General features: G+C 39.5%; 2 protein-coding genes across 4 annotated transcripts; both read right to left on the reverse strand.

Annotated features, from left to right (window-relative positions):
- Positions 1 to 13,352: 13,352 nt before the first annotated feature.
- DEPDC1B (DEP domain containing 1B) lies at positions 13,353 to 36,115 on the reverse strand. 2 transcript variants are annotated; one of them, XM_033085895.1, is made up of 11 exons: positions 36,057 to 36,115; positions 35,358 to 35,623; positions 31,365 to 31,500; positions 28,245 to 28,372; positions 24,816 to 24,946; positions 22,931 to 22,978; positions 22,347 to 22,487; positions 17,303 to 17,469; positions 14,907 to 15,083; positions 14,057 to 14,242; positions 13,353 to 13,742 (listed from the first exon to the last, which is right to left on the reverse strand). In XM_033085895.1, exons 1-11 carry the CDS (start codon positions 36,102 to 36,104, stop codon positions 13,581 to 13,583), a joined length of 1,590 nt encoding a protein of 529 aa, XP_032941786.1. In that variant the 5' UTR covers positions 36,105 to 36,115; the 3' UTR covers positions 13,353 to 13,580. The 2 variants fall into 2 exon arrangements, with proteins under 2 accessions (XP_032941786.1, XP_032941787.1); XM_033085896.1 differs by lacking the exon at positions 14,057 to 14,242 and having other exon boundaries at positions 13,363 to 13,742.
- A 2,729-nt stretch (positions 36,116 to 38,844) lies between these two features.
- Positions 38,845 to 70,945, reverse strand: ELOVL7 (ELOVL fatty acid elongase 7). Of its 2 annotated transcripts, none has more exons than XM_033086233.2 (8): positions 70,888 to 70,945; positions 51,510 to 51,598; positions 49,357 to 49,547; positions 47,053 to 47,133; positions 46,462 to 46,518; positions 44,678 to 44,783; positions 41,745 to 41,881; positions 38,845 to 40,520 (listed from the first exon to the last, which is right to left on the reverse strand). In XM_033086233.2, exons 2-8 carry the CDS (start codon positions 51,571 to 51,573, stop codon positions 40,317 to 40,319), a joined length of 840 nt encoding a protein of 279 aa, XP_032942124.1. In that variant the 5' UTR covers positions 51,574 to 51,598; positions 70,888 to 70,945; the 3' UTR covers positions 38,845 to 40,316. The 2 variants fall into 2 exon arrangements, with proteins under 2 accessions (XP_032942124.1, XP_032942123.1); XM_033086232.2 differs by lacking the exon at positions 70,888 to 70,945 and adding an exon at positions 70,789 to 70,879.
- Positions 70,946 to 72,089: the final 1,144 nt, after the last annotated feature.

Raw genomic sequence — 72,089 nt, forward strand, 5'->3', positions numbered from 1 at the left:
ACGAACAGTGCCAGAGAATTCCCACATAACAGACATCTTGACAGCTAGAAAAGGCTCTGCTCCTTCCATTTAATATTACTTCACTCATTTGATCCAAACAATATCTATTTTCATGCCTCACCTTTCTACACGCATCTGCTTTCCCACTATCCCATCTTTGCATTAACCTCAACAATTTCACTTATTTTTCCAAACTTGCATAACTGCAGAATAATTAATGATGGAAAAGATCTCCAAAACCATTGAGTGCAACCTTTGGCCCAAACACCACATTGTCAGCTAAAACACAGCACTAAGTACCAAGATCAGTCATTTCTTGAACACTTTCACGAATGGTGACTCCATCACTTCCCTGAGCACCTTATTCTAGTACTTGACCACCCTTCCAAGGAAGAAATTCTTCTTCATGTCCAGTCTGAACATATCCTGGCAGAGCTTGAGGCTGTGCCCTCCCATTCTGGCAGTTGTTGCCTGGGAAAAGAGCCAGACCTCACCTGGCCACAATCCCCTTTCAGGCGTGAGCCTCCTTTACTCTGGGTACACACCCCCAGCTCCCTCAGCTGCTTCTCACAGGACTCACTTTCTAGACCCTTCTCCAGCTGTTGACTTATGGTTTCAAGCTAACACAAGGTCTTGCTACTCTGGTAGGCAATCAAATCCAATCACAGATTCATACTTAGAGAACTTGATTAATGAGAAACAAGTTAGGAATTGGAATTGCAGAGTTCATACAGAGTCTGGTCCTTATAAGAGAACATATCTGAGTGTTCAATATATTAGCATCAGAAAAAAATGTGAATGCTATGCAATTAAACTCTGCAATACTATGGTTAGGCAATTTCCAATTTCTTAAAGCCTGCAGTGACAGTTTTTTAGTAGAAGTTTGTGGTTACAAGAAAAAGACATTGTTCCCCAAGCAAAGACAGTCACATATATTGAAGAACCCTTCCCACTAAAAGTATACACCTTAGAGAATATATGCTAAAAAAAAAAAATCATCCAAAGCTCTTCCTTAAGTTCATAAAAAGGGATGATTCACAGTCTGTGTCTTTGTCCTCTATGTGGAACATGTGGAGGGCCTTCAGCCTCCTTTGCCCAGTACTAGTCTCAAGACAGCTTCTGCCATGTGTAAGCCTTTAGATTGATATCAGCAGTGCTGGTTAAACCCACTTTTGTCTTGCTGCTAAGACAGCCTACCAGCCCCAATGCCCTGAAGTACCCCTTGCATACTGCAGCACCACTTTCAAGATACTTCACACACAAGCATTTGGGTAATTCCTTTGTCCAGACTGGATGACAGCAGACAATATCCTTCTCTATTTTCAAAACAAAAATAAAAGTAAAGAATGATGAAATTAGTCAGGTAACACAGCAGAGACAATGCAAAACAGAGAAACCCACATGCTCTCTGTGTTTAGCACTCAATGACATCACAAACCTGTCCCTCCTACATGAACACTGGAGTCCCTTCAAGCACTACTTTTGGCTGCACTTACACGTCAATGAAGTACTCCAAGAGACAAGGCTTCAAGGGAAAAATTTTGATTATATACTTTGAACTACTCTCTATATAGTTTTCACTTTCTTATCAATCCATGTCCATGTAGGGCAAAAAAAAATTAAATTCTTACTATGTCACTGTCCACTCAGGGTAATTACCCATGTCTCTGCTTTGACCTTCAGTTTGTCAGAAATAATAAACAAAGGGAAAAAAAACCTCTGCTGTATGTTAGAAATCAATCAAAATTTTTGAGGACAGTGTCTCTTCTGCCTCCATGTCTCCTACTTAAAGATCTTGAGTTGTTATATAAGTTTGTTTGGTGTTTTTTAAACTTCTGTTCAGTTATTTGATTGCCGGTACCCTTCTTATTCTTTCTGTGTCAGGTTGATTTTTCCCTAACTGGAACAAAATCTTTTTCTGCATATATGTCAAAGCACTTCTTGAACAGATAAATTCTGAGAATCAGAGAGAATTTCAGAATACAATACTTATTTTCAGATATTTCATTTTTATTCTAGGTGTATTTATAAGTTTGCAACTCATTATAATACTCTTTCAGAGATGGTAGAAACTTGATCTCATAAGTCATGTACAATTACCACTTCCTTTACTCAAATGTGTTTGTGTGAAATTTTTAGTAAGTTTTTTGCAAGTTAAATATACAAGTAAGGTCATCCAAATTACACCTAAGATAATAATTTGTAAATTTATATTCAAATTAATGGGTTCAGCAAAAATTTCTGGTCAGATACTCTCTGAAATTTCCTCTTTTCTAAACACATATTTCATATACTTATGATGAGGAGACAGTCCCATACTTGCATATAGTGATTCCCAGCTTCAATAAGAATAATTAGCCCACCAAGATTTCTCAGTAATTCCAACTTATACACTTAGTTTTCGGACAATAGTTTTCCCATTAACAGGAATCTGAAAAAAAATTAACAGTCAGGTGAAAAGTACAAAAGAGGATTGCAATACTTTACCCTGAGAGTGTAAGCTTGACTTCCGACTGGATTTAAAAGTAGCAAGGGAAAAAAATTATATTTTACACCAATATTACAAAACTGATATCATATATAAGAGTATTTTATTTCAATATGGAATCAGGTATCTAAACAAAGATATTTTCTTAATAGAAGTCCAGTAACAATAGTCTTTCAATACTGCAATGTTTTTCAAAACAAATTTGGAATAAACTTGAATTTGATTAAATAGAGCTTTATAGAAAGAGAACTTCTGATGTTGTTAACCAAATCTATTTTGGCCTTTGCTTACACAGTTGACGTTGAAATATGAAAACTCTTTTCTTCCTTTGGTTCAATTTCCTGACAAGAAAGGAACTAAAACCTGCCAAAATTTTTATATATGCTTTTAAATACTTGTAAAATAAGCATACAGGAAGTCTAGAATAAATAATTAGTCATTTTATATTAGTTAATATTTTGCAATATGAGTATAATCAAAAACAAGCAAATATGCAGAAAAGTTTGGGAAATCAGGAAATAAAATAGGATGCCTGGCTCAAACCTTGACTTCCTCCTTTTCCTTTCCTAGGAAAGTGAGAGCACTGTAAGAAAGTGAGCACTACCATGGTAAGCAGCTGCACATCATCACAAATTAGCTGGCTACAGATAAAACACAACCCAGAACGAAGCTGAAGCTCCTGGAGGACCCCACTCTAGAGCCTAGAGGATATGAATGGGAAACCCATACTGGAGTAGGCTCCTGGCAGGACCTGTGGCCCTGCAGAGAGAGGAGCCCACTCCGCAGCAGGACTTGTGGATGAGCCATGCTGAAGTAGGCTGCTCCTGCAGAACTGCACCCTGTGGGAGGGACACACTAGAGCAGCTTGTGGGGTGCTGTATCCCCACAGGAGAAACCCACACTGGAGAAGTTTATGGGTGACTGTTTCCTACGGCTGGAACCCCATGATGGAGTGAGAAGAGGAAGGAGTGTCAGAGATTATGTGATCAACTGAGTGCAACTCCCATTGCCCATCCCCTTGCACCACTGGAAAAGAGTGGGTAGAAAATTAAGGAGTAACATTGAGTCTGGAAAAAAGCTCCCTTTTTGGGATGGGAGCAAGGTGTTTTAAGGTTTGCATTTTATTTTTCTCACTATCCTACTTTGGTAATAAATTAAATTAATTTTCTTTTGTTAAGACCCTTTTACAGTAATTTGTGAGTTATCTGTCCCTAGCCTTATCTTGATCTATGAGCCTTCTGTTATCAGTCCTTTGCCCTGCCCAGTAGAGAAAACAGAGACAAGAGCAGCTGTGGTGGGCACCTGCCAGCCAGGCAGGGTCAACCAATCACACTCTCCTCCTGTCACAAAGTAGGAAAGAAGAAACTGGATTTTGCCAGAAAAATAGTTTTTTTGTTTATCTGCCTCACAAATCTACCATGCTCTGTTGCTAAGAACAGAAATGGGTTGATGTTTTCTCTGTTCAATTCTATGAGTGGAAATTCAGAAATGCATACTGGATAAAAGCATTTCGATCTTTTGAAGATTTAGGATGTGCTCGGTTGATAGCCTCCCAAAAGAACCTAAGAATAGCTGTGTATTTCCATTCACACAAATTTCTTGTTTGAATTAAATGTATGGATGAGGTAAGTTGTGCAGCCTTTCTGGACGCAGACTGAAGAGGTTGCTAGCTGAGGCTTACACACTGGTGTGACACCTTGAGAAGCAGGCCTCTCATTCCAAAAAATGCAGGCACTTCTTCATTGTATTCTGCAAAGGTGTGGAGGGTAGCATGGTCCGAATGTCTCAGTGCTCTCCTGTTTATACAGAAACTCTGCTGAGTTCAATTGTGTTAATTTTAGTTCACCTGGACCCAAGCTAAGTCAGTTCAGAGCACCTGCTCCTGTACATACTTCTGTTTCTTTTTGCTAAAGGAAGGCTTAATAAATTGCAGAGCTTCTCACAAACCTGAGAGTTCTATATAACAACAAAAGTACTCGGCAACAGTCATTGTGCCCTGGACAAAAACACGACTTGTTAAGCTACTAGAGCCAAGAGTTAGGAAGAACATAAAATGATAATTATTAATTTAAAATTATTTCACAAAAACCTTTCTTTTGCTCACAAAAGCACATACTGTTAAGTGCACAGGCTGCTCAAAGCATTCAACACTATTTTAATTTCAACAGAGTGGACAGGCAGAAGAACATCACTTTTGCTGATTAACATTAAATAGGATGCTTTGTCTTAATACTGTGGTTTTCTAATCTCCAGCAGATAGCACATTCAAAAAGAACACATTCCAGTATTCTGGTTGCAGAGAATTAATAAAATCTTTTGTTTGAAAAGTCTTATTTTCTCTAATTCTGCAAGATAATACTCTGAGTGACAGTTTTTGGGTAGTTTGTAACCAGCTTTTGGAGAAGATAAACATAGTAGCTGCTTTTGCTCCAAGCTGACCTTGACTCCCTGATGGCAAATTAAAAAAACAAAACAAAACAACACAACAAAACACCAGAGAAGAGTGGAAGAGGTTTCTAAAGAATAGCAAGCATTAAAAAGTAGAGTGTTTATTGCTGAGACTGATTTTCACATATCAACTAGCTGCTGCAACAGACACATAATATGTTATCAGCCACTCCAAAGCCTCACAATATTGTTCTCATCACAGGGTTTCTAATGTCTGGAAACCAACTTCAGAGTATACAAAAAATGTAGGAACAATAAAGGAGTAAAGCATCTTTGAGCAGTTCAGAAAGTGAATGGGCTAAACAAAAGGCAACAACATGTTTTCCCAGTTCCCAATGTCATGCTCAAGTCATTTAATCATCTTCTGTTGCAGAAGACTCAGCTGCAGCCTTGAAAATAGTGTTATTGCATGTTCAGTTCTACTGTTTACCTGGATAAAACTACTTTGGTTTCAGTTCAAGGTACAGAGATTATGCTCATGCAGAGCAATGAGCAATTAAATCAGGCACTCCTGAGACTGCCAATTGAAACTGAACTTACAAACCAGTAATCCAATTTAAGACAGGACAGCCACTGTTCTTAAGGAGGATTATGATCTGAGTCATCAAGTTTATAAAAAATTAGACCTTTATTAGTATTAAAGAAACCGCCACTGATCATTGAGCTACAAAATGGGAATAGCATTTTACAGTGTAAACAAATCATTGGTGCTTTTGAGCTGGAGGGTATGTAGGGTATGAGCACTGCTTTCCCTCAACTCCTTAACTTCCAATTTTTGAAGCAAAAGAAAAAAGGCTGTTTTTGTAGGTATTTCAGAATTCCAAAAGGGCAAACATTTGAAACTATTTTTAACAATTTAATAAAACTATTAATATCTGTATTACATAAATAGGTTTTTCTTTGAGATGTTTAAATCATACATCTAGCTACACAGAAATATCGTATCAACTCTGATTTGCAGAATGCATTTTATAAAACAAAATTCCAAAGACATGTTGTAATAAGAACTTTGGCTCTAATTTATTTCTTTGAGCATATGTTTTGAAAAATGCCACAAGGCTGACCTCTGCTGGGTCATAAATTATCAAGCATCTGAAGTGGCACACAACTACTAAAATTTTATTGAGCATGAGAGAAAGCAGCAAATTTTTAGCATCCTAAAATATTTTTCATAGATCTCAACAAAATAAGGCATATTATTCTCCACAGTTGAGGAAGTTATATTACAGGAAGTTAATATGCTGCAAGTCATTGTAATAAACAATATACTAATGATCCCACTATTTATTTGCTGACTAGTATTTGAATATAAAATCAGCTAAAGGACTCGGAATTACTGTTTTTTATAAAATTAAGTTTAAAAGTTAGCACTGCAAATATAATTTGAAGTCATACAAGTTTTAGTCACTCACAAGGCCAGATCTTCACAAGTGTTCAGGTAGAAAAAAAAAAGGGGGGGGAAAATACATTGCATTGTGCCTTTATTCACCTTTGGAGTCTGCCTAGAAGCATCAAGGTCAGTTCTTCCTCTATTCAGCAGGAAAGCTCATGAATGGTTGCCAGAAACTTCTCTCTCTTTAGTCACTACTAAAGTTTCAAAGAATCTATAAGTGATTCCAAATCACAGTTATAAGGTGTAAAAAATTCACAGAAAGATGCAGCAGTACACAGCCTTAGACAGCCTTAAATTAGCACCTGTGTTCCTGTACCAGCCATCAGATAACGCTTCTATGTATCTTACCCTCTGTCTCAACCCCAGGCAAAGCAACTGCAGCATACCAGAGACATACCTTACCATCCTTGACCAGACTACTAGGCAGAGCAGAGATGATTTCCATTATCCTTAGAAGCAGCTATGACATGGCAAAACAAAATGTGACCCCCTACTTGCCATAAACACTGAGATTTGACTGAAGAAAAAATAGTAACTAATCTTATTTTCTTTAGTTGTCTCAAAAATCAAAAAGAGAGGAATGAAAAATCAACTGTTTCCCATCACTCCCTAAATATCAAGCCACTGACTGAAGCTAGTAAATGCAAATAGGTGTGTGACTTGCATATGAAAATCCACAGCATGCAAACTGAGGAGTCATGAGATTTTGTCCAGTCTTCTACAAATGATGAGTCGTTATACTTACCCTTTTCTCACTATGTCTTTAGCTCAGTGACTTGGTTTTCTGTAAATATCTACCAAGAAATGTCTTCTGAAGATACAAGATACAAGGAAGAGTTAAAACTCACCATAGTCCATCAGTAGCCTGAACATGAAAAAAACCCAAAACACATCCAGCTCCATCTTCTACCCAAAGAGTATTATACCCCCTTCTCAAATCAACTGCTTATCAAGCACTGCTTTATTGCAATATACCCCAGATAATCAAGTGAACTTCTGAACAAGCTTGACAGAGTTCAAGAAATGTTCTGTGATTCTGTGGGTTTTTTTCTGATAAATGGGAAAAACTGGTGTAATGCAAATTCTCAGTTGAAGGAAATAATTTCAAATACTCACCTTGTATAGTCTACGGTTTTATAAAAGCTGCAAAAAATGCATTTCTCTAATGTCAGACAATACTGAGTGTCGAGGTCACATGAGATGAGTCATCTGATTTTATGTAACAATCTCCAATTTAGACTGTCAAAAACCACATTAGCTCCTTTGCCTCAGCATTATGTCAGGAAGCCTTGTTGACTATTAAAAAATGTTTTACAGACCTGTGATTTTTCCAGAACACAGTCTTTCATTCCTATTTTTCCTTTCTTACATCATCTATGTATCTTTTTGTCAGATATTTAAGCCAGAAGTAACCATGTTAGAATTTATTTTAAACCTGCACTGTTCCTATTAATGCCTCTGTTGTTACTGAACTGTTACAACAGTCTGAAAACACTGATAAGATCAGCTAACAATGCCAACAGATTTTTATTTTCAGATCCTCAATGAGAACCAACTGATAGGAAAATATATTGATTTCATGCAAAAACCCATAGGGCATCTCTCTAACACGATCCCTTATCTGTGTGTTTAGGCAGTTCTTAATCATTAAACACTGACATTACTCAGGAAAAATTTTAGCAGATGCTACTAAATGAAATGCTTAATGCTTATTGTATCTACGATATTTGGCCATATCCTTGGCTCCATCAGTTCTTCCAAGGAATCCATAAAAAACCAATAAGAGCTAAGTCTATTGTTAATTTATCTTCCATATAAATAACCCACTTAAATTTTCAGAAAACCCAATAAAACTTACAATATAAAAGTGTAACCTGCATCACTAAGGCAAGCAAGTTTGCAATGAAAAATTACATTCTCTATAAAGAATTAAAACAGTGCATTTAGAAGACTTTAACTCTACTAGCGTGCCTTAAATTTTCCCACTAAAATTCTGAATTTTTTTTTTCCATTTTGCCTAGCTTTGCCATCAGACTCATCTGACCTTAATTTGGATCATTCTCAATTAATCCTCTTGAAAAATGGTGGATTTGACACTGTTCTATTATTATTTTGCCTTTTTCAGGACGATCAAGAGATTTTTTTTCAGCTTTAGATACCAAAAGATTTTTAAAAAGTAATGAAATTGAAAATTACTATTTGGAACCAAAACTGTTTAAATATCCTGCCTCTTTTGATTACTTTTAAAAAGACTTCACCAACATGTACCATATTATTTAATTAGCTTGGCAATATTAAATGTGAGTTAAACACACAAACAAGAACTCATGAAAAGGAAGTTACACCATATCATTTTACATATTTAATAAATCTGTCAATTCTTTTTAGTTAGTAGAATACAACACTCACTTACTTCTAAAACATGATTTATATAGAAAGAAAAGGTGTCCTAGTTGCACAACTATTTTTTAATCTGAGATTCTGCAGAAAGAAAAATATCAAACTCCAAAACTGACATCTAATACAGGAGGAGATGTTGATTAAAAAAAATCGTACTGCAAATCCTTGGAAATAGATCTGCAATAAAACTCATTTTATAGGCTTTCCTCTTCTGAAAAGCTTCTCTCCTCCCACTTCTGCTTCAAGACTAGTGAATTTATGAAAATAATGTTAATGTATGACAGCTATTATAAAGTACACCAGAAGTTTCAAAGTAATAAAATACCTACAGAGTTTTATCTCTGAGTTTATGGATTTTAAATCTAAGACATATGAGGTTATGTAGAACTAGAATCCTAGGCTCTCAGGCAATAGGAAACTTAAAACTGTGATCAAGAAATAAAGCTGGTTATTTGAGTTTCAGTCTCTGTGAAAGAAAGAGATGATCTTACAATGTAAAACATCTTCTTATAAAAGAGGGCAAAAAAAGCTATGACATACCACCACAATAAATTTAAAAGTGTGATATGTTAACACACTTCACTTTAGTTTCTGTTTCCATCTAGTAGAATATGGAGGCAAGATCATACAGACTTTGCCTAAGCTTCCTCTGATAGCTGAAAATAATTTCAGAAAATAACATTAGTCATCAATCATTCTCTGTATTCTTGTGTGTAAACAGCTTATATCACAATCCTGGCGAACCAATCAGTTGTTAAAAAGAGATCTCTCACAAAATACGAGCAATTAAATAATCTTTACATATTAGCAAATAAGAATAGCAACTATCACTTAACTGAAAGCACAGGACTAGACTAAACGGTTTTGCAGATGACTGATTGTTAATTTGGAACAAGATGTATTTGTGAAACGAAAAAGAGCTAGGTTGAGCAAAGACTCGGCTCCCCTCTCAATAAAGGAAGATAAATACTATTATTTCCTCTTTGAGGAAGTGCTGGAGCAAAATTGTCACAGATGTGTCACTAATAACCAGTAGGTCAGAAGAGATGTTATGCTCAAGGTGGAGTAAAGGGTGATGGAAAATAGATTGCTCTGCAGAGAACAAAGAACACAGCAAAAAAACCAAACCAAAATCAAAACCAAACCAAGCAAACTCCAAACCCCCCAAAAAATGAGACAAAACAAACAAGAAAAACCAAAACAAAATCACAAACAAAAAACCCTTCCCAAACAATATTTCTGCTCAAAGACCTTGCTCAAAAAGTCTAATGCTACCTTGACAACAAATGGCATTACACTAGAAGCTTCACTACTACAAAGTTAAATATTAATCAAATTTAACAAGAATTAGCTCCTACTTACATGCAAGATTACACCAGATGCTCCACTTGGATGACAAACATAGGTTTAACCAGACCAAAAAAGCAGCAACATCTTCTGCCTTTATTGCGTCTTCCTCCTGATCTGCTTTAAAACAATGTCAGCTAGCCCTCCATTTAGTGAGGGTCTTCAAAACAGTCACTAGGATAAGCATAACAAAGTTTGGCTTGTGGGCCTCATGGTTCAAGGCAAATAAATCCAGGGCAGGCTAGGATGTTCAGTCTTGGCAATATCAAGACAACACAGGGCTTTAACACAGAAATAAACGTTAAATTCCTGAGAAAGTTAACATCAAAAGTGAAGTTTCTATTGCCTACAGCTTGGGGTTAGAGAATCTCTGCTTTTTCTGAGACATTTTACCAAGCTTACAGTCTTCTCTGAATTAGATTTCCAGCTTAGCTTTTCTAAACTGCACCCTGAAAGGAATAGGCAAATTTACCTAGCTAACCTTACTTTTGTGCTCCTACCTTATTCATCTTGCATATTTGCACTTGGTTCAGATGTAAGAAAGAGTCATACTCACATAACTTCTGTTATTGAAATAAGCTTTTCTAAAGTGTCTCCCAGGACAGGAGTACGCTTAAAATTCAGTCTGTGAGATTATGAACTCAAATAAAGTTCCCTCCCTACAGTTCTTACAAATTTTTCAAAGATATTTTGTATTTTTCACAGCCTTGGGAATTGTGAGCAAATGGACCTTTTTGGGTTTTTTTTTTACCACGGTCATGGAACTAGATCTCTGAAACTAAAGAACAATCAATTCATAGAAACATACGGCTTATCTTCAACTTCTCATCATGAAAACTAATTAGTAAACTTTAATTGCTATTTAAAATAGACTCAGGAAGGCTGCATTTTTTAAGTAACAATAGGGAAAAATTCAACAGGACAGCAGAAGGTGTACTGGCAGACAGTAAGATTGTTTCAAAGGACAGATAGATTGGCTTCAACTTCTCTGTAATTTAAGAAGTGATGACAGAGATCACTTAGGATGGGTTTCCACTTTTATGCTAAACTTCCTTCCAGCTAGCCTTACTCGTTATTATACTTCATGGATTAGTGAAGTAACAAAATATATATGAGTAGTCTAGTTATAGTCAAAGTTTGACAGCATGTAAACATACACATCTATGACACATCTAAGATTTTCTCACCCTTGAAGATTTAGCACAAAAGGTTAGAAACGGCCTCAGACCATTTCTAAAAGAAATCTTTATATTTTCTTAATATTTGAAAAGCATACCTTTCTGTATCAAATTTGCCTGAGAAAAAGATTATTGATATGAAGTCCAAGTATTTTTGTGAGAACAGATCATGAAAACACATACTGTTCAATATCACACTGCCCAAGAAATAGCCCAATCTATTAAAGCAACCACCTTGTAATGTACATAATGACACTTATTGACTAGTTAGGAAGTTAGCAAGGTACAAATGTTGTCAATACTGCATTACATTTTCTACTAAAATGTCAGAAATTTGTTGAGATGTCAGCTGTCTTCTCTCCAGCATAGACTACCCTGACATTCAATAAGCTATGAAATGCTGTTCTTCAAATCTCTAATGGATAGCATGAAATCACGACTCTAGGTACATACAGGAAAAGGGCAACGTTTTAATAGATAAAAAAGTGCTCTCAGAATCAACTATGCAATATGTACAATCAGGTTATAGGTACACTAGATTTCATAATGCAAAACTAATTAAATCAATAAAAGCATGTATGCTACAACGTCACTTGAATATTTGAATTCCATTTTTAGAGGAACCTCAAGGCTTTAAAAATTTTCTGATAAAATATATTCTATTGTCAAGCACCAAGCTTTGTACATCAATATGCAGTAAGAAAATAGGGGGAAAAGACTGTATCGCCTATCAGAATAGGCCAGCATTACATTAAGTTAATGGAATTTTAAAGGACGTTAACTCAAGCTGTAACGCACCATATGAATCAGAAAACTGAGAATTAGTTTTCAAATATAAATCTGCCACAATAGGGTCAGCAATGTTACAACCTGCCCCTGAGGCATGTTAACTGAGGTTCTTGCTAATAGATCCCTCAGAGCAGACTAGAGTGGCACAACACTGAACGAATGGTGGGGTTTCTATAGATAGACATTTAGATAGACATATCAGGATGATTTTGGAATAATTTTGATAAAATTGAAAGAAAGTACATAGTAGATTGGGTTATCTATAGAAATATAGCAATATAAAAGTACAATGATCACACTTGAGAAAATATATAATAAAAAAAATAAAAAGTATAAGAGTAGATAGTGGTGAGGAAATATATCACCACTCTATGAGACCTGATTGCTGCAATTTAGATGTCCAGTGGTTGAAGTAAGGGTTATAATTTTGATCCATCTGGAGTAGCGGAAATCTCTGAAACACTTTCAGGTGGGAATGCCCATCTACTTCTCCTCAGGGAGGAGTTTACAATGTCTCTTGTAACACTGTGGATCACGTGCAGTCCTCCCGTGGCAGGCCCAAAAAACGAGTATGGGGGCAAAGACACGACCCCTGTTTGTCATACCAGCATAGTTGAACCAGATCTGCTTTAATAAAAGTCATCATCCATCAGGCCTATGTGTGAATGCCCTTTTCTGTCTCTGGAGAGAATTTTCTACCCCAGCCAGCATAAGGGAGGAAATTGGCATGATAAAAAACCAGTGTCCCACATTGCAGAATCTGCTTCTTGGAGGTGTTTTCCCTTATCTCTCTCAAACCCAAGCTTGCTGCTACACAAAGGCAGGTTTGTTATGGTCATTCTCTGACAATGGGTGCTCATCATCTCTGCACCCAGACAGTTGTTATGCAGGTTAGAGGTTTCATAACCACATATCCAAAAACACTCCCTCCCCTTCCCCTGTGGTTGGGGGCTGCAAACAAAGCACCTGCCGCTTTTGCTTGGTTGCATCATTAACTTTTAATATAACAGTTTCTCACAAAAAGCAAAGCAAAATCCAGTGTTTCATACTCAAGCATGTACAGTAAGTTAATTCCTCACACTATATGTGTACAAATACAGCCTAGTTTATGCAAGACACTCCTTTTCAGGGAGGAAAAAAAGCTGTTGACTAGTTACAAAGAATACATTACATACAAATGTATTTAGACCTTAAAATGATAGTCAAACCAAACCACAGCAAGTGTACATTATCACCCATATATAGAATAATCCCCTTGAGTGTGTGGTGGGTTTGTTTGTTTAGGTTTTTTGTTACTGTTTTTGTTGCTTTTTTAAAGTAACAGACATTTAAAAAAATAATGCTTTACAAAATACTGATAATGGTTCACATTACTACAACCTCAATACTCACTCTACTCTTCTTTCAACATTTTCTATGATTTTAGCAGTATCCCCAGTAGTTTTTTTGAGTAACCACATGCTGCTCAGGCTCCTTTTGCATGTGATCCATTGACAATATATTGTCTCTGCTTGTTTGCTGATATATTTCAAACCATTTACATCCGAAAGCTTCTGGTTCTGTGAAATGGTTGAAAAGGCTTTTTTAAGGCCCACATCAGTATTGGTGGTTTCTGTTTAGTTTTTTCAGGAAAGAGCATCGCTTCGGTTTCAGGGTTAGGAAATCGTACTCTGTACACTTCAGGGTAAGATTTCTGAAACTAGAAAAGTATATTAATTCAAATTAAGAATTTGTTAAAACACATACAATTACTATTAAAATGAAGCTTGCATTTCTGAAGCAGGAAAATTATTTGTCTAGTGGACTTTCTACATCTCTATATATAAAACTAGGCAATATTTCTAATTCGGGTTGATTCATCTCAGTATACTTGTTCTAAATTATTATAAATCTTGAAATCCCCAAGTGTAGCCAGTATTTTCAATTTCAGTATTTCTCTAGAAGAATATATGTCTAAGACTTGATAAATCTTTTTAAGTTGAAATTAGAAACTGTGGAGAAATTCTTATTTACTTGCTTAAGCTTCTTCTTTTTATCTTTCACAGACATTTCTTTATTCATTACAATTTCTTCCAACAAAGCTGCCAGTGGTTCTTGAGAGCCAGTTGCCCTTTGGTATTCAAATTCACCTGTAGTGATTTGGTGACAAAATGATGGAGGAGGAAGTGTTGCATCACTATCAGCCCCAGCATATTTTATCTGAAGATATAGAAAAAAAAAAAAAGAGTAGCTATATTTTCTGCAAAACACTTGCATAAATTGGCTTAATCATTTGACCACCCCAAGACATTAAGCAGAGGAAATACTGAATAGAGACCCTAAACTGTAATTATCATCTCAGCCCTAACTGAGTTCCAGTAAGTCAAAAAACATGACACAAAGGAAGCCTGTTCAGCTCTTGAAACAAGTTCAAAGTTACTTTTCCAGTAGAAAATAGATAAAAGAACTAAAAATCATCATTGAACAAGAACAAAATATGGCATCAGGAAACAGAAAGATGAAAAAACTGAGCAAGTAAGGATGGTTCTAAACAAAAAAAAAAGTTAGAATATTAATGGAAACATTTTATAATCATTCAGTTTTCTTCACCACCACAAACATAGCTTGCCCCTGCCACAGGAAGATAGCGCTGACAAACAGGAAAACATATTCAAGAGTTCTTGTCTCTAAACAAATTCAAGATTTGTTTAGCTTCATTTAAACACAAAGATATGGTTGAATACCAGTAGTCAAAATTAATTAGGTCTTCAAAAGGTAACAGAGACAGAACAAAGTCTTTTAAGAACTGTTGATCTTCAGAGAACAAAGAATAAATTCAATCTAGAAACAGAGAAACATAAGAGGTTTTTCACTGGATACTTACTTGAACTCTCTGGAGATGTACAACATGATCCTCTATGGAAGACTTTAAAGCAGAAGGAACACTTAAGATGTCTTGATAATTATCCATGAGAAAAGATACTAGTTTAGCAGCAAGAAGTTCATCCAAGTCTATCTCATCCTTTGAGCAGAGAATACAACGGGAAAACACCTGAACCATCTGAGGAAAAAAAAAACCACACCATTGTCATATATTTTGCTGTTTGGGACTGAGGAGTAGAGAATCAGGCTACATTTAAAAAGTAGTCTTTTAGAACAAATATTTTAACATCACAATATTACTATACATAAAGCATACCAATATTTTTAAAAAATATATTGTGTACGGCGACATTATGTGAGTGCACTGAAGATTGCTCCTGCCTCATACAGATAATCCAATCCTGACTTTAGATATAGAATGAATGAATTCCATTTTAATCTCAAGACTTTGTCAAACAGCCACTTCACGTGTCTATTTAAAGAGGGCATATATATATTTAGAGATTTTTTTTAATAACATTGAAATTTAATAGAAATTAGGTACCAACTTAATCCAACTATTCTGAAATCATCAAACCAAGTTTCAGGCCCAGTTAACTTCATGTAGCCTTGTGCTCAAGCATCCAGTTACAAGAGCTTTCACTTGTGCATCAGTCACTTGTAACATTAAAATCACAGAAGGTGATAAAGACTTCTGTCATGTACCATATACCACATTGCTGAATTAAAACTTACAGTAATTTCACGAATACAAGCTGCACCAATTTGACTAAGATTTTGCTCCTAAACCAGAAATGTGGCTAATACTCAGGAGCAGCTAATATGTGAATAATTTTCTGACATTTACAACCTCAGAAGTGCCAGCCAGAGTGCCGAGCCGAGCAGTTGCAAAGTCGCCATTTTGCGATTGTTACAAATTGCTACTCTGTTGCACCGCGGGTGGAGCCTGGCTGCCTGCAGGCAGCACGGGGGGCGGGGAGAGAGGCGGGAGAGAGCTTTTCTTCCCTCCTCTACCACAGCCTGGGGAAGAGACGGGGGGGCTCTGCGCCACAACCGCCGCGGCTCTGGGGAGGTGGCAGGGGACCCGGGTTGCCACTGCCGCGGTTCGGGGAGGCGGTGGGGGGCTCCGTCCCCGCCCGCCGCCGCAGGAGCGGGGGAGCTCCGTCCCTGCCTGCCACCACAGGGCAGCACCGGGCCGGGGTGACCGAGCCCAGTGGCAGCAGCGGCTGGCCCCCAGTGGCCCTGCCGAGCGGCAGCGCCGGGCTGGGCTACCTGGCCCCGTCAGCAGCCCCGAGCGGGCCGAGCCTGCACAGCCTTAGCTGAGCCAGTGAACCCCGCCCTGCCGCCGTTCTGTTACTATTTTGGCGGGTCCTCGCTGCAAACGACAGAGCGGCTTATATTCAGGTGCGGCTTATTTATTGACAAAAACCGACACCCAGAGATGCAGCTTATGCTCAGCGCGGCTTGTATTCGTTAATCTACTGTAGTACAAAATACTCAGACTTTAAGGATTCACTTCTAAAAACATTTCAATTACAACAATAATTTTAATGAAAGACTATCTACAGGTAATTATAACTTTGGTAGTAAAAAAATTTAATTATTTTAATCAAATACTATTCAGAGTTCACTAAAAACTTAATTGCTGTGGAGCGTGTTTAGATTTGTGCATGCTACTATAGGATTTTTACAGAATGGCTCTGCAGCTTAGTTTTTCATTGCACTTAATTTTCAAAGACTTTTAAATTAACCAAAATAAATACATGTTGTTAGCTAGATGGAATTGTTAAGTTATGCCTAATAACTTTGTAATAAGATGTTGCAAACATCAGTGTAGTGATAAAGTGATATCACATATCACTATGGTCCTACAGAAGGAGCATTAGCAAAAGCTGGAGCTTACTTTAAGAGACATGTGTGTGGTGAAAAAAACCACAATTACTGAAATAAACGGTTTGGATTTCAATTTTTTTGAATGGCTGAAAACAGGCAAATCAGAACATTCAACTCCATATTTCTAGTTATGACTGAAACAGGCAGTTTTTTTCATTCACACTGTTTGCAGTGATAAAGAACAGAGACCTCATCTGCCTTTTTTTTGTTGATTTTGCTTTATTTTTGGGAGTTGCTTGTTTGTGCTTTTTGTCTACTCAGTAGGGAAATCACTGATGATTTAACTTTGAAAGGTAAGGAAAACTCTAAATTCTGAACAAGTTGTGTGCTCACAAATTACCATGAAATTCCACTTCATTCAAATTCAGATTAGCTTTCCAAATAGGTGGGATAGACAAACTAGTTCCTTTAACAAGCAAACTGTATTTTGTTCATACCCTCCAGTAAGAATAAATAACCTGTAATGCTCCAAAAGCCTATCCAGACCTTTTACCTTATACTTACCAAAGTTCTGGTCCTCACTGATTCAGAAAGAGGTGGCAAATCCTGGTTTAAGCTAATTCTTGCCATCATTCTCACCAATAGCTGTAGTCTTTTTCTATTTTCTGGTGGCAGTAGGAGACAAGATATCTGAAGAGCTTCTACAGCCTTGTTGGGTTTTTGCAGCAGTCCTGGTTTATATGAGATCAGAAGGTTGGCGAACATTTCTCAGTTACATATTTCCATAACATTTAACATAATATTTCTAAATCTAACTCCAAAAGTTCCTTTCTTACTCATTCAAGATTGCCTTAGAACTCCATTCCCCAAGGAGACTAGAAAGACATCACTAGAACTGGACTACTAGGTCTTGTTTAAGGTTTTAGAAGATTTTCTTCTGAGGCACTGGAAGACATTGATAGTCATAACCAACACCTCTAGATATTAGAATACATGAAAAATTACAATGCTTTGTTTCATCCTTTGCTCTTTTATTACCTTAGCACTAAAGACAACTGAATGGTATGCACAGATACAGCAACCATGTTAAATAAAATGTTGAGTCTGTGGCAAGAATCAGAGGGAAATAAAATGTGTTTATGCATCAGTGACAGCTGTAACAATACCAACATGTGCCTGTAGACATTAAATTTATGCCTAAACTGTGCTTACAGACTCTTGAGAAACACTCCAGAGAGTGTAGTACAGATATTTGAAGACTGGACAGGAACAGTAGAAAGTGACAGTAGTTTAGGCACCTATAGGAAATCACCAAAATATCATCTTATTTTAGGTTCATAAGGCTCAACCAAGGAAGCATCTGTTACATACAAATAGCACTAGTATCAGAACAAAAGTCAGGAAACAATATTTGCATTACTGAAATCTAGTAGTAATTTTTGTTAGGAAAAAAACAAGGAAGAAAACAGACTTTTTTTTCATAGGACTAAGAAGCTGGAAGAGATCTCTGGAGATTATATAGACCTCTTCACATGCTCAGAGCAGGTTCATCTACAGGAAGGTGCCCAGGACCGTGTCCTCTCAGGTTTCAAATAGCTTCAAAGATAGGCCTTCCACAGCCTCTCTGGTCAACAACTTCCACCGTTTGATCACCTTCCAATTAAAATGCTATTCTTTATGAACATGAGGTTTCCTGTACTTCTGTTCCTACCCATTGACTCTTGCTCTGAAGCTGGGCATCACCAACAGAAGCCTGACTCTTTCTTCTTTATTCACAGAATTACTAGGTTGGAAGAGATCTTCAAGATCATCAAGTCCAACCCATGCCCTAACACCTCAGCTAGACCATGGCACCAAGGGCCACATCCAGCCTTTTTTTAAACACATCCAGGAATGGTGACTCCACCACCTCCCTGGGCAGACCATTCCAGTACTTTATCACTCTTTCTGTGAAAAACCTTTGCCTAATATTCAACCTGTATCTCCCCTGGTGCAGCTTGAGACTATATCCTCTTGTTCTGTCAGTTGCTGCCTGGAGAAAGAGACCAACCCCCACATAACTACAGTCACCTTTCAGAGAGTTGTAGAGAGTGATAAGGTCACCTCTGAGTCTCCTTTTCTCCTGGCTGAACAACCCCAGCTCCCTCAGCCGTTCCTCACAGGCTTTGGGTTCCAAGCTCCTCACCAGCCTTGATGCCTCCTCCAGACATGCCCAAGTTTCTCAAGGTCCTTCCTAAACTGAGGGGCCAGAACTGGACACAGCACTCAAGGTGACCTCACCAGCACTGAGTACAGGGGAAAGAATGACCTCCCTGCTCCTGCTGGCCACACTGTTCCTGATACAGGCCAGAGGCCATTTGCCTTCTTGGCCACCAGGGCACACTGCTGGCTCATGTTCAGTTGGCTCTCGACCAGCAGCCCCGGGTCCTTTTCTGCCTGGGCACTGTCCAGCCACTCTGTCCCCAGCCTATAGCATTGCAGGGGGTTGTTGTGGCCAAAATGCAGGAGTTGACACTTGGATTTATTAAACCTCATCCCACTGGACTCTGTCCACCCATCCAACCATTCCAGATCTCTCTGCAGAGCCCTCCTGCCTTCCAACAGATGGACACACAGTCCCAGCTTAGTGCCATCTGCAAATTTACTAATGAAAGACTCAGAACTCTCATCCATGTCATCAATAAAAACATTGAACAGAACAGGTCCCAGCACGGACCCCTGGAGGACACCACTGGTGACTGATCCCCAGTTGGATGCAGCACTGTTCACCACCATGCTCTGGTCTGTCCATCCAGTCAGTTCTTAACCCAGCACAGAGTGCTCCTGTCCCAGCCACGGGCTGCCAGCTTTTCCAGGAGTATGATGTGGCAGGCAGTGTCGAAGGCCTTGCTGAAGTCCAGGTACACAACATCCACAGCCCTTCCTGCATCCATCAGGTCACGTGGTCATAAAAGGAGAGCAGGTTGGTCAAACATGACCTGCACCTCCTAAACCTGTGCTGGCTGGGTCTGATACCCTGAAACCATCCTGTAGGTGCTCTTTGATGGCACTCACTATAAACTGCTCCATTACCTTACAGGTACCAGGGTCAAGTTAACTGGCCTATAGTTACCAGGATCCTCCTTGCCCCCCTTTTTATGAATGGGTGTCACACTGGTCAGCTTCCCGTCATCTGGAACCTCCCCAGTGTCCCACACTGCTGATAAATGATGGAGAGCAGCTTCACAAGCTCATCTGCCAGCTCCCTCATCACCCTGGGATGGATCCCATCTGGGCCCATAGATTAATGAACATCTAAGCTGCTCAGCAGTTCTGTGACTGCCTCCTCCTGGATAACAGGGGGACCATTCTGCTCCCTGACATCATCTACCATCCCAGGAGCACAGTTGTCCTGAGGACAAGTGTCTTTCTACTAAAGACTGAGGCAAAGAAGGCATTAAGTACTTCCACCTTCTCATCTGCAGTTACTAATTTTCCTCCCTCATCCAGGAAGGAACAAAGGCTGGACCTACCCTTCATTTTACCATTAACACATTTGTAAAAACATACCAATCTTTTATACAGACTACTAAGATTGTTCCTGAGCCTTTCCTCTCCAAACTAAACAGTCCCTGTTATCATTCTCTTACCATATGACACAGGTACCACGTCTTTAATGATTTTAGCTTTGCTTCACTGTACTCACTGACAAGTGCTGAGGAAATGTCACTCTCGACCTACCAGCAATGCATTTTATGTAGTTACAGATGTTGATGATATTCTTTGCCTCAAGGACACACTCCTGACTCATGGTCACATTAGTGCCCACCAGCACTTTCAAGTGTTTCTCAGCAAAGCTATTTGCCAACCAGTCACCTCCAGCATATACTGGTGCACAGGATTATTCCTTCCTAGGAGAGGACTTGACACTTCCCCTTTTCAGAACTTTACAAGATTCCTGTTTACCCATTTCTGCAGCCAGTTGAGGTCGTCCTACATGGTACTACAAGCCTCTGTTGCATAAAAAACTCTTTCTGATTTTAGTGATCTACATGTTTGTTTAGGACACTGTGCCCTTGTTTATGACAGAATGTGCCACCATCCTGGTTATTAACAAAGTGTTAATGATTACTGACCACACTACCTGTCCTGGGTGCTCCCCACAGGCTGTATCCAGCCAGACTTCGTGCCACAGATCACACTCCTCTGAGCCAGCAACTGCACCAATTTCTGAGTTTCCCTCACCACCCACCTATCCAGCCTGTGCTTCCTCAGGTTGCCTATAAGGATGCAAAGGAAGACACCACGGAAAGCTTTACTACTCTCAACATAAACAGCATCCACGGCTATCCCCTCACCCACCATTTTGGTCAACTTTATGGTGAAAAAACATGGAAACTGTTTCTTATTGAAAAAGAAGAGTGGGGTAGGTAAGGCATTTCCAAGGGGTAAAGCGCTGAATGACATTTTCACAGTAAAGCTTTTCCTAATTTCAAACAAAGATTTGGCAAGCATATTAATGCATATGTTTACAAGATTAAGGAACAATTCCATACCAACACTGCACTTTTTTTTAAAGAGACCACAAAATTAATGTTCGACTTCTTGAAATATTGCACAATTTTCATTGATTTCCACATACACACTGGCATTAAATCTTTCTTCCAATTTTACTTTTACAAAATATTGTGAAACTAAACTAGTAAAATCTGAAAGTGAAAAACAATGGAAAAGCAAACAGAAACAGAGTATGAAAGCAGAAGAATAAATTTTAAAGATATCAACAAGAGTTCTCCAAGAAAAATAAGTCAGAAATTGAACTACATTCAGTATGAAGAAAGATTGACAACTCACAAAGTATAAAAATACTCAATTCCAGAAACAAAATTATTGGTATTCTGGATTCCTTTCTCATCTCAATAGTTTACTAAAAACAGTGTTGGTCACACAGAAAGAAGCTCAAAAAACTAACCTGCTCCAAAGTGGGCTTACTTTTCAACTCAATTGTTCTTTCTGAAATTTGACTACATAAAATGTAATTAAATCTTTTCTCATTTACTGTCTTTCAGTAAGCCATCTATAGCATGAGAATTGTAAATTCTAATATGGGTGAACCCCCCAAAAGTTCTAGTTAATAACTAAACGATTGCTTCTTTAAAGCTCTGCATTAATTAGTATAATTTCTAAATTTAAGCAACAAAGTATTTCAATTTCCTTCAAATGTCGTATTTCCAGGGTTAAAAACAGCGCTTAAAGCCCTAATCCTTTCTAATCTAGACTTCAGTCAAGCAATTTCTACAAGCTTACAAGAGTTTTTAAGACATTTAAGCATTTGTAAAAAAAGAAAAATCTGTTAAAATCCATCTGTTGGATGCTGAGCAATGAACAGTGGCCTTTAATATTATAAAGACAAGCAACAAAAGCCTTTTGAACTAATGTGATCAAAAAGATACAAAAAATAAAACCAGCATGTGATATGAAATAAATTTAAATATTAAACTGTTCACTATGTAGAATGGAAAGGACAGGTCCTAAAGAATTCATCTGTGATAACATTTAAGTAAGGTAAAATAACTCCAGGAAATTAACTCTAAAGAATACTTTTTTCGTTATATCCCAAACTACTTACCTAACACACTAACAAAAATATCAAAAAAATGAAATGTGAGAAGGGGTTCTTTCATCTGGGCAAAGTAGTCTGCTATAGTTTTGAAGACATCTCTTTCAAAGCCTGAGTATGTAGGCTGCTTCAGATCTGAACAGCTGGGCCCTACAAAGAACAAAATCAACAAAAAGGAGCAAATAGAGAGAGAACATTGAATTTCAGCCATCAAGTGGATCAGTGTTTTCTAATCCAGCCCATTAGAAAAGGATTATTAGGGGGGGAAAAAAAAAGATTCATTCTTCAAAATAAGTGAAAATTTATTGATCTACTACTGGACTGACCTATTCCAAATAGACCTAGTGAAGATACATAGCAGAGGAAAAACATTAATAGAATAGTTAAAACCTTCACATAATTCATTTAAATAAGTTGCACTGGAAGGAGACTACATGTTAACAGGTCTTTTCCAACTTTCTTTTAGAAAATCATCATAAAAAAGACTGAAAGTGAATATAAACAGGATTTAGTAAAGTGGTGAAGACATAGTTCAATTTATTTTTTGGGGGTGGTGGATTGTGAAATATTTTTCTCCTTCTGAATTGACTTACAATTTGCTAGACATTTCATTGCGGATAATATCCAATGAGGTAGTTCCTCTGCACAGGAAAGAAACAGAAATTAAAAGGAGAATAAAGGAAAAAAAGAAAAACATTCAACTGTTAGACAAAAGCAAAGCTGAAAACACTTTAACATGTTCCTCCTGTGCAGTAAATCAAGTGACTCCAGAGGCAGGTAATACCTTAATGTAGGAGCTAGCTTGAACTATATCTCTATTTCAGTACCTCCACTGCTATCACAGTTACGCATTCTGCCCTTGCAGCATACAGTAATTTCACGATTATAAGCCACACTGAGTATAAGCCGCATTTCCAGGTGCCAGCAACTTTTCATTCTTTGTCCATACATAAGCTGCACCTGATTATAAGCCGCACATTACAATACAGAGTGTGATAAAAGGTATCTGTTCTATCACCATCTGTTGAGGGTGGGGGCAGTGATCCTTATCTCAACCGCAGATATTCTGCTAATGGGCCATCCATTGGAACCAGGCGGAGCATTGTTCTTTATCTTCTCACAACCCATCCTTCCTCCAGCGAGTCATTTTCTGCTAATGGCCCATTGAGTCCCACTGTGTGACGGATAAAATTACTTCATCCCATTAGAAGTTGCTCCAGCCATTGGGAAGAGCCCAACAGTTCTTACCAAGATAAAAACAGAGGTTTTGGGACACTAAGGGAGCCCCTTTGTCCACCGGACTACAGAGGAAAACCGGATTTCTCCACTTCACCACTGGACCTCTGGAGGGAAATTGCACCTTCCACAGGAGCACTGCTCCAACTGAATCACATCTGTCACTGCAGGAGGATGCAGCCATCATTCAATGGGACTGCTACCAATACCCTGCCTGACGGGGTGTCAGGTTGTACTCTGACTTTGTCAGGGTTTGGAGTTTGTTTCTTTGTTTCTACTGTATTTCTATTTTAATTTCCCTAGAAAAGAACTGTTATTCCTAATTCCCATATTTTTTGCCTGAAAGCCCCTTGATTTCAAAATTAGAATAATTTGGAGGGAGGGGGTTTACATCATTCTCCATTTCAAAGAGAAGCTCCTGCCTTTCTCAGCAGACACCTGTCCTCCAAACTAAAACAGCAACTTTTTGTTCTTTGTCCATATATAAGCTGCACCTGATTATAAGCCGCACTTCAGGTTCGGACCATTATTTTAGTCAAAATGGTGCGGCTTATAATCGTGAAATTACTGTAATCAGCAAAAGAGGTCATATCACAAATCTCTAACCTACTAAACTAGTTCTAGATACAGCCTTCTCCAGTGATATACAGTGAAGTGTTTACTGTTTCAATATCATATTTAATTACTCTACAAACCTTCTGAAAAACATGGTAGCAATAATACTGTGATATATCAGAGCAGCAAAGATGCTATATTTTTTTCCCTAATGTGTAAAACAGTTTAAAACACGGTACTATCTTCAAAGCACATTGACAGAAAACTCAAAACTCTCTCAATGTATATTTTGGCTCTCTCACAATTTTTAATACATTTTTTCTTCATGCAAACACTCCAGTCCAGGTAGTTAAAAGGATAGGGCTGAGAAAGTTACCTTGAAGTGATTAGTACCCCTACATTTATAAGTGGCAAAAAGTTGGTGCTGTTTCATATTAATTTTTCAACCCTACTAAAGCCAGAATATGTTTAAGAGAGTAAATACGGAATAAACCCTGACTCTTACTATTGGCATATCAGAGGAGAACAGTAGCATTTTACATTGTAAGAACTTTAGTTTTTACAGATGTGGTCACACAAGCATAAAGATGCAACAAGTTAATGTAGATTAGATCTAATACTTAAATCCCGGTAGATTACAATATAAAAAAATTAAATGTTTTTTTTTAATTACATTAAAATACTCACTTGATTTGTCCTCTAAAGTGACAATGCCTTGCTTATTGACATTATATACATTGTGAACTATATGTTTTGAATTCACAAGTTTTGTGTCTAACACTTCATCCAGAGAATCCAAACCCAAGACCTTTTGTAATCTGCAAAAATACATAAACACACAGTTCATACATTATCGAATCTGGAAAAGGCAAACATGAAGTATTAGGATATAATTCAGAAAAAAAAAAAGAGACCTTCACTTCATAGAGAAATCTCCAGTTGGATGACATCCATAATGATCATTCAGTGCAACTCTTGTTCCCCACAGAAAAAACTGCCTAGGTTTATAGAATATCCTAAATTGAAAGGGATACACAAAGATCAACGCCTGGCTCGGCACAGCACAATCACAAAAATTATACCACATGCCTGAGAGCACTGAACAAACACCTCTTGAGCTCTGTCAGGCTTGGTGCTGTGATCACTTCCCTGGGGAGCCTATTCCAGTGTCCAGCCATCCTCTTGATGAGGACTCTTTTCCTAATATCCAACCTAAATCTCCCCTGACAACTTCAGACCATTCCCTCAGTCTTGTCACTGGCCACCAAAGAGAAGAGACCGGTATATTCTCCTCCACTGCCCATCACAGATTGCACTGCAATATCTCCTCAGGCTTCTCTTCTCTAGGTTAAAGAAGCCAGGAGATCTCAACCACTCCTCATGTCCCCCACTCTAGACCCTTCGTAATCTTTATAGCCCTAAAAAAGTTTTTAGTACCTAGAAAAGGTTTAGTAATTTTAATATCTAAAACTATACCATATTACTAAAAGCACTGCCAACATGCTCCTTGAATTCTGTCAGTTTTGGTGCTGTGACTACTTTCCCAGGGAGGCAGTTCTAGGGCCCAGTCACCCTCTGGGTGAAGAACCTTTTCCTAATGTGGAGTCTGAACTTCCCCAGACATCGCTTGATTCCATCTCCTTGTATCCTATTTCTGGTCACCTGAGATCTTCCATGTTCACCTCCATTGCTTTTCTGGAAGTTGTAGGGTGCAATGAGTTCACTCCCCAGCTTTCTCAAAACTTTTGGTGACTGCACAGGGTCTACCCTTGAAGGGGTCCAAAGTTCCTTCTAACCTAGTATCATGGATAAACAATGTACATTTGATTCCTACACCACGTCATTTATAAAAACATGAAAGAGCAGAGCCCCACTGATGACTGCTCATCAGAGATAACCACATTTATTACAATCCTTTGTGCCTGACCCATGAGCCAGTTGCTCATCCAACAACATTATGGACTTATCAAGCTGCATGCTAGACAGTTCACCTAGAAGGAGATTGTGAGAGACAGTATTTAGCTTCAACTTTAAGCAAAGTATAAGCTTTGCTTAAATGCAAAACAACCACATCAACTGGTTTCCCTTACTTAATTAGATGGGTGACCTTGTAATAAAAGAAAATTTACAGTAATTTCACGATTACAAGCTGCACCATTTTGACCAAAATTTTGCTCCCACATCGGAAATGCAGTTTACACTCAGGAGTGGTTAATATGTGAATAATTTTCTGACATTTCCAACCCCAAAAGGGCAAACCGAGTCAGTGTAAACTGCCAAGTCGAGCACCTGCCAGTAAAACCCGGCATTACGCGATTGTTACAAACTGGTTACTGTGTTGGGTGGGAGATGGAGCTGGGCTCCATGCAGACAGAAGCGGGAGGCGGAGGGTGGGGGAGGTGGGGGGTGGGAGAGGTGGGGGAACTCCCTCCTACTGGCCCCGCGGCTTAGGGGGAGGTGGGGGGCTCCCATCCCCGCGTGCTGCCACCACAGGAGCGGGAGGGCTCCATCCCCGCCTCCCTCCCGCCACTGCCGGGGGCACCGGCGGGCTCCGTGCCCCACTGCCATGCTGCAGTTCTGTTACTAACTGGCAGCTTTGTTGCACGCGGGTCCTCGCTGCAAACGACAGAGTGGCTTATAATTGGGTGCGACTTGTGTATGGACAAAGAACGAAATGTTTGCCGACACCCGGAGATGCGGCTTATAGTCAGTGCGGCTTGTAATCAAGAAATTACTGTAATTGGATAAGCAGTATTTTCTCCTTCTCCATTGTACTGGCTATGACCAATGACTATGTGTCTCCTAAATATTTTTTTATTAACTCCCAGAACAACTTTTTCCATAATTTTACAGGCACTAAAGTGATACTGACAGGTCTGTAATTACCAGAGTCTTTGTTCTTTGCTTTCTCAAAATTGAGAAAATATTTACCATCTTCCAGACAACAGGGGCCTCTCCAGACTCCCAAGATAAATGAAAAAAGGAGAGAGATCCTGCAATAACTTCATCCAGCTCTTTCAGTACCCTGGGATGAATCCCATTGGGCTTCATAGATCTAAGCACATCCAGCTGGAGCAGCAAGTTTCAAATTCAGGGTCAGTTGTGAGTCTCTCCACTCCCACAGTCATACTCTTTCAACACAGAGCTGTGGGAATCTTGGTGTCAATTATCAAACTTAAAGAGGTCAGAACTTCCTGTCAGGTGAATCCTATTGCTCCCTGATGAAGCTGTCAGGGTTTCCAATATCCTTCCACACAATCAGCTGTGCCAACCCTGTTAGCCCACCCAGGTCTTTTGGTTGATAGATGCTCTATAGGGGGCTTTATGTGAATGAGAGTCTTGGCCAGCACTGCCCCTGGTCTCACTTGACCAGCTCCTGTAAGCTGCTGCCATGTGAGCTCCAGGCTACCAGAGGGCGTCTCCATTCCCCTGAAGTTTCCTTGGTTCAGGAAACCCAGGAGTACACATGCACTAAAGCCCTCTACTGCCCATCATGCTGTTCCCAAAACTGCTCACCTCAGCACTCAGTGTATTACATGCAGATAATGTGCTAGGTTTCCATTAAAGTGATCATTTTCAAGACCTCAATTATGCTGTAATATCAGCTAGTGTATATTATTTTTTTTCCTCTGCAGAAATAGTCCAAAGCAATCAGCTTAACTTTGCATAGGATGTTCCTTTTGAATATAGTAAAGAATATATGAATCTCAAAGCTTCAGCACTCAATTAGCTGCTCAATTTATCTCATACAAAGTATTATACATGCCATTGAAAGGTTTCATAGCACTTCTATGTAAGTGCTTTTATTTCCTAGCAACAAGAAAAAGAGACAGAAAAAAAGTGATTAAACAAGACAAAGCCCACACAACAAAGACTTGTATAAGAATATGCGAAAGTCAAAAGGTACTAAGCACAGCAAAGTTTTTTTTGCAGAATTTATTTGCTGAATTTGTTAGCCAAATAACAGGTGGTAGAGTTAGTCTAGACACCATGGCTTTGCAGGCAGTGATGAAAAGTGAGTGGGTGAAATAACAAGTGTTACCAGAGAAGACAGACAAGACTATTACCTACTACATGGTTTTGCTACAATAGTAAATTACTCATAAGTATGCTCACCGTGATAAAGTCATGGATTTCCATATCTCTTCTATATTTGTTTGTGTTAGCTCTCTGCGGAACACAAGTTTGCATGCCGGTACTTCCCCGATAGCTATGCTGTGTCGCTTGTACCACATCTCAGAGTTCTGAAATCAGAAAAAACTCTCCTCAAAAACTGGTGACTTTTCAAGTGTTAAACAGTATAAAATATTTATAATACAGAATTGCAAGTGTTCCTAAATTCCTGTGAAGTCTTCAGGATGCAAGTAAGTATTTCAGAGAAATTAAACATTTTCTTAATCTTGCACACACAACTTTTCTCAATTCCATAACTTATCCAAAGCTGAAAAATTATGTGTGTCAGAATAGCCATTAAATTTCAGGAGTCAATGGCCTTTAATCCTATGTTCAACTCCTATCCGTGAATAAAATCAGTTCATGCACCATTTTAAGATTAAACATCAGTTTATGGTAAAGTTATTGGAGAATTATGAGATACTAAAAAATCTGAAAAAATTAATCCTTGTTCAGTATATACTGAAAATAACAAAACATTAAGTTTAATAACAGGTTCTATACTTAAAGAAAGCAAAAGAAAATCACTACATCTGAAGGAACCCATCAGATGGAGTCCACCATTATAATAGTGTAATATAAAGCTGAGAATGCAGGAGACCACTATGCTTTATACAACCATCATGTGCAAGCTTGATTCTTAAAGATTGTCATCAAGGTATCAATGGGTGGAACATACATTGCAGCTTGTATCAGCAGGATACTTTCCAAGGCAAAAACTCCTAATCATTCCAGTTCTTTGATTTACATTACAGACCAGTGCTAAAGCACATTAAAAGTATTCCTTGTGATCACAACCAAACCACAAAATGCACTCCAGGAATGCACTTAAATATTCCAAGCACTAACTGTCTGTCATTCTATGGCAGACTAGACTAAAGCTAGTTGGAAGCAAATAGCACCCTCTGAAATTAAGAGTCTGGTCTTCCACATCACTATTTCATGACACAGACCCTTACTCATCAATCCACATACAGCCACTAAGTGCTCAGATTGATGCTGAAGCTATTCAAGGTACCACCATTTTCAGCTGTCTGCTTCAGCATTCCAGTGGAAGCTAGACCTAATTGTAAAGGAGGCAACAGAAATAAGCTTATACCTTTCCCTCATTTACAGTCCACTGTATTAATCCAAACTGCCAACGGAAGAGATTTTGAGCAATGCCAAACTCCATGCTGTTGCATCTGAGTCAGATGTAGAGGCAGAGGCAGACTTTTGCAAATTCTTATCAGGCCAGGATGCTTGGATGGAAATTTAGAGCACAGTGGGAGGCTATAACATATTACACCTTTAACAGATACTTGCTCAGTAACTAAAATACTCTGTTCTCTTTTCTTGTCTTTGGTGCCATCTTTTCTTCTATCTTCTACCTGCTATTGAAGTTCTAAGAACCATGTTTATCCTCTTCAGGAGCTTGTTGTACATGAAGAGTGCACTTGATTTGCACACAATTGGATTGTAAATATGAAATAACCATTCATTCAGAACATTTAGATGTCCAGCAAAATGCTAGGAGCTGTTTTTCCAAATAGACTGCAGTTCATCAAGAAATCTAAGGCCAGAGTCCTGCTCTAAAGAACAATAATAAAAAGGCAAAAATCAAAGAAATCCTGAATTCACAAATTATGAGAATACACACATATAAGACACACTGAATGAATAGCTTAGAATATATATAGCTCCAGAAGCCTAGTCTTTTACTATGTCCAGGCGAACAGAGTTGATACAGTTTAGGTTTACTATTTAAAGCAAGATTTTTCAACATTACAAAGACTGGATCAATCCAGATGAGCATGAGGTAGGATAATTTTCCAAGCTTACGCAGGACAACTGAAAAATCAGGACCACTTCTCCTTAGCCAAAACATATTTTTTATGAAACGGGACATTGAGTCAGTAACAGCCTTATAGCAGCTAGGAAGGTTGTAATACCACATAGACCAGTGATTTCACAATTACAAGCAGCACCGTTTTGACTAAAATTTTGCTCCCACACCGGAAATGCGGCTTACATTCAGAGGCGACTAATATGTGAATAATTTTCTGACATTTCCAACCCCAGAAGTGCAAACCGAGGTGCTGAATCGAGCAACTGCCAGTAAAACCTGGCTTTTTGCAATTGTTACAAATTGGTTACTCTGTTTCGCAGCAGGTGGAGCTGGCTCAGTGCCAGCAGCACAGGGGCAGGGGGGGAAGGTGGGGGACTCCCTCTTGCTGGTCCTGTGGCCTGGGGGGAGGCGGGGAGCTCCGTGCTGCCATCCCCACGGCCCGGGGGGAAGGCGGGGGGTCCCGTCCTCGCCTGCTGCCGCCACCGCAGGAGCAGGCAGGCTCCCGTCCCCGCCTGCCGCAGGAGTGGGGGTGCTCCTTCCCCTCCTGCTGCTGCGGGTGCTGGTGGGCTCCGTGCCTGCCTGCCGCCGTGGGGCAGCGCCCGTCCAGGGCGAGCAAGCCCAGTGGCAGTGGTGGTTGGCTCCAAGCGGCCCCGGCGAGTGGCAGCACTGAGCTGGGCCACCTGGCCCCGCCGGCAGCCCTGAGCCAAGCCAGCAAACCCCGCCATCCCGCGATTCTGTTACTAACCGGCAACTTTGTTGCACACGGGTCCTCACTGTGAACGACAAAGCAGTTTATAATTGGGTGCAGCTTGTGTATGAACAAAGAAAAAAATGTTGCCGACACCTGGAGATACGGCTTATAGTCAGTGCGGCTTGTAATCATGAAATTACTGTCCATGAAGTGTCCAAATGAGAGTTACAGTGTGACTATTTTGTCTTGTAATATAATAAATGCCCTACTGGAATTAGAGCAAACTGGAATAAAATATGGGAACATACACCCATGCTGAACCCAAATTACTTAGGACACTGCAATGTGTAGCACAGAACACTAAAAGGACACTAAAAGCTTACTTCTCCAGTAAATGGTAAGAAAAACTTCCCAAAAGTTTAAAACAAAAGTACTTAGCATTTAATTTTATAAGCAAGCATTTGTGACACAGCATAGAAGTCATCAGTTCAGTTTTGCTTTCCAAATATGCTTTTGTTGGGGGAAATAAAACTGGATGCCTTACCATTGTGACGGATTTCACTGGGATGTCTTCTTGAGAAGGGCCAGCCTTCGGTTCATTCCAGTCTGGAAATTTAATTACTTCCTTTCCACATGAAGGTTTCTTTGGATATGACTTCAGTGGTGAGGAAGGAGGAAATCTACAATTAGAGAACATTTTTAAAGTCTCTGAATGCCAACCTAATCCCTATTTACCAATGCAAAATTGTAGCCAGCCTTCACATGCAAAAATACAACAAATGCTTTGGACATTCACAGCCCAACTCAGACTGGTGTTACGTGATATGTAAAACATCATGGAGTGTCTTGTTTGCCCTCCAGCAGCTGCTCCAGAACAGTTCAGGTCCTTTGTACCTCCCACGACATAGCTGAGCCTTGGGTGAATGTCTGATTCCCACTGCATCTCATATAGCACTAGCCGTCTTTACACGGACAATAACATAGGTCTTCACCAAAAGATGCTGATTCTGCTGAAAAAGTTGTGGGACTGCTTTCCCCCATGTCAAGTGCATTGTTAGCATGCATTTCCTAAAGCAAAGCCATATATAAATACCTAAGTTGCATGACTAACACTTGGATTTAGTTAGAGTGCATGCAAGTGTCCACACAAGTTTTTGCCCACATTACCAGTTTCTTCTGCGTTTACACGCTTTCTGTGCGAAGATCATATCCTGCAGTTCTTTTATGGAGTCTTTTTCCAGTTGGTTTTGCAGGTAACTATTTGACTTCTTAAGGCATTTCAAGAAGTGCCTTGAAGAAATTAGCAGAAACAATCCCTAAACCAGCCCTTGTAGAAAAGAAGGAAAACAAACTATCCAGCTTGACTAGCATCAAATTACTGCTAAGCTTAGGTCAGAGCATGTAAAAAGGAACTAATGACAGCATATCAGAAAAACAAATTAGTTAGATGGCAACACCTTTTCCAACTAGCCCAGATCCAATCTTGTCTTTGACTCCCAGGTGTTAGATGCTGAGATTCCTCATGTATTAAGAAATTGCTTAAGCCTCACTCACTCTTTTAAATCACGATGTGAAAGACCGATCTCCATGACTTTGAAACAAGAACTTGTACATACTGGATAGCATGCATATGTATCCTTCCAGAAAAAAAACACTTGAGAAACCCTCAAGTTTCTCCAAAATGTCACCCCATCCTATAAAGGCACTTCAAACCTTTAATAAGTGTTAGATTTAAATTTGTATTGCAGTTTGCTTAGTCCAATACTGTTACGCTGAGTGGTTAAGCACACTAATTGTTTTGACCACACACACTGAGCGCATTCCACAGTGCAGTTCAATAGCACATCCACAACACAGAGATACCAATTCTGTCAGACAAACCCTCAGAACCAGCACCAAGTACCTCACTCTAATCCTGCAAGATTTACTCTGTTTTTCAATGGTAAGACAGACTAGATGGCAGATGTTCAGCTGTTCAGTGTTCTCAACCATTTTTCAGATATTATTTCTTAAGAGTTTAATTTTAAAATAAAACATACCTACATATCTGCAGCCTGTTTCCTTTCCTTTACACTATTGTCAGTAGTTTCCTGTTTCTTCTCCAGTTCTTCACAATTTTTAGCTTTGTGTCATTTGCTGCCCTGATTTGCAACCAATTAGTATAAGAATAAGTTCTCACAGGCAGAAACAGGAGGTGCATTCCTGTTTCTCAGGTAGCAATACAGCAAGGTCTAAATGGACAAGGACTAATGGCACTCAAAGTGCCAAAGTGAAGGACTGAGGAGCACACCAAGTCTGACACATCACGATCAGAACTGGTTATAGCCAGCAACACTAGTTTTTTTATAAAAAGAGGAACTAGAGATACCTGTTTGTGTCCAGAACAAAGGATATACAACCAGATTAATTAACAGTGATTTTCCTGATAAGTTCCTGACATGTATTGCTGCTGAATTCCCAAAAGATTGCTATCACTGCAGGAGTGCTAACCCTTTTGCTTGTAATAGAATGGCTTGGATTCTAAAAAAGGAAAAAAAAAATATGTGTAAAGCCCAATAGCTTCTGAAACAGTAACTAACTTCTCAACCATTACTGTAGACCCAACTGAGCCAGTAGGTCAAGACACACTGATAAGTCTTTGCTATTTTTGGAAGTCACATTAGATCTTATCTTCACATTTAATACTTGCCAAATATTCGCACACAAACCAACTTTTGGCAATATTTCCTTTGCATACTCTGCAGAACAAGAGCAGACAGCTCCACTTACATGTGAGGTTAATGAATGACACAACTGCGTACCACAGTGTGCAGTTTACAGCATGTTAACACAAATTCATACAGAAGGTATGAAGCATGCAAGTATTTCAAAAGTAAGCACTGTCAGTAGAATTGACTCGTACCACTACCTTCATCAGCACTATGAGGAGAAAAAAACACCGTATTTTACAAGTGGCATTAGGAAAGTCCACCAGAGGGAGCTGGCAGGACATTGTATACATGACTAAAATAGGCTGGAAAAACAATGTTTAGCTACTTTACTAGGAGAGAAGCATGGTTTGATACTTAAAGACGCGAGTAATGTATATAGCTTATTTGTGCAGCAAGCCCAGTGAGGAAAAGCTGGCTGCAGTTCAAGATGCATGAAAGGTATGCACCTTTAACTGGAAAAAAGTTCAAGTAGGAACTTATTTTTTCAGTGGGAGGGGCAAAAGGAACATCACAACAAAATCTATAACAAAAGAGATCTGCTGTCCAATAGCACATCAGTAGGCAGAGCACACAGAAAATCAAAAGAACAGAAATATTTCACCCAGCCAACTTCCACAGACAGCAGCTCAGTCAAGTCCTGAGTGAAAATACAAAGAAATAAAAGGACAAAATAATTTGAACATATACTCATGTTAATGCAAAATAAACAAAAAAACCCCACAGCCACATAAACATGGCAAAATCAAACCAAAGAAATATAGCATAACGCCTGTAATTAATTGCAGTTAACCTCACATTAAGTCTTTAACAAGAATTCAGGCCCAAAAATCAAAAACTAAAGATCAACAGAGCAAAACGAAAAATTGACTTAATATATATCAAGTGGGAATTCAGTACTATCCATTCCCCCAAAAAGAATATTAAGAAATCATTACCTAGAAATTAACATGCAAAATTTGAGTACGTAATAATAGCTATAATAACGAGAAACTAACCTATTTCCCTAATGTTCTGCATGGCAAGAGCTCCCATCCCTTCAAAAGAAGGCTCACCATAATAAGAGTTAACAAATCCATACTTGAAGTAATGGTCATCTTTATAAGACCTCTGTGCCAAACAGGACATTGCAAGATGGTACAAATTCAGAACCTACAACTTCTGTCCACCCAAACCTTAACTGAGGTCACAAGAGGTCAAAGAATCCAGTCCAGTAATGCTAAGCTTTTATTACAAAGAAATTCCTTCTCCTCTGTTAACAAGCCATCAGCTGAGATGCTCAACAGGGATAAGTAAGCACCCATCCTTGAGGATAAGCAAATAAAGCTTTGTCCCTTGTCCATCTACAAAACAAGGAGCATAAAAGAGGTCACATCATAAATGTCTTCGATTCAGAAGGCCTTACTCTTCTCTCAGAAGTGGAGACAGTAACCAAAATACTCAGGGGTTTGGGGTGAAGGAGGACAACTGGAGCTGGATGACCAATGGCATTCTCACTTCCACCTATGTGTCTTAATATGTACTCTCCCAGCGCCAACAAGCCTCATGTCCGCCATCAGCAATCAGAATACCTTGTGAAAGCTGCAAAAGCTTTTGTTGATATTCAAAGAATGTAACTGAACAGAAGGGCCCTTCAAGAATATTTCAAAACAGACAATAAAACTGAAGTCAAACACTAAATTATGGCAGTTACCCGTTACTAAGTAAATTAAAGTATTTAAAAGGAAAAGGGGAAAACACGTTTAACACATTCTACAAAACACTTGTGAGAGTTATTATACCCTGTTTCCAAAAAACAAAGTCTTCCTGTCACCCTATTACAGGCTTACCGATATAAATGGCCATCGTCTTCAAAGTCCTCTTTTCCCCACCTTCCTTTAATATCTTCGATAACATGATTTTTCAAGAACTTTTTAAGCAGCTTAACCGTTTGATCGCGAGTAACTTCTGGGCCAAAGTTTTGGTTAGAGCCAAGGAGCTCATGCAAACAGTCCACTGCCTCCGAGGCTTTGAAGCAACGCTCGTAGCTCTTGAAACGACAGCGATGCTTCCGTAAGGGCATCCCAGCTCGGAAGAGCTCGATTATCTCGTTCCACTGGGAAAGAACAAAGCCAGTCGTTACGGGAGCTCTTCTCCCGGGTTTTCCTGCGGCCAGAACGCAGCCAGTTCTGCAAGCCGAACTACACGCCTTTTTGACCATCTGCGTTCACAAGAACATCGAAGCCTAAGCCTAGGATTTAAACTATCGAGACCCGAGAACAAACACCCAGGTTTAGGAGGCTGAAATATTTAGAGCCCCATACTACCTACGGATCCGGCTCTAGCCTCCTTTAGGTTTCACCGTGACGAAAGGCTGAACCTGCCGCTCCGCCCGGCTCTGCCCCGCGCCAGCCCCGTGCACCCCCACCCCGCAGAGACGCGGCCTGGGAGCACGGGCCGGCACCCAGGAGGGGCCCGAGAGCGAGTGGCCGCCAGGGCCCGAGGGGAGGGCGGGCGGAGGTGTCCGGGAGGGCGGCGGGGGCACTCACCAGGCGGGTGGCGCGGTACGGCCCGGGCCCCACCAGCCGCGGCTCCATAGGCGCGGCCGCGCCGGCTCCGCGCCGCGTTTGAATCCGGCCGGGCGCCGCCGCCTTCGCCCATTGGGTGGTGGGAGCGGCACGTGACGGGTCCGCGCCATCCTTGATTGGCAGGGCGGGGCGGCCGCGCTGGGGCGCGGGCGGTGCTGTGGGTGGAGCTGTGGGAGCCCTGTGGAGGGAGCTATGGGGGCGCTGTGGAGGAGCTGTGAGAGCCCTGTGGCGGGAGGTGTGGGTGGAGCTGTGGGGACGCTGTGGGGGGAGGTTTGGGAACCCTGTGGGAGCCTGTGGGAGCCCTGGGGGAGCCCTGTGGGGGGAGGTGTGGGAGCGCTGTCGGGGGAGCTGTGGGTGGACCTGTGGGAGCCCTGTGGGGGGAGCTGTGGGAACCCTGGGGGAGCCCTGTGGGGGCCCTGTGGGTGAAGCTGTGGGTGGCCCTGTAGGGGCCTTGTGGTGGCCCTGTGGGGGGCCCTGTGGCGAGTGGTGCCACAGCCCGCGGCTCTCGGGGGCGGTGTGGGCAGGTGTCCCCCCGGAACGTGGTGGCTCTTCCCGGTGGCGCCGAGCAGCAGGATCAGAGACAACGGGCAGAAAACCGATGCATTGCAAGCTCCCCACGAACAGGAGGAGGAATGTTCTTGTGTGGGTCCTGTGCACTGGAACTGATTTCCTAGAGATGTTCTGGAGTCTCCCTCATGGAGATATCCCAGTACCATCTGGACTTGATCCTGTGCCATGTGCTCTGGCATGGCCCTGCTTGAGCTGGTAGGTTGGTCCAGGTGACCTGCTGTAGTCCCCTCCAACCTGGCCCTTTGACAATTCTGTGCGTGGCAACAAGCTAAACCATGTCAGGAAAGCATTGGCCAGTGAATTGCTGTCCCGATAAAGAGAACACAGCCTTATCATTAAATAAACAAACAAAACAAAAAATCAAACTAAAAGAAATCCCTCCAAAGCCTCAATTTTAAATATTTTAAATTGTTTCCAATCGAATTTTTTGATAAAGAATTTTGTTTTGAATTCAGGCAGTGTGTGGGCTGATAATTACCAGCAATTACATTTGATATTATTCTTACAGAAGACAGGGGTTGAGGCTGGTGCCACAGAACTCATTGAGTTGTTGTATATTAGCTTTTTATGAGCATTTTAAAGAAAGCGTGATTTGGAAAGTAAACCTCCATTTTAAGATAGGAGATTTTGATGACCAGGTCACCTATCCTGCACTGGCAGGGATGCAACTGAAACTTATGTGATACCTATTACAGATGAGCTAACTGTCAATTTTTAGGACTCTTAAAGGAGAGAAGTGGCTGGTAATACCAGTTTTTCTTTACCACCACGTTTAAGGAAAACAAAATTTTAGCCCCATTCCCCTCAGTCAGTCAACATTCACCATAACATGAATGACTTAAGCTGATTGTTGGACTTCTCTTTCTAGCCTAACTCAAAAGTATACACTTAAGCATATGAGACGCTTAGGTTGAGATAAAGACTGTTATTCTCACATTGTGTGTAGGAGGACAGGATTTGTTTTTTGAGCTGATGTCGTTGACACAGTTACATGCATCGTCTGAGGCTGCATCCATACAACTCACTGTGAAACACTGTATTCTCTTTCTCCAAATGCTTTATAACTCACAGAAGACTAAACCACTGTGCAAGATATTATGCAGCAGGAATCTGACATGGCACTTGCTGACAGCCCACAGTATGATTAGCATCTCCAGTTTCTGCTCCTGCTTATTAGTTTTTAATCTCAAACAACTGACTGTGGAAGCCTTTGGCTAATGTACAACTGCTGGAATTGGAAGTTTTCCTGTCTCGCTTCTGTTCAGCACCTGCCCACATGCAGCACTCCTTATTTTTGACTGTGCATAGTCTCAGCTCCTACTGAAGCCCAGTTTGAAAAATCAGATCAGATCTAGTTCCCAAACCAACAAACAAGTACCTGTCCCTTCACACCCAGACGCAGGATGCATTCCTCCATATTTATGGGGCAGGGAAGGAGGTATAATTGCAAAATCAGAGACCAGAACTAGGACTTCCCCTACCAGCACAGAAATCATCTGCAAGGCTTCAGAGTAATGCCTGGTTCCTTGCACAAGAAGCAGAGGGTATTATTATCCAGTTTTCACTACAGACTAGCTATTACAGCCTTTTCCTCATAAGGTCTGCATTTCCCAAACACATTTGAATGCACAGGCCCAAGAAGGCCTGAAAAGCCAAGTTGTCCTGCTTCCTTCACCAGTATATAAAATGGGCAAATCCTTCCCTGCTATTTGAAAAAACAGCAATAGGTCTCTGTCCTTAAGGAAAGCCCCCTAACTCTGGAGGCCGGGGGCATACACACCAGAGCTGTCTGGACTTGAGACTTGGAGTCAGTAATGGACTGCATTTCCCACCAAAAAAAAGATGTGGTCCCTGATCAGCATCACAGCTGTTTAGGATCTTGTCATAAAGCACCTCTCTCCACTTGTACTGCCAGGGAGATGGGAACTGACCACTGATGATTCTAGGATCAAGCATCTAAAATTCAGAGGTTGCAATTTAAATCTCACATCATCCCAATACTTTGAGATCTGCTTTCAAGCTGCCATATGAGCTGACAGCTACAGGGATTTAATAATGAATACATAAAATATAAATTATTTTTTATTTACTTTTAAAAGCTTGATGTAATCTCAGAGGAAAGCATTCGCAACTCATGTCCAACCTAAAGTTTACATTCCTTGAGCATTTACAGTGCACCATAAATGTCAGTAAAATAAAAGTGTTCAGGTAACAAAGCTTACTCTCTTTGTGCAACAGGGAGGCTATTAAAATCTGCCTCAAAGTTTTGACTAATTGAAAATCCCGCAGATCAGATCAAGTAAAAAGCAAGTATTGCAAGTTTCTGGTGTAGTAGACAACAGTACCTTTAATGGTAATATTAATCTAAACAGATTTAATTGCTCATTTCCAGGTCTGTTTGTGCACCAATTCCTTAATAAATTCGTGCAGTACAAGTGCAACTTACAAACAGCAAGTTCCTTTGATTTCCAAACAAATGTGACCCTAACAAATCTGCCTAACCTTGGAGAACAACATACCGGGTAATTCTACATAGAGTGGAGCCATGCCCAGTCATCACTGCCTGCGTCACTTTCAGAAGCTCAGAGAATCTCACTTTTTTTTTGGTTCCAGACAAGACAACTGAAGTAACTTTGACCTTGAGCTGATAAAAACAAGCTGTAATAACAAAAACAGCCAAGATGAGACAAACTCTTTCTAGATGTGTATTTCAGTAGATAATGGAAATGGAAGAAAGTAGAGCACAGTACAATCATGGTAGGCAACATTTAAGCTTAAATCATTAAATCAACATTCTTTTACATTTTATTTGAGTACTAAGATTTTTGCTATTGAATTAAAAGATTCCATAATCCTCTTAGCCCCACTTCACAAACAGCACAGGCTACCAATATAAAGTATATCCATAGACACATTGAATAATAAGTATATTTGGCTACTACAGTGAACAAATCAGTAAGATGTTTTGATCACTATGCTACAAGACAATTAAGATAATCCCCATATTAGTAGCTTTCCAACATTTACGATAATGTTCAACTGAGTAGAACATGAAATGAATTCAGTTCTAGTAAAAGACAGTATATCCAAAAATCTTCGATCTTCAAATGAAACGCTGTCTTGACAGATTAACATACAATCCTTCCTTTAAAGTAATATAGTTTATAAACAGATGTAACAATGTTTATGTATTAACTATATTAATATGCCTTAGAATCTACAAACAGTACTTACTGAAGAATCATTCTTAAAATAAAATGCAGCTGACAGTCTTAGCAACTTACAACATTTAAAGTGAAGTAATTTTTATCCCCCTCATATCCCCCTCAAAGTGTGTTCAAAGTACTCAGTACTTGTCATACACATTTTAGTTTTTCCAATTATTTTTATTTTTGTGCATTTTTAAGATAGAGATCATCTATCCTTTTTTTTTTTTTTTTTTTTTATGAGAGATCCACAGTTCTTCCCACTCCCATGTTCTGAATCCCAAATAACTTACGGTAAAAATACAAATTCTGTTTTGGAAGAAAACATACAAAATATACACCATGTAGTGTGTGCACCTAAACATCTTGATTGTCAAGTAGTGCAAGTTTCCCCTTTGACATATACACTTCTTTACTTCTTTGGTTTTAGAGACAAGAATTTGTTTCACTGATCTTTGCTGATGCCATTTTTTGCCATTTTTGGCAGTCTTTGTCCCTTGGTGTAAGCGTGGTACCAGAAGTGGAGAAACAAGACTAAAAACATAGAGCCATATAGCCAAATAATAAACATGAAAATTGGATACTGGTACGGACAATCATCCATAACGTAGATTTGTCCTATATGGACTGTTATCATAATAAACTGGACCTGGAGGAAAGAAGGTGAAGAAAATAAGTACTTTTAAAATAAATTACAACCCTACTACAGAAGTTTAAAAAATTTCAGCATAGCTTGTTTGCTGAAAAACAGATAGTAGGGGTGGAGTGGGAGAAAAGCAAGGAGCAACAGGGACAATACAACTTCTTAATGTGACATAGATGTACCTGTATAGCCCATCTCCCCAAAATATTACTCCACGGAAAAACAGGTTTATGTAATACAGGAAAAGAAGTTCTGGGACAAACTAAGAAATTCATAGTAAGAGAACAGGATTCTACCCTGGCCAGTTCAGATAAAAAGGAAGGAAGACAGTGATTGTCCAGTGACAAATGGGAGGCTCCTTTAGGAAAATTAGCCAAGAAAAATAAAAAAAAAAAAGAAAAGCAAGCAGAATTCCCACTTTCCCTGTACACCAGCATGTGAAAAAAAGACACTCCACATGAACTCCAAGTTAATGGTCCACTGGTAGTGCCTCCAGGTCAAAAAGACCAAGTTATAAATATTCAGGCTACATTGTTCAGTGTTGGACATGGTTCCATGAACTATTCTACTAAAACCAGCCCTGGTGCAAGCAGACAGGATGCTCCTTTACCCCCTCCATCAGCATCCTTGCTCATTCTAAGCCAATTGTTTAGCCAAAAACTGATTTTTGAAAATCCATCTATTAAATGAGGTGGGCATGAAAAAGTACTCAGAAGAGCAACCTTTTGAAAGTGACCTCAAGCTAATGAAACACTTATTATATTTACTGCAAGAGTGGGTTTTAATGGTCTGGGTCTAAACACAAATATTTTCTATGAATGAACATCAAGTGCTAAGAAGTACTTTTTCCCTTTCCTTACCACATGTTACATGTAGTTAGTAGTCACATGTGTATCATGTTCATAAATTGTATATTCTTGTGCAAACTTCTATTTTGAAATTTTTTATATGAGCAATGAGTCTTGTAAATATATTTATCAAGTACTTCATAACTGAAAAGCTTATTAGTCTAAATTTGATTACAATGAATGCTGAAGTCAGTAGGTTTAAGTATATTACTGTGGAGAGCTCACACCTTTTGTTTTCCTCAGTTAAAACATTAATAAGTCTTTTACCAACTGTAAACTCCACACACACTGGCATAGCTGAGAGGAAGAAATTACTGCATTAAATCTGTGTTAGCTACAATCAGGTTTTTGAGAGATGCGGATGTCAAAGACAGTTACTCACAAGTTGTATAGTTGTCATATACTTTTTCCACCACAAATATTTATGATAGGCTGGTCCCAAAGAACAGATTCCATAGTAAGTGTACATGACAACATGCACAATACAGTTCAGCAAGGCATGAAATGTTCCTAAACCACCTGTAGAAAAACAAAAGACAGTAGCAGTAGTACAGCTATATATACAGCAAGTATTTAAAAAGCTACTGTGGTCCTAGCAGATTGCCTTCAGCCAGGGTATGAAAAACACATACCACAAAATCTAGACTTTGACTAACCCTCAAGGTGTTTTACCTGAATTGGATTGATACCAGTTTCAATGGATCGTATCAATTTCTTGCCTCAGAAAAGTTTTATCTAAGCATTCCCAAAAGAGCAATTAAACCCAGCTGATCTAATAACATGCAAAAACATTTAGCAGAATTTTTTGTTCTTTGGTTTCATTTTAAAATTATTTTTTATTAAAACATATATTTGACAGAGACACAGAAAACTTAGTAGAAAGCATTCCTCCTGGGGTTTGCCTCCTTTCTAGACATCATGATGAACTTCAAAAAGTTGTAGAGGATAAGTAAAAAGACTCTTCTCCCTACAGATTTCCAGATTCCCCAGGAATGAAATACAGTTTCAGACAATAAGGTTTTGTAATCATGAACCAGGGTCTCACAAATGCACTGTCAATCTCAAAACATACTTTCAGTGAAAGGGAAAGTTAAATAGAGACCATGTTGGGATAAATTTATGACTGAAACTGGTAACACATGAGCAAGGAAACACTTCCTTTTCCTTTGGATTAACCATGGAGCTACATGATCCGGCTCAAAGCAGCTTTATTTTAATGAACACAAGAAATCAGAGGTACAAGTGATCCAAGAAGCAGCAGACAGCAAAATATTTTTAACAGAAACATGGACATGGAAACAATGATAGTCAAAAAGAAAATAAGAAGATATAAAAAGAGACATTTAGTGAGAAAAAAGTGCTGTTTTCCCATTTAGAATCATTCTCATTAAAAATAAAGCGTATTTTGTGTTTTGAGTAGCTCACTCTAATCTTCCAGCTTGAGAAGGCATAACTCCTCCAGCTGTGATTGCAAACTTTCTTTGAAACTTAGCTATTTTTATTTTTAAAAATAATTTGAATGTTCTTACAGTTCAAATATACATACTTTTTTTTGGCTTGTGCAGTGAATATTCAGAAGAAAAAATAAATAGCTAAAGCAGAGAAAAAAGGAACCTACACAACAATACAAAAATATGCTCCAAAAAGCAACACTATACCAAGCATCGTTTTATAATTCTCTATTTTATCAGATCAGAGAAAAAACAGCATCTCCATCCAAAACTGTTGGTTTTTTACAAACAGGTTGAAAACATGACAATGCTGCTGTTTAGAAGGACAAGCACTGATGAAACTGAATACAAGATAAACACCAGCAGGACTGAAATTCTTGGAAAAAAATTAAACTTGCTAAACAACAGTGTTTGGAAAGACAAGTGTAAAGATAAGCAATAGAGTTTTTGGAATAAACACAGCTTTGCATAAATATGAGGGACTATTACTAGCAGAGGACAAAATTCTTGCACACTTTGCTCAAAGTATTTGTCAAATTATCACATGGGAAATTTGAATCTGATGCAAAATCAGAAGCCTGTAGCTGGTATACTGATCCAACATCCAGATAAAAAGGAGAAAGTTAATCACCTATAAGTGGAAAATTTTCAAGGTTGAGGAGGAGGGACTGCTTTTTGCTGCAGGTTTCCCTTTGCAGACCTATAAACACACTGGGGTGTATGCTGAGACAACCATTCACAGTTTTATTATTAACTTTATACCAGTCACTCAGCAAGATTTGAGAAATACATAATCAATCCACTCAACAAATACAACAGAAGTATATCCATTTATACACAAGGAAAAGCTGCACACCGGAAAGGTTCAAAAGGTCTCCAAATTTTCTGGAGTGATTTCTGGACCTGTCTGTTTTTAACCAGAAAAAAACAAACATAAAATAGACACTAAGATATCAGATTGAAAAGCAATGGAACAACTGCTTCATCAATTTATCACCAATTTTCTGGGACAAAAAAAGCAAAAACACAAAACATGTTTACAGGTAAACATGTATGAAACCCCACTGTTTCTCAGCAGAAATTCCTAAAAAAGCCTCAGCTGTCCCAGAAATGGATTTATAAATTACTGTGCATTTCTCCACTCTGTGCTTTTCACAGTATTCTCATGGCAAGTTATTTTTATTAGTGGTGCACACTGATAATGTCGCATAGGAAAATGCTTGGAAAGACACACCAAGCAGGAAAGGAGAAAGTGAAGGTAAGCTGGCAGTGGTCAAAGAATTTAAATTCAAAACAATTCAAATATGTTTGTTTTATAAAAAAGGTCCAGAAAAATATTTATGTAGTTTTGTGAAAGCTGAAATATCATACTACCTAAAGCCAGTAAAAGTAACTGCAAGAAAAACCAAATAATTTCTCAAACAGGAAAAAAGAAATTAACGCAGTCCTCCCCTCCAACTCATTTCTAACATTGTAGGGGGCGAAACTGTTATGAAGTAGTTTCAACAGAGTTATTAGCTTCATGTATCTACCCTAGCATTTACGATTTTTCAATTACTTCTCTTTTTCATGTAATAATGTTATTTGCTTGTACCCAGATCTCTTCTCTGCACCTCTTCCCCTCCATAAGAAATCAACACTGAACAAAATCCCATCAAATAGGAAAAAGGAGTAATCCCCACCCATTTAAATAATTATGGTGATCTCACTTGTTCCATAAAATATTGCAGAAGTCTAAATTTAAAACCACTGATGTTTCCAAGTTGTTTAATTCTGATTTTTTGGTTGGTTTTTTTTTTTGTCTACCATAGGTAACTTTCGCTACCAGAAGATATATTCAGCTGTAACACCACTCTCTCCATACCTGCAGCAAATTTGACTCCAAACCACCAGGTCCACGGCATAATGGAATGATGAAAAACATGCAGGAATGTAACTTGGTTGTTTTTCTTACGCAGTACAAAAAATATCTGAAACAGATTTTTAATGAACAGAATGTTACAGAAGATAATCAAGCCCAACATATTTAAAGAAAAATGTACACATCAGTGCTGGTTGCTCACTACTATACATTTAAAAGTTCTTCACAGTTACAGTGTTGGGAGAAGAAGGAAAACTGAGTGAGTGTCTGGCTAAGCAAACTAGTTTTCAAAACTACTTAAAACCAGTAAGTAAAACCCACCTGTGACATCTCAAAAGCCAAGGCAAGCTTTGAAACTAAATGTCAAAGGTTGAGCCATCCTACATGTGCAACAAACTGTAAGATGGACTAGCTTGGATTGACAAGTCTCTACAAGCATCCCATTTTAAGTCCCCTGAAATTAATGAAAGGCCATCTAAGAAAATTAACTGAAGGACTAACAGTAGAAAATACTGTGGTAGAGAAAAAGCACTTTATTATGAACTCTGACTTAGCTACTGTTGGAAAATATCAAAATTGTACAGAATATATGTAGGTATTCTTAACTGATATTGACAGGCCCCATTTTAAAGGGCAGGCATCAAGGGAAGACAGCAAAAAAACTGTGAGGAGAAATCAGGTCATAGAAAGGGTAGTATCGGATACAGAAGAAAAGATGTCTGGTGTGCCAGAGAAAACATTTGGAGTCAGCTGATTTAAATACAGCTAAGAAATTACTTTTGCAATAGAACAAAAACCTGATGAGAAACAGGTACCTAATTGTCTGTAGTCAAACAAAACAGATTAAAAAAAAAAATCAGGCTCAGGACTAATTAAAAAGGAGCACTATAACCTGTGGCAAATAAAGGCAAATAGAGGAATATACTTGTCAGGATTTTCCAGTTTTAGCATTCCTGACACTTGCATTACCATTCCATTTGGTTTAGTCAGTAAGATCTTCCAGTGTTGAATTGTGAACATTTGCAGATGAAAAGTCAGACGGCCAGCTTTGCTCAGAGGATATAGAGAACATCCCCACTGCTCATGAGTCAGCTCTTGAACCACCACTATTGTGCCCCAAACAATAGGGCAAATAGAACTGCAGCTAATTCCAACACTCAGAAGGTGGTCTGAAAATATCTGTCAGTCCTATCTGGTGCCAGTCCTGGGAAGATGGCTGCCGGTGGTGAATGAGGTCTGCATTCTGCTTCAATGCATTGCTGCTCAGACTTTCTTTGAAAGAGGTTAGAATGCCATCCTGGTATCACACGTCTCTATAGTCATGACACTCAAGACAATCTCAGGAATTCAGAGCAAGTAGGTATGGCACTTCTGTCCTGCATTAAAAGCTGTTGATGATATTAATGGGAAAGACAAAATCTGAAGATGATGTAAAAAAAATATTCAGCATGATCAACTGTTTTTTATCTGCAGTGTTGAGACAAGCATTGCCATAACATAACAGATAGTGTACTCAGCTGTTAGACAAGTTATCCAGACTTCCTAAATACTTAAAGGTGTGTTCCCTCATTAACATTTTTACGGATAATGAAGGAAGAATATTGTAAAAAGACACTATCATACAGAGAGATAATAGGGGTAAACATGATGGTAAATGTAATAGTATTCTAATGATTGAAGATTGGAAGACTAAATAAAAAGCAACTTGTATCCTCAGCCCTGAACAGCACTAGTTCTCTATGAAAAGGAAACAGAACCAATTCTTTTATTAGGCTAGAAATACTTACAGTGTCTAATAATTCAATGAACTTGGAAAAGAAGTAAAGCCAACAAGTTCGCACCATCTACAGGAGTAAAAATCAAATTGTCAAACCATAAAAGTCGTAAACAAAACTGAGCAGGACCAATAATTACCTATATAAAAGAAAGTACTAGGCCAAGTGATGTTCCAAGGTTGACAGAAATATTTAAATGTATAGTTTGATTGGTTTTCCTTTAAAAACACAAAACAATTTTTAAACTTAAAGGAATTTTAAAAGCAATAAAAAACAGCCAATGAATTCCTTGCCTCTCTCTTTTTCCCAACCAACCAACCAACTCGTCCCTCCAGTTAACTCACATGCTCTATATTATGCAAGAGGGCATTTCCATTTAGTGCATTCCACTCTACAACAGTGCATTCAAAAAGCAGACTGTTCAAAAAACATTTCTAAAAATAAAGTAAATGTATAACATACTACTTTGAACAATCTGGTCTAGTGGAAGTTGTCCTTGTTCATATCACGGGTGTTGGAACTAGGTGATCTCCAAGGTCACTTCCAACCCAAACCATTCTATTGTTCTATGGTAACAATTCACCTTTGTCTTTGGCAACTTACTCTCAGAGCTGTCGGCGACCTCGAGTAGTCAACAATATCACATCGGAATGAGTATCCTGTGGCCCAGCCTGACATAAGAAACTGCAAGAAAGAAAAGGGCAAAGATTAACTTTGCATCTTTTGAAAAATTCATTAATTTTGGATTACTTTTGCAGTCACTAAGCAGGAGGGGAAAAACAACATTATAAACACCTTAAATCAGCAACTTTGTCAATCATCTACCTGTGTGTGGGATAGCTACCACAAAAATCCTTTGCTGTTGCAGATTAATGAATTTCTAATTCCAGGACCACACCCATAGACAAGAACTTTCTTCCTACACCCATTATTTCAGCATTAGTAACTGAAGGGAAGAAAGAGAAGCATCTCAAAACCAGTGTTAAAAAACTACTTACTGTGTAAGTAAGACCACAAAAACAAACTCTATTCTTTTGAAAATTGCTATCATGACTAACTATCTTAATACAAAAAAGAATACAAAACAGCATCTTAATCATTTTAATAGTCTAACAAAGCCAGCACAACAGAAAGCCATTGCTAACTATCATTAAAGATGAGGAACAAATCAATATGCATGATGTATATTTAATATTGTAATTTCTAAAACTCTGCTAAGTTAAACTTCATGTTCAAATCAGTTTTTCACTCATACAGGTGACGAGAAGCTACAGCTGAGAGCACACACATGATCAAAGGACTATATGTACCAAATATAATCTTTTCTCTTGGAATATATTAAAGTCTGGACAAGAGCAACAATATTAGTATTATACTTGGCTTATTCTACTGCCAGCCACTATGACATATGTATTTTATATCTTTGTGATACTTCTCATTATTACCATCCACTCACGCATGGTTAGAGCTTCACCTCTCCTAACAGAAGCAGGCCTTTTAAATTCCTGAAAGGACTGATTGCTTTTAAAAAAGCATGCTTTTTTCAAACACTAGTAAACCAGCACATGACTTGGTTCCAAAAAGGGAAAGAATCTGCTTATTGCTGACTACCAGACAATAGCAGAAATTCAATCGGTTACACTCTGACCACACACTCTTTTATGTCAGTAAGTCGTGGAAGTCTGGACAACAGACTTACTGAATACCATGCCAATGATAGACACTTAACAGAAGTTTGGGTTTTGTTTTTTATTATTGTTTCTTTGTGGGTTTATTTGGTGGGGTTTTTTTGTTTGTTTCTGAGGTTTATAACCCAAACCAAACCTGGAACCCAATTCCTAAAGGAAATTTGGCAATTTTTCAGAAAAATATATAAATAGCAGAAGTGTTCATCTTGCCAACCACTCTCCACACAACAGTCATGACACAAAGGAGCTGCTGATACAATGCCTTCAGAGAGGTTAGAAGAAATGCCAGGTACTTCACTGTAATTCATTATAAGACTCATGCAAAGTAAGCTAACAGGAACATATCCTGCCAATTTGGCACAATAATCTGACAGTTTTTTATTACTAGTTTGCCAAAGCTGAAATAGCCACACAACCTGAGACTCATACACTGGGTCAATACTAGCACAGTGATGTTTCACCAAGCAAACATGTAAGTCTGTCATTCACACAATACCATAAAAAATAGCCACGCTTCAAAAAACCCCGCCAAAGCCCACCAAATCCCAAAAAACAAGTAAAGCCCAACAGCAGCAAAATCTTATCACTGTTTCTGAAAAACAATGAGAATTTGCTGTTTTGGGGTTGTGGGGAAAATCAGTGTTAAAGATATTCATAATTTGGGCTTGGAGATATAAGCAGGGGGCAGAGGTTGAAGTTTTTTTGTTTAGAGGGGTTTTGTTTGTTCATTTAAAGGACAAAAATGCCTTGAATTAGATTTTGTTAACCTCTGTCATTGATTTCTGACATTTAAAAGGCAGATCTAACTGAAGATGATTTCACAGTAGACATTATACAGTGTTTGAATCATTGTTGTTCCTTCCCCTTAAGGGCAGGTTATCACATTATCACTGAGTAGGACAAAAGCAATTACAAGACACTAAGATAAGTATATTGTCTGCTTTACCTCCTGCAGTACAAAGAATTTAAATGATGAAAACTTTAAACTTTTGGAATTATATATAATGACACAAAATGTTTCATGTTCTCTCTTTCTAGGTAAGCTTATTAATTTTTCCAAGAATTACAAGTTTAGCATACACCTCAGAGGAATATAATTACTTCCATGACAGTAATATTTTTCTGAGAATTGCAGTGTGGGAATTATACTAATAAATTTATTAGAAGTTAGTTGTTAAACACATGAAATGTATAAATACATTACAAACACAGTACTTACTTCATAAGTCATATATAAAGAGAGGGCTACCACACTAAAATTATAAAATGTCATGATCTGCCTGAGTTCAAAAGGTTTTTTATTTTCCATGAGTTTGGGTCCCAAGGAAGTGACAAAATAAACGTAGGTTCCAATGATAAAAGTTGTTGGAAAAGGTGAAGACATGAGTGGCCAGCCTTCCAGTCTTGGATCTAGAAGTAGTGGGGGGAGAAAAAAGAGAATCAGATATCTATAGTACTTACTAAAACAAGTACAGAAAAGTATTTAATTCTTGCTGGTCTAGGTTTTTCTGTCACCAATCATGTTTCAGAGTCCATTCACCCCAAATCCACACAGACTGGATAACATGATTTAACCCATGTAGGATTCTTCTTTCTTCACATGAAATGAAAAGGAGACACAGAATCACGAGTGACATGATTTTCCTTCTTTACAGCATGACAAAGCACACACTTTCATACAACAAGAAAGTTATAATACAACAAGCAAATGTTGCATATTACTCCACAGTTATGTCAGAGAGCCTGTATTGCAGAGGCACCTCCTCCTAAGCACATCCCACTCCATTCTCCCTGCAGATGAGGCTGGCAGGTTTTTTCATCTGACGCACTGTGGTTCCATTCCAGCCTTTTGTGATTCATCACAAAGTTCTAGATCACCAAAGACAGCCACATTTCTCCATAAGCAGGTGAACCTGATGTAATTTTTATTTTCTTTAATTTTCCTTTATACTGACTTTTGGAAGATTTGGTTCAGAATGATCCCTAACTACTGACTCAGTAAACTGTTGCTTTCATGGTTTAGCTGCTGTATTTAATGGGTAAATTTTTATACTACTTTTATTTTTGTCAAGTGTTTAATTCATAGCCAAATGTTTCAAGTCAGCGAATTTTCAACCCACAGTATTCAAGCAACCTTTCACCTCTCTGATGTGGTTAACAGCCACTGGAAGTGTAGAAACACATTGAGGAGGAGAACACATTACAATGCTGCTCACAGCTTGTAATGTGCCAGCACTGCTGCCCACAGATCGAGGACTGTGACCCACAGCATGAGGAATCTGCTCCTGTGTACTGCAAGAGAACCACCATCTCTTCACAACTGACTGTTTTTGTTGTATCCACACTTGCCCTGCTCTTACCAAACATTTCCTCCTGTTCTTCCCAGCCTGATCGTGAGAAAACCATACTCTATCACTAATGCTATGATACAAAATGCCAAATACAAGCTCTGTTGGGCATGGAGACAGCTTGGGTTCTGGAGTCATGGATAGTGCAGCAGGAATGCTTGCTCCATCCCAATCCACTTCACCCCATGAGTCACACTGATTAAACTCCCTGCTCACTTGTACACTGTGCATTGACAGAACAAGAAAAGTTGTGCTCAGGTATGCTAGAAATGATAGCTCAGTAATATTATCTATCAAACCTTATCCACTTAATTTTTTTTTCCAGGAATTAGCTAATCCCTCAGTAAGAAACACTGAGACTGATGGGTCTTAATCCCAAAACTGAGGTCTTCTCTATCAGCTTTTGGTGAGTATACAGAATAACAGAGTGGAAACATAAAAGCAAGTGTGATTAATATCCCTTACTAACTGCAACAAGAGACCAACATCCTTCTTCAAATACCAGTCTGACAGAGTTAATTACTCTGACAATTAATTTCAAAATACCGAAACTTATTAGGGATGGGTTTTTGGCTTTTTTTTTTCCCATTTTGCACAAGCTAGGGATGAGTTTTTGGGGTTTTTTTTCCATTTTGCACAAGCAAAATGCAGTAATGCAAAGTGCCTGCATTAATTAACTGATAAAATGCAATGGTTTGGTAATGAAAAAGAGTTAAAACTATACATTCAGCACCACAGGATAAACTCAAACTACATATTCAGGCAACCAGAGACAGACAGGAGAATCACTGTCTGGACTTTATTTACTCAGAGTTTATATCCATGAACTACCAGAGTTTTGTTTGTTTCCTATTTTAAAATGCAGAAAACTAGACTGACATGTTAATAGGTAACCTGGCAAGTCTTACAAATATTCACAGGATGACAAGCTACTTCTAAGCTGATAAACAGCACACCTAGCATAGCTACACACTGCTATTCAAAATTATTGGGAGTTAGTAAGTTTTAGATTTAAATGACTCACCAGCATCTTTAATCCATTCATCATACAGCAGTATAGCCTTTGATGTCAGATTGCTAAACGCCATTTTCGCTTGATTTTTATGATACTGCCTGCAGGAAACAAACCAAAACAGAAATATAGATTTTTGTCAATAAAGAAAGATTAATAAAGTTTTTTGCAAAGATTTTCAGGAAACAGAGTGACAAAAAAAGAGAAAAGGCTAACAGCACCATATGTGAAATACAGATCAGGAAGCATTAACTGGACACATCCCACTATCCTTGGGTCTAATTTATGGCAGAGCTGTTATGCACAACAATATGATTTTGCAATCCCTACGTACAAACCAGGTGCTTCCGTGCCATAAAGTATTATCTCAAGAAACTGTGCTGTGGTTAACCATTACAATTAAGAGGTAAATATGAATAAAGAACAGATGCTTAAATTATTTTTTATCACCATCTCCACTTAAAGTCCAAGCCACTGATATATAAGGAAGTTCAGCTTTGCAATGTTTATTATTGAAAAAAAAAAGTTCTAAATAAGAAGTATTTTTAAGGTATGTGGTAAGGAGAAAAGGTATCAGTATGTCAGCACGCTACTTTTAAATACAATAATTTGCCATATTAAAATTAGTATACAAATCCCACTCTGATGAATCAACTGTTTCCACACCAGAATCATGGAATGTCATAGTGCCAATGGCAATATATTAACCCACAAAAATTACCCAGCACATCCACTTTGCATGCAGGACCTCCTACTTGTGTCAAATTTTTCAAATAAGTATACCTATATGAATACTGACTTTTGCTCCACAATCAAGCCCTCATCAGCCCTTCCCTTGCCTCATTCCCCCTAGAAAATACCTTTTAAATATCCCAGCACATGTTTTTCCCCTACCCACTCAGTCTCTCACTTTACCATATGAATTCTCTCAACACCTGTATGCAATCTTCACATTTTATTCATCTTTATTAGTAGTATTTATTTATTATTTCAGGCTGCAGCACACCTTGATAACCAATTCCCTTACTCTGGCAGCCCTTCTGCATCTCCTCCAGGTTAAGCCAGCTGCAGGTTGAGAGTGCTAGTTCTTCCCTTCATTATAGTAATGTATAGCTCTCCTCAGATCTCCCCACTGTCATCTTCCCATTTGTCTTCATCTTAACAGTCCAGAAAAACAATTTCATCCTTATTTCCACTTCTACAAGTACATCCTGTTCACTGCCATTTTGCAGGAATTTTTAGCCACTACACACACCCTTCATTACAAGATGCAACACAGACAAGCCCACCTCCATTAGAGTTCATCTAAGTTACCTCATCTCCATTCTCATTCTTCTGCCCACTTGTTTTCCTGGTTGCACTTCTGTCCCGTGTCTCTGAATATTTGCAACCACCATCAATTTCACATTTGGAAAATGCTCCATCTTTAAGTCTCCTTAAAGTTCATATTTTCAGAAATACCATCCTGCAACACCAGTATTTCCCAATTCAATGTCACTGCTTTCATGCTGACCATTTTCATGCATCCTGTATTCATACCACAATATTTGCTTTAGCGCTCTATGCTGATAAAGGTGCTGACAAAACAAGTAGGGGGCATCCTCTTTCTTTACTAATGGAAACATGAGGACCATTCTTGCTTTAGACACTAGAAATCCCATAAGAGAAAGGATTTTATGGTTAAATGCAAATTAAAAATATTATTGTCACCTTGCTCCATAAGTCAACTATGGATGATATCAAATGCACATAAATCCAACCCTGTCCTGAACACCAGGTACTTCAGAGTGCTCAACTGTGACAGCCAAGCAATTCAGCCATAACTGGTGCTGGGGCAAAACCATTGAAAATGTTTACTTTACAAATAACTAATGTATTAAATTGTTAGACCGAGCAAAATAAATTATCCTTTTAATCCAGTATTCTTTCAGTTTCAGACACATGAGAACAGTCTGTCAAGAGAAAAGGCATGGCAAACTGAAAGTACATCATGCAGTGGTTATAACAGAATTCTGCCAAAGCCCACAGAAACTTTGTGCAGAGCATGGTTCAATCTTTCAACTAATTTATTCACTGAGTACAAATAATCATATTATATTTAACTGGTTCCTTGGTAACAAAAGTAGCTTACTGGTTTCACTGCCACTCAGTTTTCCCACTCTCACATTACTGGCACTCAGACTGGCTAGGGCAACATGCTGACCAAGACTAAAATTAAACAAGAAATCTGCTTCAAAACATACCCTTAAAAATCCAGAAAATTCAGTGCAGCTTCTGATGGTAAATCAATTGCCATTTAACATCCTTGTATTTGGTTTGCATAGGCTAGCTTTGGTAGTTGGGGGGGCTACAGGGTGACTTCTGTGAGAGGCTGAGAAGCTTCCTCAGTGTCCAGCAGAGCTATCTCTGGTGGTTCCAAAGATGCATATGCCTCTGGCTAAGGCTGGGCCAATTTGAAATGGTGGCAATGCCTCTGTGATAACAGATTTAAGAAGGAAAAAAACCGCCAATGTTTGTGCCATTGTAATTGCAGCCAGAGAAAAGCAGAGTGAGAACCTGAGAGGAACAGCTCTTGCAATCCAAGTCAGTGCAGAAGGATGCACAGGAGGTGCTCCAGGGGCCAGAGCTGGGGTTCCCCTGCAGCCCCTGGTGCAGCCCATGGTGAGGCAGCTGTGCCCCTGCAGCCCAGGGAGAGCCATGGGGATGCAAAGATCCACCTGCAGCCCTGGAGGAGACCCTGCTGGAGCAGGGGGCTGCCTGAGAGGAAGCTGTGACCCATGGAGAGAGAAGGCCACACTGGAGCAGGGTCTGTGGCCGAGGGCTGCACTCCATGGAAAAGTGACCCACACTGCAGCAGCTCATGGAGAACTGCTGCTCATGGGATGGACTCACACTGGGGAAGTTCATAGAGGATTGTCTCCCATGGGGAGACCCCACACTGGAGCAGGGGAAGGACTCCTCTCCCTGAGCAGCAGCAGGGACATGTGATGAACTGACCACAACCCCCATTTCCCAACTCCCTGCACCTCTCTGGGGGGAGGAAGCAGAGCTGGGCAGGAGGGAAGGGTAGAGGGAAGGTGTTTTTAGGGCTTATTTTACTCCTCATTATCATGCTCTGATTTAGTTAGTAATAATTCAATTATTACCTTTAATTCAAGTCCATTCTGTCTGTAGTGATATTTGGCAAGGGATTTTTCCCAATACTTATCTTAAACCTTTGTTGTATTTTCTCTCCCCTGTCCAGCTCTGAAGGGGAGTGAGAGAAAGGTTTTGGTGGGCATCTGGCACCCAGACAGGTTCAACCCACTACAATGGGCTTGGGGTGTTGATTGTTATACCCTCTTACAGTTGTCATTCAACAACTGTAAACTCACAAATAGACAATTCTTTACATTTACTCACTTGACTTCTCAACTCCACTTTATTTTTGCATCAGAAGTCAGACAAACATACTGTCACCGTTTAAACAGCAACTCTTATACCTGCTAGGCATTGAGTCCAAATGCAAGACTTTTATCTGGAATTGGACTATTTCCAATAGATTTCTTCTAGTTGTATTGGAAAGGCAGATGATGAAAATAGTGAAACTGACCCTAGCCATACTGATGGTGAGGGATTTGTCCCATCTCTCCTCACCCCAGCACTCACAGGTCCTCTTCCTTTAAAACAGTCCTCAAAAGGCAGTAGAGGGTCTCAGCCTTCAAGATTTCTTTTCTGTTTATAGTCAAGCAAGATGAAACTCCATCACAATTACCAGACTTCTTAAAGTTTCTGGAGTTCAGTGACTCTGGAGTTCAGTGACTCTAGAGTTCAGTAACTTGAGAAAAGGATTTACACATAAAGCAGCCCCACCCTCACCACTCAATAGTGACTGATCAATTAATATGAATCTAAAAATAAGCAAAATACAGTAAGTTAACTCCAATTACTTTAAGAAATAATGTCTGCAAGAAAGACAGTGCTGTTCAGAACTTTCTGACAGTTAAAATGTTCATTTTAAACCAACTTTTATATATGACATTACTATTTCACTTTCAGCGTGCTTTACAATTTACCTATTTTCCTTACTAGCTACCCAGTTTTCCTTCATAAACCCCCTTCTGTAAACAATAGTTGACATAAATGTTAAGTTCGTAGAATAATTTTTTTGTTAACCACCTAAAAAAGAAGAGTTAATGGCAGCATGGAAGATATTTCATCTTACCTTGTTATACTTAGTTTACACACATTCATGCACACTGGAAAATAATATGATCAAGACCTGCCTTTTTTTTAAATAGAAGTGTGAATAAAAAGGAAATCGCATGCCTACACACACCAGATAAATAACTAGCTTGTGCTTCATCAGGAAAAAACAAAACCATTTTTGAGAGACTGTTTTTTTATAGTACAATTGTGTTGTTATGAAGTAAACTGATAATGCTTTGACCATAATGCACTCTTTCAAAATGTTTGGCAATTTTGCAGGCTACAGAAATTATTTTCTAAATGTGAGACTGGAAAGAGTTCACCTGAAGGGTCAAAGACTTGGGGCCAGAGAAGGCCTTTTGTTAAATACACAGTTTTAGTTCTTCATACTACAAACTCATCTGCCCAGTATGCATTTGTACAGACATAGTTGAGTCAGGAAAACATTTACTTGGTTTACCTACCTGCTAATTCACTTACAGAATCGGTACATCGGCACTTTTATTTCCAATCTTCCCCTTTCTGCTCGTATCAAAATTTTAAAATGCCATAAAATTGCACACTAGATTGTTTGTAGCAAACTCTCGCAAAATTAGCAGACTCATTTTCAGAATTGGATTATTTTGAAAAATATATTGCAAACAACTCACATAAACTCAAAAATGTAGTCATGTAAGTAGTCTGTCCAGCTTGAAAAGTTCTAAATAACAAAGGCAGTCCTCTCAAACACATGCAATTGGAAAACAAGTGTCAAAATCACCTCAAAAATGCACACAAGATATTCAGCTCTTCAAAAGAAACAAGAGCTACTTTTCTTTTTGTTAATGGAAATAATACTGTGCAAGAACTAAGTTCAAGTCTGCGTAGTAGCATAATTTCTGAAGACATCTTTAAACAAATGTGCCTCCACCACTATAAAAAAAGGAGATATAAATGAGGCAAAGGAGAAAAGGGTTGTGATAAAGAGCAAAGTAATCTGCTGTGCTCTGGTTGCCTGCAGCTAAGCAGTGAGCTGGAAGAGCCAACTAACTGCAGCTGAGCTAAGGCACACAGCTTGGTAGAACCAGTTCCAAGTTGGACCATTACCTTTACTGGAGAGGCAAGGGCAGATAAGATTGTTTACCAACAAAAATGCCACAAATTCTACAGCAAACCATATGAGAATGTCTGATGATGAGAAGCGGTAAGGAAACAAGCTTGTTGCAAGTACTCAAGTTCACTTAGCTCACAAAACTATTAGTGATTTTTGTAGTTGGAATTACTGATAGACCTCAAATATTTCTAATTTTTAAATGAGAACAAGAAGTTTCTCACATTCCTTTGCTTAACCCACACGAAAGATATTTGCCATTCTTTATGCTCATTTACTCCCCCTACATAGCTTTTAAATAATAAAACAGATATCAAGATTTGCTTTCAAATAGTAATTTTACAGTTTTTTAATGGTAATGGCTACTAAACAAAATTAAAAACTTCACCAAAAAACCCCAAAAAAACAAAATAAAACACCAACCCCCCAAAAAAACTAATCAAAAAATTCACAAAATAAATTTTTTTTAAAAAGGGAAAAACCCACCAGAATGAAACAATCTAATATAAGCTCTGTCACTCCAAAAAACAATTTTCAATTCAGCGTGAACTTAAAACACTTAACATCAAAAATTTGCATTAGAGAAAAAAGCTTATTAAAAAAACAGACAGATATTTTTACAGTGATTCTTTAGAAAATGTCTGGCGATTATGAAAAACCCATGCAGAATTCCGTGGTTTAACTTCCACCCAGGATGGGTCCCAAAAGCAGAGTTTCTGGTGTATCACACCTAGCCTGGTAAGACAGTGATGAGGATCCAAGGATTCTGGAGGATGGTACACCCTGCAGACCCCAATGGAAGAAGTGGAGAGACTACATTAAGCATTGACCCATGCAGATCTGATTTCCAAATTATAGCTTAAGAAATGGCAATAAGACTGGCTTACATATTCAGGCACAATTATGAAACTTCCACGTTTCAGAATCACTTTGTATACTGTTGTTAATTCTGCTTTTGAAGTTCAGAAGGTAATTAAATTAGGACATTTCGTAGATGGTATCTTGAGATTTACCTGGGAAATACCAGCTCTGCCCTTCCTATTTCCCAAGGCTGTGTGTTACATAATTGCAGTTATTTTAACTACATTACTCCCTTGTGTCACATGGCAAGCAACTACAAACTGCCTATTATATTACACGGATTACTCACCCATATTCTGCAACAAAGTTTTAAACTTTAGCTGGGTGTCACCCGTTGTTAAGAATTTTGCTGAGAGAAGTTTCTGTCACCCTTTTCCATTTTAATGCCTTCTCTCAACCATCCAGCCCAGTTTTTGACAGATTCATCTCCATGCAACTTTGCTACATCCTGCTTAAAATTAGATGGCTTTTTCCTTTTTGATAATATTGCTTATAAACATTGCCCCTGCTAGATGAGAGTGGACATCCTAAAAACAGATTACTGAGGCTTAGAAACTTTATTAGAAAATCAACTTACAAAATTCCTCATTGCAACTATTCAATAAGATATCTAAAGCTTATCTTGTGTGGTCAACCATACTGAATTTTTTGACATAGCACCTCTATTTCATCCTTTGCTTTTTAAACTAGTATCAAATCTGTTATTCGCTTATAGGACTAAAGTAACCAAAGCAGCAGAACTAGTGAAAACAGGTTTCATTTCAACCACACTTCACTGGTTTTCTCTCTGTGGGAAATTAATTTCCTACTCTGCTGCTGTGTAAAATAAAGACCAGTTTGTATTTGCTTCCACACCTTTCTATAAATTGTTAAAAGAACAGATACCAAAGACTTCACAGCAAAGCTGAACAGTAACAACAGACACGGAAAATCCCCTTCTTATGGTAACAATTTCAGGAGTACAGCCCTGCTGTGTACCCAGCTCAAAGCCAGAATTACATGGCCACTCTCCTGGACCACATACACTGAACCAACCGCCAGTGTCTGAATGAGAATGGACTCTGTGCAGTCCAGTCCCACAGCACCACTGCCAGTGTCTCTGCCCCACGCAGCTGCAGAGAAGCCACAGCAGTTCAACAATCTAAATGAAAGCTTAGGCTTTGAGAAAGGAAAAAAAAAAATTTCTCAGTCAACTCAGACTTGAAAGACTGAACTGGCTTGTGCAAAGGAAACATTAAAACTCACAAACTGAAATGCCACAGGAAGGGAGAAATGTGGGAATAACAGCCCTGTCATAGATCCCTTTAAGCTGATAATGAAGTAATGTAGAGAAGTCACATCATCACCCAGTTCCACCTACTCAGAGACAATCCTATACTAGATCCCTAGTCAAGAACTTCACATGCTCCACCTCTAAAAGTCATCACTCTAACCACCAGGGACGCTCTACAAGATGAGATGTGAAGCCACAAAAATTGCATTGTGCTACAGTAAGGCAGGAAAAGACCTGTCATCACAGTATCTTAAATATCTTAAATATATCACCTGAGGTTGCAGGGAGGCATGTGAAATGATCCTAGGGACTAATCTCCTACATCACATAGAAAGACTTATCAAGTCTAAATAGTTCTTGCAACCATAGCCTGGAAGGAAGTTTCTTTACAAGTCTGGATCCAGTTAAATGAGACTCTGGGCACATCCCTGAAAAAGTTCTGAGTTTCACTTCGGACTTAAGCATCATGGACATCAGTGTTATCTTCACCAATTTTCTCTCCCTATACTTCCAATGTTTTAGAGGAAACAAAAAACATTAGCAGGGAAAAGTTCCTAACATTTTAATTTATTTTCAGTGCTTGCCTGCCTTTAACAAAAGCTCTTGATTTAACACTTAAATGTCAGCCTTCCTTCAGCTTACTGGTCTTACACCTACCTACCCTGCTGCAGTGAGTGGCTCTCACACAGCTTAGAACAGAAGCTCTTCTCCTTGGTGCTCCAGTGCGCAGCTTACACTTGGCTTCTTTGAGTTTGATTCCAGCTCAGTGACACCAGCTCACAATGTCACCTAGAGCTGCATACACAGTGACTCCTGTGGCACACATAACACGACAACGTTCACTCAGAATTCAAAGTAAGATTGTTAGTGCAACCTCACTTTCATTAGATAATGGTATATCATTACCCTTATCAAAGGCCTTTGGTAATGCATTGATTTAGTAACTGGGCCATATCCAACCCAGGTTAATATCCTCCTTCCCCAAAGGATTTAGTCTCCTTTTTCCTCCTTACCTTATTGTTCAGATAGGAAAGCAGAATTTCAGATTTTCTTTAAAGACCAGATCAACTAATCTTTAGGTCACTTTAAACAGACTTTCACAAAACACAAACTAAGGGCTAGAAAGCAGTAACACAGTCTAGTATTTTCAGCTGTGCTACACAATCATGCTAACTCATACCCCCCGTGCTCCCTGCTCATTCATCTACAAGCCAACATCTTTGTAACACACAGAGCTTTCACCCATTCTGTTTGTTCTTCCTGTACAAACAGCTATGGTAGAGACAGTTCTGATAAGGATATGTAAGAATTATTTACAGCTGTGGGGTAAAGTGTATACACATCATTAGTAACCAAGCAAAACAGAATATAGGGGTCTGTATTAGAGGGGTAAGAACTACTATTTACCTGCCCTGCAAAAGATAGCACAGCCTGGGGTTTTTAAGCTGCCGAGTAAGCACATTTTTAATACTCAGTTTACAGATAAGCTCTTAAAAGAGAGAGGAAGCGCAAGTGCCAACTAAATACTTTGAATGAAAGAGATCAAGGACACGTAATGTCTGAGACTGCCCCCTTCCTTTAACAGCAAGCTGAGTCACTGAGTTGGCTCCACCATATTGTCTATCCTAATTTACAGTTGAGAGTTAACTGAATATAAGGCTCTCATACACTGAATTAAGCACAATAGAAGCAGTTGCTACTAAGGACTTGGTTCTTGTTTATCCATCTCTTAGTAGAACAACAACATAAATTAAACAGTCACAGTGGGGGTCTCTCCATGGAAGCTAAACAGAAACAGAAAAGCAGAGCTAGACTTCAGCTTCCAGAGAAGACTCCTTAAAATAAAAGGGAACAGGACTTGTTACATAGGTAGTAGGATCTTGCTAATCTAGCCAATGCCAACAGAAAAAAAAAAAAAAAAAAAAAAAAAGCAGACAAGCCTTTTTATTTCCAAAGATATGTCATAACCAAGTAATCAATGGCAATGTACCAGGTGCTATTCAGCACTAGGAAAAAAAAAATTAGACCATAATTTTCACCTGTGGTAGACAAAGGTACATGGGACTGTCTTTGTAAAATGAAAATACATCAGAAAGGAGTTTTATATAAAGAGATTGAAAAAAATGCAAATAATTGCCTTAGGAACACAATATTCACCTTAAGAAAGAAGAGGTAAGCAAGTAAAGTGAAAAAATATTCGTAATTATTGAAGGAAGAGGTGTTTTTGCAGAGTTACATCTTGTGTATAGTGTACACTCAGCTCTTGTCACTGTAGTTGCCATGGTAAAACAACATTGCAAAATCAATGCCATTTTATGGAATTTTTATTGCACCAGCTCTAACCTTGCTGGGTTCGGAATATTAGTAAGTAGTAACACTGATAACACCCGTGCAGAGTTGCAACACACTATTTTTTCACCCTCTAACGCAGCAATTTACAATAGCTGAACTGCTCCCACACCACTCTCCCATGCTGACGTGAGCTAATTTGCTTTACCATTGTTTCCCACTGCCTTGCACTTGCCCAACCTACCCACCCTCTGGGTCCTGGGCCGATATCCTAGGCAGCAAAATAATGCATTCCTTCTGCTCCTATTCTGCTTGCATTGCAGTAGGCAAGCATAAATTTTAAAGGCAGCTGACCTAGAACTGACACCCTCCCTTCCCTCCCCCTTCTTTTTAAGCCGCCATGCAGCATAGTGGACATGCTGCTGAGCATTGTAAACATCAGCAACTGCACCCTCCCTGGGAGTTTCTTCCAAGAGAGCGGGAACCAGCTGTGCCTACACCCTTGGCAGTGACCCGCACAGCACAGCGTGAACTTCGGGAAGTGCGACGGGCAGCAGCAGCAGAGTGACACGTAGTGACAGGCAGAACTTCAGGGTGACAAAAGCCACTTTAAAGGAAATGTGCTAAGTGCTTTTTAAACTACAGGCTCAGAACGATCCTCCTACCCAAGAAAGCAGGCCGACAGTATCATTAAAAAAGCTGCTGCTCACAAGTCCAGTCTTGGCATATGTGCTTTTTGGAGCACTCCAGGAAGCAACTACACTGCCACATCCTGAATCTTTCCAGTCCAGAGCTGGTAATTTATACAGCTGCAGCTGGAAGTTTCAAATCATTGAGGGATATGCAGGGAGGTATACAGGACGTAGGTTGTTGTTGTTTAAATTAACATTCTTCAGCATGATGAAAGGTTTGGTTAATCACTATGAAACACACTCATGAGTATTAGCATCAGGTAACCCACGAAGGCATGTTATACCATTGTTTGGAGACTTGGGCCTCTCAGACAGAACAACTAAATACAGCAGTAAAGCCAATTTCTCCTGGCACTCCATTTTTTATTTCTGCATCCCAAAGAAGATCTCCACTTCAAAAAAAGTAATTATACCTGACCAAAGCTACTGTGGAACGGAAAAACTTCTGAAATGGAAAAGCCAGATGTTTCTATGATAGTCCATACTCAATGGAGGAATCACAAAGAAGTTAAGAATGGAAATCCACAGCAGAGAGGCATCTCAAGTTTAGGGATAACTGGAGGAACTGACTCCACAGGCTCATCCTGTGAAGTCAAAGCCACTTGCATTGTGCTTATATGTTGAATCCAGAGACAAATGCATGGAAATTAGTACGTTATAAACCCCTATTTGAGTCTGTTCAAAATCTGAGTAAGCTTTAGGTACCACTTAAGCCATCTTGCATGTTGCTTACACTACTTGCCTGATAACTTTCCCCAGTACCTCTTTCTTTTGAGATGACTCAGCCCTTGGAGGCAGATCCAGTTTGACAGCTTGGGCACATGGGCTGAACAAGAATGGGAGCACCTTTGCTTTCACACAGTGCTAGCAGCAGTTCCAAAACCACTCTTTTCCACTTGCTATGCAGATATTCTTCTAAGGACTATGGAAGTGCCTGATTTTCTAATGATTCTTGCAACAGACTTGGAGGTCAGAACTCAAACACTACAGAATAGGAATATTCATGGTTGCCTATAAGCATTAGAGTGAGGAAACATCCAGACACAGTGACCCAGATCAATCAATAGCCTATGGAGACTAAAGAAAAAGGTTGCATGGTCAACACAATGTTGCATGGACAGTATTCAGAAGACAGCCTAACCTCAACAGCTTGCATGAAAGCAAACTATCCATCATCTAAAAACATTAACTGGCTTGATCAGCAAAAGTATCAAACAAGATGTTTTTAACCAGATCTTGTTATAAAAATCCAACCTTAAAAATATATCAATTTTTCATTCAAATTCCAAGAAAATAATATGCAAGAGTTTGCAGAACTCTGTTTGCAAAAATATTATGCGTAAAGACACATTAATGACAATACACAGCTGTGAAGCCATGCTTCTGCTCCAGATCTAGTTATCTGGACCTTAGTTCCTTTGCTAATGGGCATTTCTAAAAGTCTTCATTATTCTGCACTTTCAGGAAGCTCAAAAACAGCAAAAAAGCACCACTATGCAAGGCATGAATTTGTAACAGCAGAGCTTTTTAAAATCAGCCTAGAACACCAAACGGTAACTCCACAGAGAAGCAGAATCAAACAACACATCCATGAGCAGGCTTAATCACAGGTATGTAGTAAGGATTTTTCATCTTCTATCAATATTTTCCACTACTACAACAGAATATACTTTTTACCATCTCTCCAAGCATTTGGAGACCACCAGGACCACAAGACATCTCTGCAGTTTAAAATACAACAGTACATGTAGGGATGAACCAGCTATGTCTGGCCAAGGCGACTGCACTTTTTTTTCTCTTTTCGATCCTGAAAGATTGCCAAACATAAATAGCTTCAAAAATAAAAAATAAAAAAAGATAGATCCCATCAACAAAGTGCATTAGGCAATGGATGTGCAACATCAGAATAACACAGGAGACAATAATACTTCCAACAAAGAAGCTTGGCAAGCAGCAGAGTACTCAGCCTAATACTAATGTTCCTTTAAAACACCAGTATACTAGAAACAGACAAGTGTCTTACAGTCTACTCAGCATGCCACAGCATTAAAACAGAGGAAAATTGCATTGTTTCCAATATAAAAGAAAATCAGACTTATAGCTATGCACTTCAGTAACCAAAAAAAGTCTTAGTATTTTTGACGTACAGGTTTCAATGCCTTGCAGAAGAGGTTAGTTAGAGAGTTTGGTTCACTCTCTGCATGGAGTTCTCAGACCTCAGAGAAAAATGGGCATGTCTTCCACCAGTCAACACAGCAAAGCTGTAAGCAAGACTAAAGTGTTGTGTGCTGGTTCAATATTACAGTTAATATGCAAAACTAGCAGGCCACACCCCCTCTTTCTGAACCTAAAGCAACACCATAGCCCTCATCAGAAAGCAAACATGGTTTGCTTCTACTCTTCTTCTGCTTGACTTCAGGATGACTCTATTGCTCACACTTAAACCAAACTATTTGCTTTCACACACATTCTTTGTCTTACATATACATTATTCAGGTGCAGGTTCATCCAGCTGACCATATCCAAGAAGTGTGATGCTATCCCACTGACTGGAAAGGAAGATTGGATCTCTTCCCACTGCAGTCATCTCAAAAAATGAGCCAAGGTCACATAATTTCACAGTCTGTAAAAGTGACTCCCTCACTTATCACAAAAGTCTTTCTAGATTCAATCAAGTTTTGTCTGATGCTTCAGCACCTTGGATGAAAGCAACTGATGAAATATCACACTTTACAAACAACAATATGTGCAAAGTCTCTACAGGATAAAAGTAAGAACACCAGATTGCATAATTTCCACACCTCCAGAGGCAATTTTCCATTCCATACTTTTAAATGTAGTTCAAATGGGTATATGAGATGTTCAGTTTTAAAATAAAGTAGCAACCACATTTCAACACTGGGAAAAATTGCAGAGCAAACCAGAACTCCGTCCAGTCCATGTTCAGGAACATTTTCTCCACAACTTTCTGATAAGCTTCCCTAACTGATCAAGTGGATCACTTCAGTTTATGAAAAGCAGTTTCAGGATAATCTGAAATTCAAATGGAGAGTACTTCATCCCATAAGATTTCAAGCAGTCATTAAAGGACTAGTTGAAGAGGGGCACAGGATATTCCATGGCACCTGTATTTTACATTCCCTCCTCTCTTTCTAAAATCTGCTGTGTTCCTAGTTAGAAGTTAAACTGAGTGAACTCCCTGAACATCACAGCTATGGCATGAGATTATTTACAGCCTTGTCTTACAGTTTTTCCCTTTTTCATGTAAAAACAACTGTAAGCAAACTCCTTAACAACCTGACTTGTTACAGAACAACAGGTGCTACAGAAACAATGTTGTTTCAGCACAGCAGAAATAATGAGAGTGATTGTAACAAGGCTTTTGAGAAGGCACCTTAAAAGTAGTTTCATGAAAGGTTTAATTTCGAAGTTGACAGTGAACATTTGAGTTTACTTCATTATCCTCTTGGCTTTGGTCAACTGTACATTCTATAATTCTCATTCACGAGAGACAAAGGGGGACAGGACACTTCCAAAGTAATAATAATAGTAGGAATAATAATTTAACTAAGCTTGTCACACCCCTTCTGTACAGTTAAAGACTAAAAGATTATTTTTTTTCTTCAGCCTGAGCAAACAAGCTAGAACTCTGCCTACAAAATGATAAAAGTTTTTAATCTGGATTTTTCCAACTGTGCATCTAAACAAACACAAAAGGGATTGTTGTGGATGTTAAGAATACAAATACTGTAAAACACACTATTCTCTTGCAATATACCTGAATCCAAGTAATAGTCACCTGTACAAAAGGAAACATTGCCAGCTACTACTTCCCTGAACTGACTACAGACATTTCCACATGCCCAACCCCACCTACTCATAATGCCATATGGTAAACAAATACTACAGTATTTACTCAACAGAATAAATGAGTACATCTGACCAACAACCCTGATAATCTTACGGCTTCAGCCAGTATCTTTTCATGAAAAATAATAGAAAAAATTTTGCATTTCACTTCCTAACAGATCAGGTGAAAACATAAACAAACAAAAAAACCCTATGTGCCATCGAACTGACTTTCCTGAAAGAAAGAATACAGTACCAATGGGAACCATTCCCATACTCTAAAAGCATACAGAGAACCACTGAATCAGGTTTTTGTGACTTTGCTTTAAGTCATTTCAGGACTGATGATACAATGCAAATTATTTCCAAATCAACAAACTGATCTTTGTGAGTCAGACTCCAGCAAGAGTCGTCCCCCTTCTTTTGTTAGGAAACAAAGAATAAAAGGAATAGAGTAAGCTATATTTTTATCTCAGGCATAGCCATAAACTCTGAATGCTATGACTGGGATAGGAGCATTGTCTTGAATTCCAGCCCATGAGATGCCTGTTGAAACTTAGCAGCTTTTTGCACAGTGCATCCTATTTCTTAGCACAGGCTTTGCAGTGCACTAGACAAAGTTACAGTCACATTCACATGCATTCAGTGAGGCATTGCTTTAAAAAAAAAAAAAAGTCTTTGAATAGAGGCTCCAGGCACAGAGCCCAGTCTGCAAGGCCCATATCAATATAAAACATAATCCAAACTACAAAGAATTCACAATACAATTAAACACAGGCAGGCAGCATGTAGGAATTCATAAAGCTGCTACAAGCAACTTCTCTTGAGCACAGCCTGCTCAAGCAGAGCAAGTCTGGCTGTTTACAGGGTAAGCCGGCAATTATAAGAGCACTTTTAATAGTAGCAATGCAATTTTAATCAACCTCTCTCCCCATTACTCATACCTGCTCCTATGTCACCCTTGACTTCTGCTGGAACAACCATTTTTCTGGCTGCATAATGAAACAGATTGGGAAACAGACCCAGAACAGAGGAGCAAGCCTCACAGAGAAAGAAAGGGTAATTTTTAACCCAGACTGTTTCCTCAGTACTTCTTAGTACCAGCTTTCACCAATAATAGTCTAGCACAAAAGAAAAATGACACAAGAAGCACATGCAAAGAAAAGCATAATAGAATAGAAGGAATAATAGAAATGTTGGCGAAACTGCAACATCAGCCTAAGTAGGTACTACAAGTGGAGCGGAGATAAGGGTCAATGTTTGCTACTTTTACCTTGGCACAATGAAAAGGGGCAATATGAATACCATTGCTCCTAACAAATAAAATGATTCATAGAGTTTACTGACACCTGTATTTGCCTTCCTTGTGACATCTGTTCCTCTCTGCAGGTGTAAGCCAGAGTTTGCTTTGGGTCAGGGAGGCTTTACAGTTAGTTTTTTAGGAGATTTGTGTGCTACCTCAGGATTTTAAAACTAAATGCTACTGAAATTCAATTCCACACACTCACATCAAGAACCAAGAAAACACTTAAAGACACTTAAATCTGTAGTTCTATAAGCTGTGTATTCATCTCATATTACTCCATTCATGAACCACTTACAGGTGTTTTCTAGTCATCATTGTCAGTGATAAATTGCTGTGTGCAGCCACTATAAGCAGACAGAACAAAAATAACAAAAATACACACAGAAGAAAAAAGAGACATATTGACAGACATGTTGAAAGCATTTTACTTTGTGAATTCAATAAAAATAGAAAAAAACAAACAAATAAACTGACAAAAAACAACCAACTAGTCATTATTTCCATGTCAATGGTCAGCATTAAACACAGAAACCAAAGACATGTAAACACAAGAGACATCTGAATTATTCTGGTCCTATCATCAGTGTAAACTCATGTACTTAACTTTTTACTTTTTGGATTTCAACTAAATGTCACATACATAAAATAAAATTCTTAACTGCTACAACTTTAAAACTGCTTTAAAAAAAAGTACAGTCAGGTTTGACAAAATTGACTACTTGTTTTGTTAATTTCTATGTTCTAATAATCTCATATTTTTGACGAGTAAAAAGTTTTGTTTCCACCCTTCAGACTGCATCTGCCCTCTACATGTAGTACTCAGCCTCGGTACTGGTGAGATCCCTGGGCAAGCACATGGGACTTGCTCCCTAGCACTGTGCAACAAGGCAGAGTAATCGCTCAGCTTTCGGTGCAGCTTTCAAGCACAGACCAACTTCTCTTTAAGGACTCAGAAAGGCCTATCAAAACTGCTGTTTGAAGTTAACAATTCATAAACTGCAACAGAGAAAAGCATAACTAAATCTGCCATTTCTTGAATCTAGTGAGTACTTGGGCAATGAGAAACTGATAAAAACACTGCCCGTGTGTGTGCCACATGCTGTAACTTCATAAAGGAAACCAGAATAGTGAACAGTTGCAGTGAGGGACAGAGGAATAGTGAGGGGAACAAGTATTTCTTCCTTTCCAGCTACCCAGGCTCTGAGAAGCAGCTTGAAGTTTCAAACATTCATTAGCCTGAAGTGAATATGAGGGTTGGGCTACAACATTATTTGTATAAAATACGCTGTGCCACTGAAGATGTCAACATCCCATCTATTCGTATTTGCCTTTATACTATAGCTCTACTATCCATATTTAACAAGATGTCCTTGATCCACTTCAGACAAAACAACACAGTTGGTCTAAACCCATAACTGATAGCTAAACCATCTTATTTCAGCTGGAGTACATGAGGGAGCTCACACAAGCCTCCACCAGGAAAATTATGGGGCAGCAGCCTCTGACAGCCATGATGAGGCAGTCATCAGGAAGGGAAGATGCTGCATGAAGTGTGCCAAGTTAGATTCAGAACACAATAAACATGATTTCACAAGCAGCTAATGAAGATCCAGAAAGGGGTCCTGGCTCCCTTCCACCTTCTGCCCTTGAACACGGCACAGAGGTGATGCACTCCCACTTTCCTCACCCCACACATGCCTTCCATGCCCATCCCATGCACTGCTTGTGCTTCTGCCTCGCTCTGCATCTGCCCACACCTCCAGAAACTTGTGTGTTAGCCAACCAGATATGGGCAGGCCAGAGGAAGAGATAAGACAAGCATTAACCCAGACACACTCTGGGCAGAACCAGTTTCAAGAGGAAGAGCAGAAGTCCACAGTGGTGGGGGGGGGGGGGGGGGCAGGAAGTATTGCCAGTTTATTGCAGCAGAGAGAAACAAAGCAAGGATGGGCAGAGAGAGGCAAGGGGTGCACATTCAGCAAAAGCCATCAAGTCATGTCAGGATACAGAACCATCCCTGATTAGCTCTTTTACTGATATGCAACTAGTTGATAGCTATTTAATGGTATTTGGTAAGCTTCATAATGAGTGAAATCCTATTTGGTTTGTCTTACTTGACTAATGCTGTGGAATCTTTCCCAACACATTCCATGAATATTGCTTCCTGTACCAGAACCTGTCTTGCTTTACCAATAAATACTTAAGGAAAAAATCACACGTTATATTGAAATACCAAAAAGTTGCATTATTCCCAGTATTTTCAATAGAGGTTATGCCTAGGAAGAATTTCAGAGAATCATAGAATGGCCTGGGTTGGAAAGACCACCTAGTTCCAAACTCCTGCCATGGCCAGGGACAGCTTTCACTAGACCAGGTTGTTCAGAGCCTGCGTGTGTCCTGGGCAGCACCCCAAGTGTTGAGCAGCAGAATAAATCAGGCAGCATGCTGTTCCCAGGCTGCTCCCAACAACCAGAAAAACTTGTTGAAACTTCACCCACATGTCTGTGTTCAGTACAGACCTACACATGGGTTTGGGAAGAACTGAATTACAATGAAGTAAGGAAGAGAGTATCCATATATGACTGTAAGTTTTCTGGCTTCTCTGAACAGCTTTTATTAACATACCTTGACTTCTTATTCAAGCAAAGAAAAAAAAATCAGTAAGGCCTGGTTTGCAGCCTCACTATGACTTTCCAAGCATCACACTATTCTGTCTTGGTGACAGCAACACCCAAGACCCAACCAAAATTTCAATTCAAAATGTATTTACAGATTAAGTATCCACAAACTCATAACTCTATAACAATATATATGACACCTAGAGTTGTAAAGGACAAGTCTGCTCCAATGTAGCCTCATCAATCCCCCCCAAGCCAGCACTAACCTGCCTCCTGGCTCTTGGCCTCACTGGCGATGTGGCCAGTCCTTAAGGACGGACCTTCCCACATGGCAGCAAAGGTCTCCAAGAGAAGGAAGGCAGCAAGCCAGCCAGCCAGCCTTCCAGCTTGCCAGACAACCCCTGGCTAGACATCACCCCTCCAGCCCTACATTCTAATATCAGCATCTTAAGCACATGGGCCACACCTCTTCCCTGACTGTCTCCAGCCTTCACCCCTGAACAGAAAGAAACCTCAGTTTCTTGATGCGTGGGACCACTCTTTGGGAGCAAAAGGTGCGGGAAGAAAAGAGCATTTTTCAACAGGAAGGTCTCTGATGCAGTGGGGCCATGCACATGCCACGATGTAACTTGTTCTTCACGGCAGGAAGGTGAGCTCTGTTCATGTGAGACATAGCCAGAGGCCCTCCAGAGACAGGCACCGGGAGGTGTGGGGCACAGCCAGAGGGTTTGGAGGAACAAGTACTGCTGAGCACCAGACACAGACAAAGGGTTTAGGGGCACAGACACGGTGCGATGTAGGGCGCAGACAGAAAGCCTGGAGGCCAAGCACTGCAGGGTGAAGTACATTCAATGGGGTTGGAGTAGGAAGCACCACAGGGCACTGCCTGAGAGACTGGAAGTATAGTACAGGAGGGTGCAGACAGGGAGAGGGACCAGGGATGCAGGTGCAGCCAGAGGACGAAGTGGGGAGGAAAAAAAAACTCAGCCCGACACAGCCAGGGATTTGCGGAAGAGAAAAGAGGTATGCGGGAGCAACCGGGGAGTTTGAAAGGAAGGTGGGGAGGAGGCAGCCCGCGACCCATCCCGTCCCGCCCAGCCCTGCACGCCGCCGCGCGGGACAGACCCTGCGGAAGAACGCCGCAGCTCCTCTTCCCAAGATCCCCGCGCTGCTCCGGCCCCCCGCTCCCGCCGGACCCACCGCCGTGCCAACCGCGCGCCCCACCTGCACCCGCTCCGCCGGGCACCGACTGCGCGGCGGCACCGCGCGGCCCGCCGAGGGACGGGGGGGGCGGGCCGGACCGCCCTCCGAACCGCCCTCCGCACCGCCCCGGACCGCCCTCCGAGCCGCCCCGGACCGCTCTGGACCGCCCCACGAACGGTCCGCACCGCCCCGGACCGCCCGCAGCGCCTCCGGCGTCCCTCTGGACCGGGGGTCAGGGCTAAGAGTTAGGAACCTCCGTAAGCGAGTGCAGAGGAGGCCGCAAGGGCCATCGGGGAGTTGGAACACCTCCCCTGTGAGCAAAAGCAGAGGGAGCTGGGGTTGTTCGGGCTGAAGTCTTCAAGGATATCTTATAGTAACTTTTAGTGCCTCAAGGGTGCTGTAGGAAAGATGGAAAGGGACTTTAACAAGGGCGTCTAGTGATATGACAAGGAGGAATGGATTTAAACTGAAAGAGGGTAGGTTTAGATGGGGTACTAGGAATAAGTTCTCCATTTTGAGAGTGATGAGGCACTGGCACAGGTTGTCTAGAGAAACTGTGGATGTCCCATCCCCGGCAGTGGTCAAAGCCAGGCTGGAGAGGGCTTCTGAACAAGCTGGTCAAATGAAAGGTGTCCTTACCCATGGCAAGGTGGCTGGAAATAGGTGCTCTTCAAGGTCCCTTCCAAGCTAAACTATTTGATGGTCCTATGACAACTGGTTTTTAACTGCTGTAATACCCACTGCTGTGGTGTTGAGGGGCTCTCCAGATGCTCCTAGATCTCAATCTCACTAGCGTGGAGGAGGGAAAACTGATGTGGCTTCTTGGTGCAGCTTTGGGATCCGTGGCAACTAAGCGTCACCCAAGGCAACACCAGGAAAATGTAAATATTCTTTTTATTAAAAACAAAACACAATCGGACAGCTTTGGCTCCCACCCCAAAACTGTCCCCAGTGACTCCCATCTACCCATCTAAAGAAAGGTAACTGGGAATTTCTAGTGTGTAAACAGGTGCTCCATTTTAGTTGGTCTATCACTTTAGTCCACAAAAGGCTAGAAAGTACAGCTTTTTGAGGTGGTTAGCATGGAGATGATTGCTTGATTCAGAAGACTCTTCAAAAACAAGGAGTAGGGAGAGGATATGAAGGCAAATTGAAGAAAAGAAGCAAACATGATGTACAGAAATGCACAAGATGAAGGGTTTGTGAGCTAATGTTGTGAAATG

Source organism: Catharus ustulatus, chromosome Z, assembly GCF_009819885.2.
Source record: "Catharus ustulatus isolate bCatUst1 chromosome Z, bCatUst1.pri.v2, whole genome shotgun sequence".
Classification (NCBI taxonomy): domain Eukaryota; kingdom Metazoa; phylum Chordata; class Aves; order Passeriformes; family Turdidae; genus Catharus; species Catharus ustulatus.

Coding starts and splice junctions, on each gene's coding strand:
- DEPDC1B (XM_033085895.1), bottom strand. CDS start 36,104: ATGGAGCCGCGGCTGGTGGGGCCCGGGCCGTACCGCGCCACCCGCCTG. Junction 31,501..35,357: donor GACGATGGCCATTTATATCG/GTAAGCCTGTAA, acceptor CTCTAATTGTAG/ATTTCCTCCTTCCTCACCAC. Junction 15,084..17,302: donor CAGTGAGGACCAGAACTTTG/GTAAGTATAAGG, acceptor TTTTTTCCTCAG/ATGGTTCAGGTGTTTTCCCG.
- ELOVL7 (XM_033086233.2), bottom strand. CDS start 51,573: ATGGCGTTTAGCAATCTGACATCAAAGGCTATACTGCTGTATGATGAA. Junction 46,519..47,052: donor GGTCGCCGACAGCTCTGAGA/GTAAGTTGCCAA, acceptor TTACTCCTGTAG/ATGGTGCGAACTTGTTGGCT. Junction 44,784..46,461: donor TCATTGAATTATTAGACACT/GTAAGTATTTCT, acceptor AATCTGTTTCAG/ATATTTTTTGTACTGCGTAA.